We start from the raw sequence: 72,089 nt of genomic DNA, 5'->3' as shown, positions 1-72,089 counted from the left end.
CCTTAAAATCTTTGGAGTTACTTTTTCCAATGTTCATTGTTCGATTCAAGAAGCTCAATTTGAAGTTCACAATTTTACAATGCTGCCTTGAGCTCTTCTATCTTTCCCTTCAACTCTTCAATCTTAGTCAGATTTGCTTTCAACTCAACCACAAAGTTGTGACTATAATATTGATGTAATGACCTTTCTCATTCTGTTACCCTAGCTCTCAACTCAACCTTTTCATTTTGGTTCTCTAGTAAATCCTTTTTTATAGCATTTTCTTGAACTCGAGCATTTTGGAATTTCTTTTCCTACTGATCAGCTCTAATATTTTCTTATTGGATTTCTTGCTGCCATTGTTTCAATTTTTTACCCAACCCAATAACCCTCATCGACAAACGCAGCTTCTTATAATATGTTTTTAGACTGTCCAAGTCTTCCTCATCCTTGTTCTTTCCTTTTCTCATTTTCTCAACTTCTAACTTTTGGACGTCAGCATCTAATTCCAGCTGAATTTTTTCCTCTTTCAACTTTTCGATCTTTTTCCCCAATCTGAACTCCTCTTTTCAAAGTCTTGCTTTATGATCTCTAGCTTAAATGTGATCACTTGTATATTCTTCTATTGGTTGAGTATTTTCTTGACTTGACAAAGGGATATTGTCATTAATTCGTTTACCCCACCACCAATCATATTCGGGGGTCGTCATGGGATTTGCAGCAAATCTTTTCATTTTATGAGTTTGATTCCAAGCGTTCGATATTTCACAAACCTTCTTTTTGTAATTATCACCTTTGTATACAAACTCACATTAAACCAACCCTTTCGTTGCCGGTAAAAACTGCCTTGTCCTATACTGTCTCAATACAAGTAAAGGGGCATATCCAATAGTTCCCCATATATAGAGTAGAGGGACCCAGTCGAAGTCTCCACACCAGTAAAAAAATTCATCAGGGATCATCCAAAGGGCCCTCCATTCAATGTCTTCGTCTTGGAGACTCTGGAGAATTGCCATCCACTTTTCCTCAAAAATATTGTCTCGCATTGAGGTAGCCACGGATTCTTCAATGGAGAATAGTTCTCAGATAATACTCGATAAAAGACATTTTCTACCTTCCAAATGTGGCTATGGAACCAGGCTAACAAAAGTTGTGCACACCCGATAAATCTTCCTTTGCCTACTCTCCGGTATGCACTTAATGATCTACAAGTTTCAGCCAAAAGTTGCTGGGATGAGCGTGACAGGCAAAGAATCATGTCCCATAAGTTGGGGAACAAAATATCGAATTCTCGAAAATAAGGACACTCTCCATTTAATTATAGCCCAAATCTTACAATCTTATTTATTATTATTTTTTAAAAAAGGAGGGATATTCAATTATTTTAATTTAAGGAAAAATCGAGCCCCATAAGTTAGGGGGACAATTTATTGAATCTTCAAAATAAAGAATATCACCATGGTTTTAATTTATTCTCACGAGTTGTGTAAAAACGAATGCATCACTTGATATGATATGTGATTGAGGATAGTGCGAGAATGAATAAATATATCTAAGCATAATATGGTTAGAATAATAATAAGCACAATGTACTAATAATAAAATAACTAAGTAAAAATAAATAAAACATAGATAAAGTTTCAAATGACTATTATAAAATAATAATATAAGAACAAAACAATAGTAGATACCATTATTAAATGGTGATGAAACAACTTTAATAATAAATTGATTATGATAATATAATATTGACGATAATGATTTAATTAATGTCATGTTTAATAATAAAACAAATTTATAGTAGTAATGAATCAAGGATAAAGTAGAAATTGTGAAATTTAGAAGGTAAAAATGCATAATAAAAGAAATATAAATAATATGAATTTTAAATGTTAATAGAGGAAAGTAAATAAATAAATAAAATAATTAGTAAAAGGATGCAAATAAGTAAACGAAGGACTGAATTGGAATTTAAACGAAACATAAAGCATAAATTGCAAAATAAATAAGAAAAAGGGAAATAAAAGACTAAATCGAAAATAGAGCAAAATTTAGAGCCTAAATTACAAAGAAACAAAATATAAAGGATTAAATCTAAATAAGATAGAAAACTTTAGGGGTCAAATGGTAATTATCCCTATCACATTGACACATGTCCCTCCCCAGGGGATTCACAGTGAGTTAGGGGACTAAATTGCACAATAATTTAAATTATGGGGCGAGAATTAAGACAAATAAAAATGAACAGGACTAAATTAAAAAGATGAAAAAAAGCGAAAAGGCCAAAGCTGAAAATATCCCCTCCCCCTCAAAAACACGCAGATCCTAGGGGTATCAGGGTCAGGTCATCGGGTTGGCCTAAAACGACATCATTTTGGCATCTGAAAATTATGCCCAAAATGACGTCGTTTTATAGGGTTATATCAGTAAAAAAAAATTGTTTAAAATATCATTTTACTGCAATTTCAAAAAAAAAATGCTTTCTTCATTTTGTTTTTTATGAAGGTCTCCTTAGGCCAGCCATGGGGCTGCCGTTGCCCTGTCGTGGCCACCAGTCATCGGGGACAGCAACCGCCACTTCTGGTGGCTAGGGTAAAAGGATTTGCGATTTTTTAGCCCTTTTATTTTTACCCTTCTTGGCCCTTTTTCTCCCTTTTAGTCCCAGTTTGGAATAAAACGTCGAAAACCCGACGATGATGTTTAGAAACCTTTTGGTTTCTTTCGTCCGACGAAGCCTTGATGATACTGTCTTCTGTCGAAGACAGTGGCCTCAGCGTCGCACAGCAAAAAAAAAAAAAGTACGACGCAGGTAAGAAATAAATTTATTTCTATTTCCCACAAAGAAAATAAAAATACCTTTTTAAAAACTCGATGCTTTTTTTTTGTATATTTCTCTATTTTTTTGTATCTGATTGCTTTGTAAAAAGATTACATGGTGTTTTTGGCTTTTATAGCCGAACGTCTTACATTAAACTAATCTTTTTCTTTTTCTTTTCTGCTGTTTTTTTACGTGTTGCACTTCTGTCCTTGTGTTTTCTTTTTGCAGGTGGCGATGGAGGGTCAACGATAATGGGAGAAGCATGCCCTTGCCGTTTTGGTGAAATGGCAGCAGAAAAGGCAGACCTCGGGACAAAAGGCCTCGAGTGGCGTGCCTGTGAGGGAGTGGCGCTGGATGCTATGGTTTTTTTTTTTAATTTTCTGAAAAGTTTAAGTTGTGGGCTTGGGTTGGTAGTTTGGGCCTGGGTTATTGAGTTTTAGAGTTTTTGGTTAAGTTATATATTTTGGGCCTTGGGATTTTTTGTATTTGGACCATTATTTACTTATTTATTTTTTTGTAATTTAGGCCTGACAAAATTGGACTGTTACAGTTACCATCACGTATACAAACTCTTCTTGTGGAGTAGTCAATCTTTCCAATCTCTTACACTACTTTTGCCAGTCCCACATGATAGCTCTTCTAATAAAAAAGTTGAAAATTATGGTCTTAAGTACCAACATTGTCACTCATTACATAAGTTCTTATAAGAGAAAAGTCAGTCCCTTGTGTTTCTTTCTTAATAAAACTCTATTTGAAGAGTTACACCAAAATCCTACTACTTGAAGGGAAGAAGAATTAGAACAACTTAGTTTTAGAGAAAAAAATGTTTCTTCCCTAATTGATCAAGGAGCTGAGCAATACAAGAACATCCATTATTGTTGATCTTATTCATGATGCAAAATGGGTACATACAAAGACAATCACATCAAATTAGATAAATGTTTATTCTACATATAAAAATATATAATTCTTTTTGTATTTTCAATAAAAAATTGCTTGGCGGTGTAACTTTACTACATCATTCCTCTTTGCTTAGTTTTACTACATCAGTCCAGCACGTTTAGGAATAATAACTCAAAAGAGTTTATGGCAATAGAATGTTTTCCATTTTGGGGAAATACAATAGCATTCTCTTCTCACGTTTTTAGGAAAAGCAATACCTTCCTCATCTCGAATTTTAAGAGAAAAACAATGAATACTCTTCTCTTTCTCTTTTTTTTTTTCTTTTTTTTAAAAAGAAACACAATGACATGCTCTTCTCCAATTTTTTTAAGGAAACACAACCAGCTATTCCTAAATTTTTAGAGAAAATCAATGGCTTGCTATTCTCTAATTTTTAGGAAAAAGCAATGTCATATTCTTTCTAACTTTTTTAAAGAAACACAATAACCTGCAATTCCCAAAATTTAAGAGAAGAGTAATGGCTTATTATTCCCAAATTTTTAAGAACGAGCGTATAAACGAAAAATATTTATGTCCAATATTTACTTATTTTATTACTTTAATTATATAAATTTTATTATAGCAATACCCTATTCTATTAGTTGCCTAGTTGCCGATAACTTTTTTAAAGAAAGTGGAACTTATATTTTCCACATAATTTTTAGGAATAGATATGGTAAGCTATTATTTTTTAGGAAAACATTATAATAGGTTATCAAGTTAATTTAAAAAGATTGTTCCATAAGTATTATACTTGGATGTTCCCACTTTTTTAGAAAATGCAATAATAAGTTGTTTTAGAAGTACAATATTAGGTTGTTCTTTTTTTCAAAGAAATATTTAGAGAAAAACAACACATGTTCTTCTTAAATACTATATTTACTCTTCCCAAATTTTATAGAGACAAACTCTTGCTCTTCTTATTTTTTTAATAGCTTGCCATTTTGAAATATTTTATAAAAAAAGCTATCGAAACCATTTTTTTTAAAATGGCGTCGACTTTAGTTTTGAAAACGAAAACGAACATGGGAGTCGCCACCAATCTTTTTTATTTAGGTGTGATCGGCTCACCTCGTAATTTGATTGTTTTAATAAAATGTTTTGTTTTAATAAAACAGCGATGTTGGTCTACGAAATTCGAGAAAACAGGTTCGGGAGTCGGTTACGTGCGAGGAAGGTTTAACACCCTTGTAACGCCCAAAATTAGTACCTAATTGATTAATCGATGTCTTAGTGTCGAAAGTTAAAAATTTGAAAAAGAACCTAAATACGAACCCTCCTTATATTAATGCTAGTTTCTAATAAAATCTCTGGAATTTATGAAAACGCACAAAGAGATATCTTATCTCGAGATAAATAAAGGCTGTACCCTGTAAGTTAGGATACGACACCTTAAATCCCCGAAAACAAGCCTTCCTTTTATTTTATCATTGGATCGAATCGCATAAATTTGAAAGGTTGTTCGGTTGTTTAGGTCCAACAAGAAAATCGAGACCCCGTAAGTTAGGGTACAATTTTCTCGAATTTCCAAATACGAAACATTGCCTTTGTTTTCGAAATTTCCTTTTTGTACAAATTTGGATAAAATCAATGAAATGTTTAAAAATGGTATACATTTGATTGATTTTATTTATAGGAAAAAAAAATCATTTAAAATGTGCATGGGATTGTACTTGACGAATGTTAGTAATATGACACAAGTTTGGTGTAATGATAACATAATGTATAACATTGATATTGACCAACTAAAATATTAACATGCATGGATAATAATAATGATAATAGAAACGATAATATAAATAATAATAATCATCAACAAACAACAATAGAAATAATAATAATAATAATAATAATAATAATAATAATAATAATAATAATAATAAGTGTACGAATAAGATGAATAACTAATGGAAGAAAATCAAAGATTGAAAGAATAAATAAATAGAAGGGATATAAAAATTAAAATAAGAAGACAAATGAATAATATACATAAAGTAAATAAAATAAGCAAACCAATGGGTAACTTAAAGTAATAATATATGTATGAGCAAGCAAATAAATAGATGAATTAAAATAAAAGGGGCTAATTGGAACTTAAAATAAAATTTGAAGGTATAAGTTACAAATAAAAAGAGTGGCAAGGACCAGAACGTAATGTGCCGAAATTAGTAATGACTAAAAGGGACAATATCTGTAACACCCTAACCCGTATCCGTTATCAGAATAGGGTTTCGGGGAATTAATAGGATTTACATATCATTTAATAAAATTTTCAATTAAATACTTACCGATTCAATGCATCATATAAATAAACATATTACCGTTCAATCAATAGTTTGACACTTGTCAACATTGTTAATACACTTGTACACATTTCATGTAATTTCAACATTGATATACTTATTTTCTCGACATATCACTCTTGAGTTTAATAATAGTCTCAACTTACATAATTTCCTTGTATCAACATATCAAAGATAATCATATATGTACATGTCACGAAACATATTATTCTCTTACCGTTTCTTCATAAGCATATATCGTTCATTTCGTTATATCAATATTTCATGCACCATCATTTCCTTATATCTTATGTATATTTATTTCAGTAATAGTTCATATCAAACTTATCATAAATTAAATTTCATGTACCCATACTTATTTCATTTATCTATATTCTTAATTATTTCATACAACTATTTTGTACATATATTTCCATATGACCAATTCCTGTAAACATTTCACACAACCATTTTGTATAACAAATTCATATAACCATTTGTCATCTGGTATATATTACCTGAATATTAGTTGTTCAATAAATGTCTTGGCGTCCCTCATCCACGATCTTATTTATCTTCGACATGATGCCATAATGTCTTTGAACTATGGTCTTACTCATTTACTGTCATGTTGCTATGGTATCTTTCAACCATGGTCTTATTCATTTCCCCATCATGTTGCCATGGTATATCTTTCAACCATGGTCTTATTCATTTCATATCATGTTGCCATGGTATCTTTCAACCATGGTCTTACACATTTCGTATCATGTTGCCATGGTATCTTTCAACCATGGTCTTACACATTTCATTTCAGAAAGCACACTCCCGCGAACCTCATCCTTACAACGGGATTACCAGTCCAGGCTAAATCCCCTGTAATATAAACTTATAGAGTATTTTCAGATTACCACCAGGCTAAATCCCCAGAACGACAATTACTCTAATGAGCTTGGATCCGAATTACCGGTCTAGGCTAAATTGACCACGATTGGATTACCGTCCGTGCTAAATCCATTTTACACATATTCTTCGGAAGGGCTATATCAGGATAGGATCGCCAGTCCGGGCTAGATCCTTTTTATCGTCAATTCCTTTTCAGAGATCTATCGAATTTTCCTTTCATTCAATCGGGATTTCTTCCCCTTTTTATCAAATATATTAATGTTTCATCAATTTTCATACAAGGGATATTTAAATCATATTCACATCAATAACATACATTTCAAGTATTTAAGTATATAATCCATGTTACACGAACTTATCTGGCGAAATTTCAGAAATATCAAGATTTAGGGGCATTTTGGTAAATTTTTCATTTTCCCCGATTTTCACCCAATCTTGATCCAAATTAATAATTTCATTCAATATATTAATTTAATCAATAAAACAACTAATTCCCTTCATTTTGGTCATTTTTGGCATTTTTACTAAATTGCCCCTACAGTTCCTCTTTTATTCAATTTAGTCCTTGAATCTAAAACATACAAATTATCCATTTTAAGTGTAACCCTATTAAGGGTGGCAACAAACAGCAATATGTATGTTACCAGGATGAAATACTTCTCTCAATTTTTCATCCCTTTTGCTTCTGTTCGTTTGGTTGCAACTCCCAAGTCCTTGAATCTCAAACTTACTTTATACTTCATCCGGAATTATTACTTTGTTGCTCTAGCTTCAAAAAGAGCTTTATATTTCATCTGGTTAACTTGGTTCTGTTTTTCTTCCTGTGTGAAAAACCCAACAAAACCCTTGCTAGCTAAAAATTTATATATTTATTTCCCTCCTCCTCCTCTCCATTCCACATCCTTAATTTATATAACATGCTACAAGTAACATTATCAATAATTTTCACTATTTACTTATATGTATATTCAAAACTATCCATTTGCATCATAGTCACTAAATTATTTATATCTTAAGCTACAGAACTTGAAATTAAGATCAACTATTTTTTTATGAAACTAGACTCACATATCTTCTTACCATAAAATTTTCAGAATTTTTGATTTAGCCAATAAGTACAGTTTATTCTTTAAAGTCACCCCTATTCTTCTATCTGATAGTTCTAACCCTTCTTCACTAAAAGTTAATTATATCCTCATACAGGATTCAAATGATGTTCTCGTTTATTTCTTTTAAAATAGGCTCATTTAGAATTCTACGCATATAAATTTAAGCCCCTAAATATTTTTCTCCAATTTTTGATGATTTTCCAAAGTCAGAACAAGGGAACCCGAAATCATTCTGACCTTGTCTAACTAAATTTGTTATATCTCACCATTTACAATTTCATTGCTTACATCGTTTCTTCTATGAAAAACTAGACTCAATAAAATTTAATTTCTTATTTTATTCAATTTATAATTCTATTTCCACAATTTTTGGTGATTTTTCAAATTAGAAAACTGTTGCTATCTAAAACTATTTTAGTGTAAGATATTAATTACCATGTTTATAACACCCTTATTTTCTTTCTCTACACTATTTCGCATCACTTTCTCTTGTTTTCTCTTCACTAACATATCAAGAATATAAGACCATATGTAAGGAAACTCTACATTAACATCAATCCCATGCTTTTTCAATAATATCAAACTTAAAAATATATTGAAATCATGGTGTTCTTACCTTGTTCTATTGATTTCAATCTTCTTCTTGATTTTCTCTCTCCTTCAGCTTCCTTTTCTTGAATCCAACTTGATATTCTAACTTTCCATAGTCTCCTTAACATTTTTCTCTCTTGGTAGCTATGGAAATTCTTTTGATTTTCAGGTGAAAATGGTGAATTTTTGGTAGAAGGACCAAATTGTAAAGAAAGTAAAACTTTCTTTCTTTCTCTCTTTCTCTCATGTTAGTGCATGGAAAGATGATGAAAATTCTTCATCTTTCCTTCCTTTTATACTAAATAAATAATAATAAAATAATAAAATACCTCATTAAAATAATATTTATTTAATTAAATAATTATAAAATATCATCAACATCATCATTACTTTCTAGATTTCTCTCTCTTCCAATTGACCATTTTGCCCTTTATTATCTTTTAAAATTCTATCCTTGAGTCATCATTTAATTTGATAAAATTACAATCTAGTCCCTCATAGTTCTTCACCTATTCAATTTGGTCCTAATTCATCCATTTTTCATAGTTTCTAGACTATTCCACCCTTAAAATATTTGCACTTTAACCCCTCAAATTTTGAGTATTTACTCTTGTACAATAAAACTTTTCTCACTTTTACAATTTAGTCCTTTCTTGAATTAATATATCATAATATACTTCCCAATATTGACATAACTCAAAATTTCCCTTTTTGTTACTTTATTTTCTTATTTTACTATATCAGGGATAATATCTTACTGTAAAAATTTTCGGGGTATTACAATATCCCTGATCCTTATGCTATGCGTTTCGATTAGCAAGGCCCTGGATTAAATTAAAAAATGAAATAAAATTAAGAGGGGGAATTAAAAAAAAACTATTCCATATATTCGCGCAATATAAGATGGGGATTAAATGGGAAATTATTCCCTACCCTCAAAACGACACCACATCGAGGATTAATTTGAAACAAAGTAAACAAGTCATGGCAAAATCAAAAAAAGAAAAGAGACCACATTAAAACAGACTCAAAAGCGGAAGGACCAAGGCTGCAAATAGACCCTTGGTCTATAAACACGTAGATCCTAGGCCATCTTGAGTCGGGTCTTCGGGTCTTGAATCAAAACGACGCCTTTTTGGTGCCTGAAACCAAGGCCCAAAATGACGTCGTATGGTTCCCTTATAAATACCAAAATTTCAATAAAAATATCATTCCATCAGCCCCCTTTAAAAAAAAATCATCACAATTTTCTCTCTGGGCTAAACCCAAAAGCTAGTCGAAAGGGCCACCACTAGTCGGTCACCGTACCATCGTAGCCTCGCCATAGATAGTGGCCGAAGGTGCAATAAAACCGACCTTTTAGGCTTCATTTCCTTTTGTAAACCTAATTTGGATGTTTTCAAACCAAAAAAAGGGGTGAAAATGGAAAGAAATAAGTAAAAACAAAGTTTCCAGCTTCGTTTCCCCGTTTAAACTCTCTCATTGGAAACCCGACGGGTTGCGGGGTATCCAGAAGCCGGCGATGGTCATCGGAGGGAGGCCGATCGACTCAGTAAACCCCTTCTTCTTCTTATTTTTCATTTTTTAGCCTTAAAATAAAATGGAAAAATAATAAAAGAATTAAAAAAAATAAAAGATCACCTTTTAGCAATTTTTACTTCTGTTTTAGTTGATGTTTTTGAGTTCAAAATCTCTCTCTAGAAAATTACAATCGGGTCTCGGGCTTTTTATAGCCGAGAATACAAGTGATTTGATTTCTGCTATTTCCTTTTTACTGTTTCTTGCTTCGTTTTTGCTTTGTCTTCTCTTTGGCTTGTTTGCAGGTTACGGGAAGAGTCAACGAAGGCATGTTTTACCATTTTGGTGCAAGGTAACAGGCAGGACCGTCTTAGGCGGTGTGTGCTTGAGGAGCACATGGAGGGGGTACGGTGCGAAGGTGATTCAGAAACCCTAGGGTTTCTGAATTGTTTTAGGCTATTGGGCATTTTGGCCCTGTAGGAATTGGGTTAGGGGTTTGGGTTTGATATGGGCTTGTGTCTGTTTAATTGTGGTTTGGGCTGATATAATGGGTTTGGTGAAATTTGGGCTATTTGGACTTTTGATGTTGTAAATAGACTTTAATAATTTTGGACTTTATTTTATATTTTTGTTTTTATTGGTTTGAGATCGGGTCGGGCAAAATAGGCGTGTTACAAAAGCAATGGCTTGTTATTCTAAACTTGTTATTCAAAATCTCTCTCTAGAAAATTACAATCGGGTCTCGGTCTTTTTATAGCAGAAAATATAAGTGATTTGATTTCTGCTATTTTTTTTTTACTGTTTCTTGCTTCGTTTTTGCTTTTTCTTCTCTTTGGCTTATTTGCAGGTTACGGGAGGAGTCAACGAATGCATGTTTTACCATTTTGGTGCAAGGGCACAGGCAGGGCCGTCTTGTGCGGTGTGCGTGCTGAGGGCGCACATGGAAGGGGTACGGCGCGAAGGTGATTTAGAAACCCTAGGGTTTTTGAATTGTTTTAGGATACTGGGCCTTTTGGGCCTGTAGGAATTGGGTTAGGGGTTTGGGTTTGATATGGGCTTGTGTCTATTTAATTGTGGTTTGGGCTGATATAATGAGTTTGGTGAAATTTGGGCTATTTGGTCTTTTGATGTTGTAAATGGACTTTAATAATTTTGGACTTTATTTTATATTTTTGTTTTTATTAGTTTGAGCTCGGGCCGGGCAAAATAGGCCTATTACAGCTGCCCCTCTTTGCTCATTGTCGTGTAACGGGAATAAAGCAAAGACTATAAAAGGGTTAATTTTGCCTGGACCTGTTGAGTCTCGACTTCTCTTGGTGCTTCTTTTCTTCAAGTATCTTCAATATGCTCCACCACAACTTCAGAAGTACAAGATTTGTGACTTGTATCTTTAATCTATTCCACTGCAACTTCAGGGAAATAAGATTCGCTATCTTCAGTCTGCTCCACTGCAACTTTAGGGAGATAAGACTTTAACTTCAACTTGCTCCACTACTACTTTGGGAGACAAGGCTAGTGGCTTGAATCTGCTCCCTTGCTACCTTAAGGATAAGATTCACCGTCTTTGATTTGATCCGACCTACTACAACCTTAGAGGTATAGGATTTATAGCTTTAATCTGTTCTACTAAACTTTAGAGAGATAAGATTCGCTCTTTTCAGTCAGCTCCACTGCAACTTTAGGGAGATGAGACTAGTAACTTCAACCTGCTCCACTGGAACTTCAGGGACATAAGGTTCATGGCTTTAATCTTCTCTATTGCAACTTCAGTGAGATAAGATATATGGCTTCAGTCTGCTCCACTGCAACTTCAGGGAGATAAGATTCGCCATGATAACTTTAATCCATCCCACAGCATTTTCAAGGGTATAGGATTTTTGGTTACTTTGATCTGTTACTCCAACCTTTGGGGAACATGACTCGTTGAATATATTTCATGAGCCTATTTATGCCAAATGGTTAGATTTCATGATCAGAATGAATCAAATACTCCTAACTAGATGTATATGAATGATGTTTGCATGAATGTAAAAATGCCAATTTTAGCATGATGTTCTTTTAATGCTTATGTTGGCATTGCTTATTGTTCATCGAGGTTTTATCATTGACATATTATTCGGTCCTTTTTCTTCAACTGGTATTTTTGGTAGAAAACCCGAAGAATAAACACAATTTGGGGATATTCTTTCTCCAACATTTCCAACCTTTGAATTTGGGTTAGCTCTAACTAATTGGTCCCGTTTCAGGTCCTTATGCTATTTAAAAGTATTTCAGAGTAATATGCAGAACTCCCTCTTTTTTTGAATATTTTGATCCATTAATCGTTATTTCAATGAAAAACGCTTGAAAAAGATTATTGCAATGGACAAGATGGAGTTTTATTGAGAGCAAAGCTCGAAATAAATAAGGTAATCAAGATAGCACATTTTGCTAAGATACAAAATGAATAAAATGAAAATGGGTGTCCCAGATATCATAGCATGAGCTTCTCTGCACAAAACTTCTTGAGGATCCTCTAAACTTGATATGTGTTTAGAAGCCCAAAAGTCCTTTGTTAATTCCCCAAGATGTAACATCCATCCTTCTTGTTAATTCAGAGAAGACAAGACTACCACATGCCCCATCTTCGATCAAAATTTGAATTGCCCAGTCCTGGGTTTTCAACTTAAAACCCTTTTGGTCTTAAAGTGCCCTTTTGCGAGTTTTTGCCTTGGCCTCTCCCCTTTTCTTTATAGGTAAAGTACCTCTTGACCGAATCTGAATTCACGGGATTAGGCATGCTTTTGCCATCCATCTCAGTCAAAATCAGATCTCCTCTAGAGAAAGCCTTCTTCACCATATAAGGTCCTTCCTAATTTGGTATCCATTTTCCTCTAAAGTCTTTTTGTATGGGGAGGATCTTTTTCAAAACAAGGTCTGCTTCATGGAATTCTCTAGGGCGAACCTTCTTGTTAAGCCCGCATCATTCACTTTTAGTATATTTGACCATGGCGAATAGCTTTCAACCTCTTTTCTTCAATTAAGTTTAGCTGATCGTATCGAGACTAGATCCATTCTGCTTCATCTAACTTTAGTTCTGACAACACTCGTAGAGAGGGAATTTCAACCTCAATAGGCAGAACCGCCTCCATTCCATAAACCAAAGAGAAAGGTGCTACATCGGTAAAGGTCTTAACTGACGTTCAATAGGCGTAGAGGGCGAATGGTAATTTCTCATGCCAATCTTTATAAATCTCAGTCATTTTTCCCATGATCTTCTTGATGTTCTTATTGGCTGCTTCCACTGCACCATTCATTTTTGTGCAATATGGTGACAAGTTATGGTGTTTGATCTTGAATTGGTTACAGACCTCCGCTATCGTGCTGTTGTTCAAATTCAGTGCATTGTTTGATATGATCCTCTCAGGCATCCCATATCGACATATAATCTCTTTCTTTAAGAACTTGTTGACTGCTGATTTTGTGACGTTGGCGTAAGAAGTGGCCTCGAACCACTAGGTGAAGTAATCGATGACTACAAAGATGAATCGATGTCTGTTAGATGCTTTTGGCGAGATCGGTCCAATAACATCCATGCCTCATAAAGAATAAGGCCATGGAGAAGTCATGACATGAAGAGATGAATGAGGTACATGAATTTTATCTCCATATATTGGCATTTATAGCATTTTTTGGCATAACTGATGCAATCCCATTCCATAGTGGACCAATAATATCTGAATCTCATGATTTGTCTAGCCATTGTGAAACCATTAGGTGTGTTCCGCAGACACCCTCATGGACTTCCTCCAAGATTTGCTTTATCTCAACAACGTCCATTCACCTTAGCAACACCTGATCTTTCCTTCTTTTGTATAGGATCTCTCCATCTAAGACATAGTCACTAGCTAGCCTTCTTAATGTCCTTTTATCATTCTTTGTCGCCTGGTCTGGGTATTCACGATTCCTCACATATCGCAATATGTCTTGATACCAAGGGTGATCATCTTTTTCTTCTTTTTCTTCGATGTTGTAAAAATGAGCCGGAGTCTTATATACTCATCTAGATAGGCTTCAAATTCTCTTGCTTATTCACTTTGATCATAGAAGCTAAAGTTCCTAAGGCATCAGCCATCTGGTTTTCATCTCGTGGGAGGTAGCAAAAAGTGATACTGTTAAACTCCTCAATTAACTCCAGAACCAGCTTTCAGTAATTGATCAACTTAGGGCCTCTCGTCTCCTATTCACCTTTTAGCTGATAGATCACTAATGTAGAATCCCCATATACTTCTAGCACCTTGATTTTGTGTTCAATGGCCGCACGGATACCTATGATGTATGATTCGTACTCTGCCATGTTATTTGTGCAATCAAAATCCAATTTACTAGTAAAAGGATAATGATCTCCGTTTGGGGATATCAGAACTACCCCGATTTCGTTACCCACAACATTTGAGGCTCCGTTAAAATTTAGTGTCCAAGGATGACATTCTTGAGAGTCTTCTTCAGTGGTTGCAACATACATTAGATCTTCATTTGGGAAATCAAAGCTCAAAGGCTCATAATCTTCTAGAGCTCTACTGGCTAAAAAATCTACTATTGCACTCCCTTTTACAGCCTTCTGGTTCACGTAGACTATGTCAAACTCAGAAAGTAAAATTTTCCAACGAGCTATTCTTCCGTTCAAAACATTTGACTCCATCATATACTTCAAAGGGTCTAGTTTTAAGATGAGCCAAGTTGTGTGGTACAGCATGTACTGTCTCAGTCTTCGGATTGTCCAAATCAAAGCACAACACAACTTCTCGATCAGCGAATATCTTATCTCGCATTCAATGAATTTTTTACTGAGATAGTATATCGCTTTTTCTTTTCTTCCTGATTAGTCATGTTGGCCTAGCACGCATCTCATGGAGTTTTTGAACACCGTCAAATACAGTATCAGTGGCTTATCTAGGTAAGGTGGCATCAGCACTGGGGCATTAGACAAGTAATGCTTGACCTTATCAAAAGTTCTCTAGCACTCCTCATCCCATACACCTGGGTTATGTTTCCTAAGGAGACAAAAAATGGGGTCACATTTCTCTGTTAGTTGTGAAATGAACCGGGTGATGTAATTTAGTCTTCCTAGAAAACCATGAACTTCTTTTTAAGTGCGCAACGGAGGTAGTTCTTGTATGGCCTTGACTTTATCTAGGTTAATCTCAATCCCCTTTTCACTTACTACGAATCCTAACAACTTTCCTGATCTTACCCCAAAGGTACATTTTGTGGGATTAAGCTTTAGTTGGAACTTCCTTAACCTTAAGAATAGTTTCCTCAGGACTTGCACATACTCTTCTTCTATTTTGAATTTTGCAATCATATCATTGACATAAACTTCAATTTCTTTGTGCATCATATCATGGAACAGAGTTACCATGGCTCTCTGATACGTCGCTCCTACGTTTTTCAATCCGAATGGCATCACCTTATAATAAAATGTTCCCTACATAGTTACGAATGTGGTCTTTTCAATGTCTTCAGGATGCATATTTATCTGGTTGTACCCCGAGAAGCCATCCATGAAAGAGAAAAGTGAATAACCTACCGTGCTATCCACTAAGGTATCAATGTGAGGCAACAGGAAATTATCTTTCGTGCTGGCTTTGTTTAAATCCCTGTAGTGCATGTACATTCGTACTTTTCCATCTTTCTTAGGAATGGGGACTATATTGGCTACCCATTCTGAGTACTTGACCGCTTGTAAGAAACCAGCATCGAATTACTTCTTAACCTCTTCTTTTATCTTCAACAGAACATCGGGTCTCATCCTTCAGAGTTTCTGTTGAACTGGCTTGTAATCTTCCTTTATAGGGAGTCGATGTACTACAATATCAGTATTCAACTCGGGCATGTCTATGACCATGCAAAGACATCCTTGAATTCTCGGAGTAACTCAATGAGGTCTCGCTTTGTCTCTACAGTGATACAAGTTTCAATCTTCACCTCTTTTTCCTCTGATAAGCTCACAATTTCCACTGACTCTTTGTAAGGTAGAATTTGTTTCTCATCTTGTTCTACCATCCTCAACAAATCAGGAGATAGGTTACAGTTTTGGTCATCTTCAAGATCCTGAGAATCCTCCATACATATATCTTGCTCTAAAGGAGACTCTAAGTCAGTAACAGCGTTGCTCATATCATTGATATTTGGAGACCTGTTATGGGGATGAAGAAAAAAATCCAAAGAACAAAAAAAATTAAGAATATTTATTTTTATGGTATGATTATGAATGAAGTAAAAAGAATAAAAGAATATTTGCTCAAGATGATACGCAAAAATATATTTTTTTATTGAAATAACGATATTCAGACATATGCCTATTTCATAAAAGTATTCTTATTGCCCCTAGGCTTAGAGCAATAAACTTCTTTTGAACATTACTCTGAGTTAATTCTAAAAGTTACAGGGATCTTCTCCGCGGTCCAATTGTTCAAAACACTTCCCGAGATGTATGGGCAAATGCCTAATAAATTCTCTTCTCTCGTCTCTTCATCGGATATTGCGTTAATGTTCAAATTTTCCAACATTTCTTCGGTAGACCCCTTGCTTGTAGATCTTCCTTCAGAGTTAATAGTCCCTCCCGACACGAATGTTCTGGATATATGAGGAAAAGTTATTGGCTCCCATTTAACCTCTTCCCCATTTAAACGCGCTCTTCTCCTTTCTTGTTTCTTCTCTTGCTCCTTTTTATTTTGCTTTGCATCTGGCTTAAATCCTAAGCCAAAGTGGTCTCGTTTGTCCATGAGCATGGGTGCCTCGACCATTCCTTGTAGGCGTCTTCCAAGCCCTCTCCCGGGCAAAGCTCCTTTCCCAACCATCAGTTGTAGGCCCATTCTTGTAGTTTTGGAGATTTTGGGCATCGAGACTTTATTCCCTTTGACAATGAAGGTCGTGTTCACAAATTCTAATGATCAAAAGGAACATTCTATTACTTCATCATCTGTCCCCACGTACGGCGCGTCGCTGGTAATAGATACGATGATATCTTCTTTCACGTTTATGGTCACCAATCGGCCTTCCGTTATAAATTTGAGCTTTTAATGTAACGATGACGGTACTGCCCCCGCTGAGTGAATCCATAGCCTCCCCAATAAGCAATTGTAAGAAGGCTTGATGTCCATCACTAAGAAATCCACCTCGTACGTGCTCGGACCGATTAAAAGGGGTATTTCAATTTTCCTCATTACTTTCTTTTCGGTGTCGTCGAATGCCCTCACTACATTTTGGCATGTCTTCATATGAAAACTATCCACTGGCAACCTATTTAGTGTGGATAGGGGCAAGACGTTTAGTGCTGATCCATTATCAATCAATACTTCCGGCAATGTATATCCCTTACAGCGAGTGGTGATATGTAGAGCCTTTGTGGATCCCATTCCCCATGGTGGTATTTCGTCGTCGTTGAAAAATATGTAATTGTCGGCACTTATATTATTGACAAGACGGTCCAGCTTGTTGACAGAGATGTCATCCGCGACATAGGCTTCGTTTAGCACTTTCATTAACACGTTCCGATGTGTCTCCGAGCTCAAAAGTAAGGCTAGAACTGATATGCGAGCCAGCTGCTTATGTAGCTGTCCTACAATGCTATATTCGCTGTGCTTGAAGAATTTTAAGAATTCTCTAGCCTCTTTTTTAGTCATTGGCTCATTAACTAGTGACTCGATCCTGACCGTCTTTTCCTTCTTTTGCTCAACTATTGAGGCCTTTCCTTTAACAATTTCGGTTCTTATTCCCACAAGATCATAACGTCTCCCACTGCCCGTATAGAAACCTATATCTTGGCTCTCTCCTGAAGCACTAGTCGGATTCTTCTCTCCCGGGATTGTCACGTTGCAGTCATAGTTTCAGGGAACCCATTTGCTATCCTTGTAAGGAAATGATACAGGTTTCTGAATTATGACTCTCGCTGCCATTTGTATCCCTGCTTCATTGTTCCTCGGTCGCGAAATGATCACCACAAGGTGATTAACTCTTTTGACCCCTTCTGTTGTTCCCTCCTCTGAGGCGTAAACGTCTCATTCTTCTGATCCTTTGATTTTTTCATAAAATTCTATCTCTTTATTGTCCATCAGATTTTGCACTATGGTCTCACTGCACTCTTGGATGTCATGGCCTTCATCAGCATGAAACTCGCAGTATTTTCTCGCTTCTCTGGGCCTTTCCCCTGAATGTTACGTGATCAAACCTCCATCGATCATTTGTTTCCAAACCCAACTCAATGGTGTTTTTATTTCTGCCACGTCGACCTTGATTCTTTTGCTCCCGCTCTCAACTATTGCTCCCGCTCTCAACTATTGCGTTTATCCATTTATTAGCATGATTAAGCAATAGATTTCCTACTACGTTGGGTCCTGATAGGTCATCGAACTTTATGATACCCATTTTGATAAATCTTTCTATCAACTTTTTAAACGTAGTGCAGTTCTCCATCGGATGCCCCGTTATCCCTGCATGGTACTCACATTGGGCATTTACGTCGTACCATTTTAGGAAAGGGGGTTACATAGGCTTCAAGTAGAAATGTGACACCACATGGGCATCAAATAAGCTCTGATACAACTCCCTATAAGACATCGGGATAAGCGTAAACTGGAGCCTCTCTATATTTGGCTTTGGGTTGGATTCTTTCCTTGGAGGGCCTAGCTGGCTAGTAGTCACCGTCCTTGGCTTGCTTACAGTAATGGGTTTTGAATAACCCTTTTTTATGTACTTACATTGTTCACCTTGCTGTCCTTCCTCCTTGGGGCCGATCTTTTGGAGCTTTCTTCTACCTCTATCTTCCCACACCTTATCACATTTTCTATCATCTCTCCAGACATCACTATGTCTGAAAAGCTCTTGGTTGTGGTCTCCAGCATGTGGTTAATAAAATGTGTCTTTAAGGTATTAATGAAGAGCATAATTATTTCTTTTTCTAGCAGGGGCGGTTGGACTTGTGTGGCTATCTCTCTCCACCGTTGGGCGTATTGCCTGAAACTCTCGTTTTGATTTTTCTCCATATTCTGTAATATGATTCTGTCGGGTGTCATGTCTGTTACATGACTGTACTGCTTCATAAAAGCTTGTGCCAAATCTTTTCACGAATTAATCCTAGCACAACTCAGTTGATTGTACCATTTAGTGGCTGATTCGATCAGACTGCCTTGGAAGCAATGGATCAATAGTTGATCATTGTAAACGTATCTTACCATCCTTCGACAGAACATGGTGATGTGAGCTTCTGGACAACTAGTTCTATTATATTTTCCAAAATTTAGAGTTTTAAACTTAGGAGGGAGCACTAAATTTGGGACCAAACTTAGGTCTTTGGCATCCATTCCGTAGTGGTAATCAACGTTCTCCATTGCTCTGAGTTTTTCTTCCAACCATTTGTATTGATCCTCAAATTGTTTTGGTAGTTTCACTCTTGTTTTTTCCATTTCTGCCACATCGTTAAGATCAGGAACAACAGGATTGGTTGGGTTGTCCCCGGGATTGGAACCTGAGCCTGTTTGATAGTTCATCGGCACCGAGGTACCAGTTTGATGCTGTTGGGGATTAATAGTGACGGGTACCCTTCGTAGGTACACTTCTGGTTGTGTTTGGGCATTGATCGGAGTAAAACCCTGGGGTAAATAGGATCCTCATTATCGTTCCCTGAATTAACCGTAGTACTCTTCCCTTTTTCAAGTTCTTTGACCAGTAACTGCGCTAATTGGCTTATCATACTATTTTGGGACTCTTGTACTTATTCCCTCATGTCTTGTTGTATTTTAGCTAATTGCTCTTGCATATCCCTTTGCATTTGTTCTAATCTTTCTAATATCTGATCCATTGTTTTGGTTTTGCGACGAGTATTGTAGTGGTATTCGGTTGGTTGAATCTTGTTGGTTTCCAGATTAACTAAAATATTTTTTTTTAATTAGGGTCTTTTTTATGAAATTTAATGCATATGATGAATAAAATAAATGCAAAAAGAGACGTTGATTTTGATTCAATTTCATTAGAACAACTTTGCTAGAAAACAAATTTCTTTACATAAGATGGATTACATATACGACTTCGCCCTAATGCCCAAAGCCTTAATCTTACTAAGAAGCCAAGCTAATTCTCAGCCCCGATCTGATTCCGACTTATATTTTACACTTAGTACATCGACCTGAACCTCCAGGTTTTGAAGATGGTCAGCCACTTCTCGTACTTGAGCCACAACTTCGCCCATGACGTAATCTCTATCTCTGATTTGATCTTGAGAGCAGTAGAGCTGTTCTTTACAATGGTCGTTGTTTGCCTCAAGGAGTTCCACTTGAATTTTTCTATTCATAGTGCGATCTTGAGTTCCTCTATTTTCCCTTTCAACTCCTCGATCTTGCTTAGACTAGCCATCAACTCAATTACGGAGTTACAGCTGCGATGCTGATATAGTGATTTTTCCAATTTGTCCACCCGAGCTCATAACCTCTCTTTTTCGCTTTGGCTTTCCAACAAACACTTTTTCAAAGCGTCTTCTCGCACTCAAACATCTTGAAACTTCTTCTCTCAATGATCGGCTTTAGTCTTTTTCTCTCAATGATCGGCTTTAGTCTTTTCTTCTTTAATTTTTTGGTGCCACTGCTCTGACATTTTACCCAAACCTACAGTTTTTATCGACATACACAGCTTCTTGTAATCAGTTTTCAGACTATCCAAATCTTCCTCTGTCTTGTTCTTTCCCTTCCTCAATTTCTCGGCCTCTAACTTGTGGATATTGACGTCCAATCCCAACTTCATCTTTTCCTCTTCTAACTGCTCTATCTTCTTGCCCAATTCCTGACTCATATCCTTAAAATCTTGTTTGATAATTTCTAATTCAGACGGGAATGCTTGTAAGTGTTCCTCTATCAGCCGAGCGTTCCCTTGATTTGGCATAGGAATGTTGTCATTGACTCTCTTACCCCACCACCATTCATACTCAGGGGTCGTCATCGGACCCGTAGTGAATCCTTTCATTCTTTGGGTTTGGTTCCAAGCATCTGATATCTCACAAACTTTTTTCTTATAATTGTCGCCTTTATAAGAAAACTCACATTGAGCCAACCCTTGTGTTGCTGGTATAAACTGCCTTGATCGATATTGCCTTAACACAGTAGCGAAGTGTATCCCACGGCTCCCTATATTCCAAGTAGAAGAACCCAATCAAAATCACCGCACCAATATAAGATCCAGCCGAGGATCATCCATGGAACCCTCCATTCAACATCTTTGACTTGTAGATTCTGGAGAATAGCTATCCATTTCTCTTCTGAGATGTCGTCTCGCCTTGGTATAGCTATTAATTCTCTTAATGGGGAATAGTCCTCAGAGAAAACTCGATAGGAGACCTTTTCTACTTTCCAAAAGTGGCTGTGGAACCAAGCCAACAATAATTGCGCACATCTTATGAATCTTCCTTCGCCCGCCCTCCGACATGCGTTCAAGTACCTAAAAGTTTCTCCTAGGATTGCCAAGACGGGTGTGACCCCTTTATCAAGTCTATCGAATAGGTCCGAGACTACTTCATCTACATGTCCTAATACCTTGGGAAAGACGACTAAACCGTAGATGCTCAAAGCGAAAACGTCAACCCTCTTCTTCATATTCGAATGTGCTAGAACCAGATCTCTCAAGTTCTTCCAAGGAATACACTTGCTGTCTCCCTTTTACTTAATCCTGGCCGCAACCCACTGCTCGTTCATCCCCGTGATACTTATCAATTTCTTCGAAAAGGTTGGGACATTAACGGCTCTTGAATAGGCTTTGTCAACCTGAATCTTCGGGCAACGAAGTAAAGTCATGTACTCCTCCACAGTAGGTACCAAATCGACTCTTCCGAAAGTGAAGCAACTGTAGGCAGAATTCTAAAACTGCGCGAGGGCCCGAAACAGATACTTGTCCACCTTTACATCGAGCAGATAGGGTAGGTCACCGTAATTACAGTAAAAGAGTTGCTTGACCTCGTCATTCCATTGACCCCATATCTCTTTTAATTCTTATAGGTCATTCTGAGTCACACTAATGCGAGTGAAATCCCATAATTCTGATTCATACCCCTTGGTCAAACTATCGCCTTTTTCTTGCTGCGTCTTCTCGGACCATACTCGGACAACCGCATTATCCTCCACTTTATCAAGAAACCCTTTTTCTATGCTAAGCTTTTCTATCTAGTAACCGAACGTGAATCAACATCTTTTTATGATGACATGCCATACAATAACAGCAAAACACAACAAGTCAGTATTATGTACAAAAGTAGAATTCAAAGCAAACAGGAAATATTCAAACACCTATTCGGGTAACCTATTAGGGTTTAGAGTGGCTCTACCTAGGGTGGGCTCCTAAGGCTCACTATATGTGATTCGGTTCTAAAGTAGGGTAACTGAATCAGTAGATTCCTCGATCTTTACCTATTATAGGCTCATATGGATCGAGTTCAGTTCAAGGGCATACATTTCCCTACGGCTATACGGAGATAAAAATCTCACAAAGACGTAGGTACGAATGTATTCCGAAAGCGATCCACTATCCTATACGGAGGTGAAGACCTCACGAATGAGTAGCTTCTCACTCCTACTTAAAAGGGTAAAATCGTTTGATTATGCAATATGATGCGCAAAAGTATACTAAGAGACTCGAACCATAAGCCAATCATAAAAGGACGAAAACCACAAAAATGAAACACAAAGAAGGGATCGTAAATTTAAAACAAATTTTCAGTTTTCAACAAAGGGCAAAAATTAATCAATTTATGGCTCGACTCTCAAAGTCTCTAGTGGAGTCGTCAAGCTGTCGAAACCATTTTTTTTTAAAACAGCATTGACTTTGGCTTTGAAAACGAAAACGAACATGGGAGTTGCCACCAATCTTTTTTATTTAGGCGTGATCGAATCACCTCATAATTTGGTTGTTTTAATGAAACGTTTTGTTTTATTAAAACAACGATGTTGGTCTACAAAATTCGAGAAAACGGGTCCGAGATTCGATTATGTGCGAGGAAGGATTAACACCCTCGTAACGCCCAAAATTGGTACCTAATTGATTAATCGATGTCTTCATGTCGAAAGTTGAAAATTTGAAAAATACGATCCCTCCTTGTATTAATGCTAGTTTCTAATAAAATCTCTTTAATTTATGAAAACGTATAAAGGGATATCTTATCTCAAGGCAAATAAAGATCGTAACCCGTAAGTTAGGATACGACACCTTAAATCCCCAAAAACAAGCCTTCCTTTTATTTTATCATTGGATCGAATTGCATAACTTTGAAAGGATGTTCAGTTGTTTAGATCCAACAAGAAAATCGAGACCCCGTAAGTTAGGGTACAATTTTCTTGAATTTCCAAACACGAAATATTGTCTTGGTTTTCAAAATTTCCTTTTTGTACAAATTTGGATAAAATCAATGGAACGTTTAAAAATGGTATACATTTGATTGAATTTATTTAAAGGGAAAAAAATCATTTAAAATGTGCATGGGATTGTACTTGACGAATGTTAGTAATATGACACAAGTTTAGTGTAATGATAACATAATATACATTATGCATAACATTGATATTGACCAACTAAAATATTAACATGCATGGATAATAATAATGATAATAGAAATGATAATATAAATGATAATAATCATCAACAAACAACAATAGAAATAATAATAATAATAAGTGTACGAATAAGATGAATAATTAATGGAAGAAAATCAATGATTGAAAGAATAAATAAATAGAAGGAATATAAAAATTACAATAAGAAGGCAAATGAATAATATACATAAAGTAAATAAAATAAGCAAACCAATGGGTAACTTAAAGCAATAATATATGTATGAGCAAGCAAATAAATAGATGAATTAAAATAAAAGGGGCTAATTGGAACTTAAAATAAAATTAGAAGGTATAAGTTACAAATAAAAAGAATGCGCCGAAATTAGTAAGGACTAAAAGGGACAATATCCCTAATCCTTATGTTATGTGTTTCGATTAGCAAGGCCCTGGATTAAATTAAAAAACAAAATAAAATTAAAAGGGGGAATTAAAAAAAACTATTCCATATATACGCGCAATATAAGATGGGGATTAAATGGGAAATTATTCCCTACCCTCAAAATGACACCACTTCAGGGCGTTTACCCTTTTAAAAGGATCGAGGATTAATTTGAAACAAAGTAAACAAGTCGTGGAAAAATCAAAAAAAGAAAAGAGACCACATTACAACAGCCTCAAAAGTGGAAGGACCAAGGGTGCAAATAGACCCCTGGTCCATAAACACGCGGATCCTAGGCCATCTTGGGTTGGGTCTTCGGGTCTTGATGCAAAACGTCCCCGTTTTGGCACCTAAAACCAAGGCCCAAAACAACGTCGTATGGTTCCCTTATAAATACCAAAATTTCAACAAAAATTTCATTCCATCAACCCCCTTTAAAAAAAAAATCATCACAATTTTCTCTCTAGGCTAAACCCAAAAGCTGGTCGAAAGGGCCACCACCAGTCGATCACCGCAGTCCCACCGTAGACGGTGGCTGGAGGTGCACCAAAACTGGCCTTTTAAGCTTCCTTTCCTTTTGAAACCCGATTTAGATGTTTTCAAACCAAAAAAACGGTGAAAATGGAAAGAAATAAGTAAAAAAAAAGTTTTCGGTTTCGTTTTCCCTTTTAAATTCTCATTGGAAACCCGACGGGTTGCGGGGTATCCAGAAGCCAGCAATGGTCGTCGGAGAGAGGCCGATCAACTCAGGTAAACCCCTTCTTCTTCTTATTTTTCGTTTTTTAGCCTTAAAATAAAAGGGAAAAAGAATAAAAAAATTTTAAAAAATAAAAGATCACCTTTTAGCAATTTTTACTTCTGTTTTAGTTGATGTTTTTGAGTTCAAAATCTCTCTCTAGAAAATTACAATCGGGTCTCGGGCTTTTTATAGCCGAGAATACAAGTGATTTGATTTCTGCTATTTCCTTTTTACTGTTTCTTGCTTCGTTTTTGCTTTGTCTTCTCTTTGGCTTGTTTGCAGGTTACGGGAAGAGTCAACGAAGGCATGTTTTACCATTTTGGTGCAAGGTAACAGGCAGGACCGTCTTAGGCGGTGTGCGTGCTGAGGGAGCACATGGAGGGGGTACGGTGCGAAGGTGATTCAGAAACCCTAGGGTTTCTGAATTGTTTTAGGCTATTGGGCATTTTGGCCCTGTAGGAATTGGGTTAGGGGTTTGGGTTTGATATGGGCTTGTGTCTGTTTAATTGTGGTTTGGGCTGATATAATGGGTTTGGTGAAATTTGGGCTATTTGGACTTTTGATGTTGTAAATAGACTTTAATAATTTTGGACTTTATTTTATATTTTTGTTTTTATTGGTTTGAGATCGGGTCGGGCAAAATAGGCGTGTTACAAAAGCAATGGCTTGTTATTCTAAACTTGTTATAGAAGTATTTTAGCACGTTATTCTCAATTTTTTTTAAAAAGAGAAAGCATTGTCATGCTATTCAAACATATATTTAATTTTATGCACTTTTTTTTTTCTCTCAACAAAAAAAACATCATACAAGGTGCAACAAAATGGGAAACACATTTTTTTTCCTTCTTATACAATATGAATGATTTTCCATTACGAGTATATAGTTGTTTTATCATTTTTTACTACATTATTCTTGCATAAGAACTAATAAGAATTCTCATTGTTAGAATCGACCCGATTAAGCAACAAGTAAAAAAAATAGCAAAATAAATTAAGAAATTGAACACACAAATTTAACGTAGAAAAACCCCTCTAAAGAGGATAAAAAACCACAGGCAAAGATAATTTTACTATAATGGCAAAAGAATGAAGAGTACAAAAGATAGAGATAGAAACTAAACCTCGAAAACAAAGAACCCTCAAAACGTAAACACAAAATTCTCTAAATGTGTTATGAGTTCTAATATATAATGGATGTTTTTCCTTAGGTTGTAAAAATACCTATATAGGTCAAATAATAATAAAATAATCTAAACTAATCAATGTTTGATTGAAACAAATAAACAGAGTTTAACTAGAAGATTATTTCTCAAATTTGACTGAAATAGGAGTGATACTTGAAACTCATGTGGGGGCAATTTATAGATATTTGGTTTTGGCTATTGTTTCAAGAAATTGAGTTACCAAGCTTGGAAGAAATTGCAATGTTGTTTCACTTATTATTTGTAACATTCCGAAATAGGGCCTAAACGGAACAGTGGTTGCGAAACCACAAATTCAGGGTAAAAAAAAAAATTTATTATTATTTTGAGGTTCATGGTATGATTACATGATTGTGTGAAAATTTCGTGATAAAATTCTATGCATAAAGTGCTTAAATTGAGGTTAGGGACTAAATCGAATAATTTGCAAAACTTGCATTCTAGAAGTTTTTAGTATGAAATTATTTTGGAATATTAATTAGGAGATCTTAAATGGTAATTTGACCAATTTTAAGTTCATGGACAAAATTAGGACATGGAAGGAATTTTGAAAGTTTCTAAGGAGGGCATTTTGGTCATTTGGTTATTAACATTAATAAAAGGTAAAAAGATGATAAAATTGTATCATCTTCTTCAAGTTACCAGCAGAACCTTACCTCTCTCCATAGCTGGGGTTTCTTCAACTTTCAAGCTTCATAGTAAGTGATTCCAAGCCCGCTTTTAATGATCTTTACGTTTTTGAAGTCCCGTAGCTCGATAAAGCTTATGCTAGCAATAATTTAAGTTAGGAATCAAATTTGGAAAAATACCCATAGGTGAAATTTGTGTATTTTGATGTTTTATGATGGAATATGAGGTTTTAAATTATGTTAGACAACTTGTGCTACTTGGTTTTAAGTGAAAACGAGTAAAAGGCTTAATCGGTAAAAATACCTAATAGTCATAAGTACATGTTAGTGTGTGAATTTGATGTTGCCATAGAAGGAAAAATGATCAGCATGTCATAAAACATAAGAAAATAGGATGAAGTTTAATTTACGAGCCTTGGGGCAAAAGTGCAAATATGTGAAAGTTTAGGGCAAAATGTAATTTTGCCAAAGTTTGAGTAAAGGGTTTTTTGATAAATGTTGATATTAAATAAGCTAAATTTGCTATTATAGATCAAGAAGAGCGAAATTCGAGAGTAGATCGGGAAAAGAAAAAGTAAAGGACTAAATTGTAAAGTTTAGTCACATTTTGTATCGAGGTAAGTTTACAGTAAATAAATGCAATATTCTTTTATTTTACATTATTATTGTCAATTTCAGCATTTATATATTTATGTTATGAAAATATTTAAAGTCGAATTTAAGGTGAAGTGAGAGGAAAAGTGTTAGAAAGCCGGTTGAACCCTAGGAATGTTAGGATATTAGGGTTGACGGATGAGCGAAATGAGCCATGTAAGTCCATATTAGAAATATGGCTTTGGAGACAGGATTGAGCCATATAAGTCCATATTATATATGGCATTGGAGACAGAATAATTCATGTAAGTCCATGTCAAAGACATGGCATTGGCGAGATATTGATAGACAGAACGACCCTAGTATCCTTAGTATTCCGAGTGGTTCAACGGGTCAGGATACGAGTTAAATTACAGTGAATTAACAGCAAAGGAAAAGTAGATTATACTTATGAAAAGGAAAGGTCGGTAAGAAAGAAGGTAAGGGAATAAAGAAGAAGATAGAAATTGAGAAGTAAAGAAATTTATGATGTTAGGTGATATTATGCATAATTATCCATTATGTTGAATGTTGTGATTTATTTGCTTGTAAGCTTACTAAGCCTAGTGCTTAATCTCTTTATTTTCTTCTTCTTATAGTACTTATCTAGCCACTCGGGGATCGAAGGAAGCGTCGAGGCCGATCACACTATCAAAGAAATAACTTCGGTATAATTAGGCGTTTTGTTTTGTGTATGGCATGTATAGAAACTTAGCCACTTTTGGTATAATATGAACAATGAATGATGTGTAAATACTTGCTAGTGATTAGCTAATAAAATGACCGATGATATGCATGTTTATTAATATGTATGATTGAATGGTGATTATCACATGAAAATTATGAAAAATGTGAAAGTAACCTAAAAACAGATTCAAGTAACAGCAATGACGTAACTTTGAAAAATCACTAAAAATTGTATAAACATAGTTTGAAGATGAATAATATATGAAATTAAAGCTTATTATGTCTATTTTCTTATGGAATAAGAAAAATAGGTAAAGGTATTATATTTCATGATATATCTGAGTTTCAGTAAAACAGGGTCAGAGCAATTTCTAGAACCCCTATTTCAACTTTGGAAATTCACCATAAATTGTAAAAAACTAATTAGAAGGTATAATTTATATGGTTATAATCCTTGTTGAGTCTAGTTTTAAGAGAAACAAACGGCTTAGTGATACGAATTTTGTACAGGAAGAAACATGGTTCGTAGTAACAAGAGGTTAGTGCAGTTGAGTTTTGAAACAGGGGAAACTTTAACTAATAAACTGTACTAATTGGCCAAGTCAAAAATCTATGAAAAAAATTAGTAGATAGATATATGAGTCTAGTTTCAGGAAAAATTTACGGATCTTAATTTCGAGTTTCGGAACTCAAGATATGAATTTTTAGGCGACTACAATGCAGAATGGCAGCACATTCCGAAATGCTTAAATAAACAATTTAAACCTATTTAAGGGATAGAATAAGTTTAGTAATGCCTCGTGCTCGATTCTGGCAACAGTCTCGGGTAAGGAGTGTTACATTATTTCTTCTAGAAGAATAATAATTATTCAAAATAGTTGTTCATAACAACCGTTGTTTGAGAATAACTATGTCTTGAATAACTATGTTTAGAATAGTGTTTTAATTTAGAACAATTCTCATCTAGTGTACATTTCATTTGAGAATAGCTTTTGTTACGAATAACTAAAATTTGGACCAAATCTTGTTTAGAATAATGACATGTCAAGAATAGTTTTATTTAGAACAACGGTTGTCTAAAACAACTTCCATTTAGAACAATTGTGTTTTATTAGAAGAACCATTTTATAGAACAAGCTCTTCCAAGAAAAATATCACCACAAAACAACTCTTGTATGGAAACATCATCTACATTGGGGACAACCATATTGAGAACTCACATTTGGAACAAGTCACAATGACATATGTGCAAGAACAACCCTTGTCTTGTGAAAGATGTTTCACATGATACTACTTTGCCACAGTAGAAGAAGTGGAAGTAGCCCTGAGATATAACAGAGTTCTTAAGTTATCTTCACTCTTAGGATGTTTCGGACAATTTGGCTTGATGGATCAGATATGATGAATGTTTCCTTCTTTCATAAACATAAGACTCTTCTTCCCCATTCATCATCACGACCACCAACAAAACCTTCACCATCCCCTTTTAACCATTAATGTCATTGTAACTGAAAATTAATTTCATTCCTTCTATTAATTGTCACCTTTGTAACTCTCATTCTTGAGACATTACAAATAGGAACCATTCACTAGCGGGAGAGGGACTTCTGTTATTTTAGCATTTTGGACTCTCAAAGTTCTATTTAAAATCCTCTCAACATGTTTATTTGTTGAACCTGATCATCAATCACATTTATCTTTCTCCACATTATCAACGACCATTATCGCTGTGCTCAATATTTCCGAATCTACTCCAGTATTCCTCTCTACTTTTTTTTAGTACATCTTATTCACTTGTTTACAATATTTCTTCTCTCCACCAAACAACCCTGTACAAACTGTATTATCATTTCTATTTTCAGTCAACAGAAAAGTAATAATCTAATAGGCTACTTGAAGACTCATGCTAGATGATAGTAAGTTTAATTCCCCGACTGTTACATGGTCATAATGTATATGGTTATAAAAAAGATGCTTCAATGACTGTTCAACCATTGCCAACCTAGTTATTGACTCTCACTTATCTTCAACGATTGTGCTTGTTTCAAATATTTAACTTTCCCCATTTCGTTGAACTATGAGGAATAGAACTCTGTTCTGGTCGAGCAATAACTCAGTGGATTGAGACTACTACAGGAGAAGAACTGGATCCAATAATCAGGTGAAACATATGTACCAAAGTATAGCATTGGTAACTTTGAATTCATGAATTCTAACATGGCACTGAAGTTAGGACTTCGAATATTGTACATGAATTCCCCAATGACAGATTTATTGATTGTTAAGGAGTAAATGGTACTCGTCGTTCCAAGGAAACTGGATTCATCGATGCTTGTATTTCTTCTAGCGTCCGTCCCTTGGTCTCCGGTACCAGCTTAGCTACAAATAGAACAGTTAAGCCACATATGGTAGCAAATATGAAGAATGTTCCTGGATGAAGAAAGACAGTGTAACGTAGGGAAAAAAAGGGTTAAAATTTGATAAGTATGTAGCGAAAATTATATGGTGGACATGACAAAGTCAAATACAACAGTGTACCTGTTGAGCTCCATTTCATGAGGAAGTTAAATGCAAAGGAAATAATCCAAGAGCCTAACCAGCTAACCAATGTTACAAGGCTTCCAGCTGAACCTTTCATATTTATGGGAAATATCTGAAATTGGAACCCTTTTCTCAGTAAAGCTTAAAGGTAAAAATAACACTGAAGGCTGCAGAATTTGGATAATCAGGGTAAACTTACCTCAGACATTATAACCCAAGGTATTCCTCCCATGCCTAACGAAAACGAGCCCGTGTATACCTACAGTGAGTCGAACATATCAACATGATGATGATTTAATTCATGAAAAGTACTGCCTAAAAAAACTGATTCATTGGATTTACCAGTACACCAACAAGTGATAAAATAGGAGTGACTTCCTTCCATTGTTGAAGGTCCTGTGTGTGATCTAGCTTAATATTTTCTGGAAAAGAATATAGATTGAAATTTTAGATCAATAAATCTGGCTGAACCTGCAAGAGAAATGACAATCCAACAAGGAAGCAACCCAAGCATGTTCCAGCTGCAGACACCTGTAGATATTTCAGCAGGAACAATTCCTTAACGTTACAAATAGATGAAATTCATATAGAAGATACATTTCTAGGCTTCTGTACCAATAGAAGTGGTCTTCGTCCGGATTTATCGAGCAATAGTACTCCCAATGTTGTCATTGGAACCTATAGAAGATTATTCTGATCATTAAGAAAAGCATTAATCCAAATTATATGAAATCTGTTTATGGTGCAAGCAAAGAGAGCTGACCTGAACCACAACCATTGCTATCATTCCAACACTACCAGAAAATCCTGTCACAAAGAATTAAAGATAAAGATTTTATCAAGTATGAACTTCCTATATAGTTCTTCTATTGTTTCAGAACATGAAAATATTTTTAACATACCAGCTGATATGAAAATAGAACTAGCATAAAATGCAATGCCATTGACTCCTCCGAATTGTTGCAGTACCATTAGGCCAACTCCGACCTTAATCAGTTTAGTTATAAGTTAAAAGGAAAAACTCATAGCAAGAAACAATGACACATCTAGGATTGGCTTTAATTCTTACAATGAGGGACCAAGCATATTCCTTCTGGAACAAATCGAACACGCTAGATTCCGAAAGCCGTTGAAGTTGTTCTGTGTAATCCTGCAAAAGAAAAAATTAGAAAAGATAAACCGTTTCTTTCCCGTTTTGTGTAGTCAAAACATGCAGATATAGGGGCACATGTGGTACAAATCCAAAGGAATGAAACCGGAACTTGCATGCACTGAAAGCTAATAACTTACTTTAATCTCACTTGCTTCATTAGAAATATCAGCATTGTTTCCCCTTAGGCACTGCAGGGAAGCTTCACACTCTTTCCATTTACCTATCTTTGCCTGCAAATAGTTGTATTCACCATATCAATGTGTTTGTAAATGCTTGGATTTACTCTTGAGGAATAATTTCAGAAGAAATGTTATCATTTAGTAGCATGCACCACATTTTTGAGTTTTGGTATTATTTTCCTAATTTAAATAACTTATAGAATCTAGACTACTACCTTAAAATTACCTGCCATCTTGGTGACTCAGGGATGAAGAATAGACCCAGAAGCTGCATAAGACATGGAATAGTTCCTGAAATCATGTCACATGGAAGAAACCATTAGAGAATCCTTTAAATTGCAATGTAGCACTAAAATCTGATAGTTACCTATTAAAGCCAAAGTGCGCCAGGTGGCAAACGCGCCTATGAGGTAAGTTATCGACACGCCACAACAAATCATCAGCTGCAGAATTGATTGTCATCAGGTACATAAGCACAAGAACATATTGAATTACTTTAATAGTGCATAGCAGTTACCTGATGGACCGACGTAAATCCTCCTCGAATATCCTTGGGTGTAACTTCAGCAATATATACTGGAACCTACGGTGAACAAGATAAGATATTTTTCTTCAAACATATGAATGGCTAGTCAAGTACAATTGTTATATGTTCACAGCTTACCACATAGGAAAGGAGGCCCATCCCACATCCTACCAGCATTCGTCCAAAGTCAAGCCAGAAAGCAGCCTTTTCACAAGCAGTTAGCATTTAGCACTATGATTTCAGACCATACAAGGCACAGATGAAAAAAGGCAGAGTATAATAAAATTAGGCATGAAAACACCTTGGAGAATAGTATCAGAAGCCATCCTATTATGCAGAATATCTCCGAGAAACCCATCGTCTGCATCACCCAAATTAACCAACATTGAAGAAAGCCAAAGACATGAAGAACTGTTTGGTATTAGGATTAAAGATATAATCATATGTCCTAGAAAATCTTACACATTTTCGACCAATGTAATCTGCTATTCTCCCACTCATTACTGCACCTATCATAGCTCCAATCGTCAATATTGAACCAAAAAAGGAATACTGCAATGACCAAAGCAGGAAAAACGGAAGTTTCAGAAAAAGAAGCAATAATAGGAAAGCCATGATGATCCTCCTGCTCAGTTGCTTAAGCTGGCATAAGGTATTTGAAACAAAATTATAAGGCCATAAATACTGTACAAATTATACTCTTTTTGTGTGTAAACAAAATCAAGCAGTTAAATATGGAAGAATATGTCAGTAATTGACACAAAGGAAACAGTTTTACCTCAGCCACAGAGAGACCTAGGTCATCTGTGATTCCCGTCTGAGCAGGAGATGAATATCCAATCTGGAAAATCAATCATGGTATATTAGTTCATCTTTTGTTAAACAAATGACAGAATTATTACCAGAGGTGTATCTGAATAAAACCCAACTTTCTTAAGTCTCATTGCTTTTCAACAGATGAATAAACAACAATCTAGGCACTGTGTAATCAAAATTCATGGCCAAGCAGAAGAGGGAAACCCTTTACTTAGCAGGTTTCATTGGTGAAAAGAATATACTTACAGCAGTCCCAAAAACATAAGATCCGCAAACAGCAACAAAGGTGCTGAGAACAACCATGGTTGTTGCAGAAGAAGTAGTTTTAATTCCATCTAGTTCTTCACCCGAAAAACCATGTACAACTCCATCCCGAGGTTTCTCTTTATGTATCAAAGAACTTGAAAGTTCTCCTCCTTCTAATTTTGCTCTATTCATCTCCAATGAAATTCGAACAAGAAACTGTATTGAAGATTAAGCTACAGAGTATAGTAGTAAGATTGAAAGTGGTATAAAGAACAAACGGACAAGAAACTAATTTCAGTTTGAAAAATAAGGTAGAGTAACCAATTGGATCTAAGGGGTCCCCCCGTGAAATGAGATATTTGTTCAATTGTGTCTATATTTCATGCACGTTGACATATGCAGTTTGTCTTTATCATTATAAATAAAATCCTCCTGGATTCCTACCAGTCCCCCTTTTTTTTTTTTTTTTCAAGCTGACTGAGTCATACTCTCTCTTTCCTTAGTTTCCTCGGAACCATTAAAGGAGGGATTTATTCATTAGTTCTTATGAATTTGCGGCTAATCTGTAATACAATGTTCAAAAAGCTAAAATCTTGTTGAAGTTGGTCTGCATGCAGCATGTGAAGCAGTTAAAGAGTAGATAAGCAACCCGAGCCATGCATGCAGCTGCTAAAGTTTTTGCTACTTTTTTGTTTTGTTAGTTTAGTTTATGTCATGTAATCTAGTTAGTTTTGAGCATAGTTAGTGATACATTTGATGTAATTAGGTAATGTTGAGTTGATAAATCAGCTTTGTCAAGTTTACAAGTTTCATTTATCAAGTTTCAATGAAATTAGTGGTAGTAGGTAATGATTAGGTAATGTTTGTCACATTTTGACCAGCTTATGAACTGGTATATGTAATGACTCAATGCCTTTATTCGTTGTTGTTAATGAAATCATTGAATTTCATCAGAAAACTCTCTCTTTTCTTTGTTTTCATTTTTACTCTTCAAGTCCGATTCTATTTGTTTCCTCTACAAGCATCGAGCCTTGTTGCTTAAACTTCTATCAGCCTTGGTTGATTTTTGTTTTTAATCCCAACAATTCGTATCAGAGCCCTATTCTTAGTGGACCTATTATACTTCAACCCTTAAAATCATGTCTTCATCAGGTTTCTCACCTGCAGCACCACTAGTGTTCAATAGAGAGGGCTATCACATATAGGTAGTCAAAATGAAAACCTACCTATATGAATTCGACTTGTGGGAGGTTGTCAACTCAGATGCTGAACCAGCACCTGTAAGAGCTAATCCAACAGTGGCTCAGATTAGGCAGCATGCAGATGAAAGAACCAAGAGGCACAAAGCCATGTCTTGCATCCAAAACAGTGTGTCTAATGTGATTTTCACAATAATCATAGCTTGTGAGTCACCAAAGCAGGTCTGGGATAAGCTGAATGAGGAGTTTCAAGGGACTAAAAGAACAAGACAGCAACAGCTACTGAATTTGAGATGGGATTTTGAAAACTTGAAGATGAAGGAGGAAGAAACAGTGAAGCAATACTCAAACAGAATCATAGCTATGGAAAACATTATCAGACTGTTTAGAGAACAGTTTAATGAAGCAAGAATTGTGGAGGAAGTGATCTCAACCTTGCCTGAAAGGTATGAGGCAAAGATATCATCCCTTGAAGACTCGAGGGACTTGACCAACATCTCATTTACAGAGCTGATCAATGTTATTTATGCTCAAGAGCAAAGGAGAGCCAGTAGACTGGAAGAGCATCAAGAAGGTGTCTTCCAAGCCAAAAGCAGACCAGCCTCGAGCTCCTCTGCCGACAAGGGGAAGAAAACCTGGAAAGACAAGCCTAAATCAGATGGTGCAAGAAGAAAAGATCAACCTTGCAGACATTGCAAAAGGCTTGGCCATCTAGAGGTAAACTGTTGGTTTAGGCCTGATGTGCAGTACCAAGTTTGCAAAAAGATGGGTCATGTTGAGAAAGTCTGCAGAAACAAAGGCAAACAGAGGCTAAATCAACCTCAGCAACCTAGAGCTGAAGCTAGAGTAGCAGAAGAGGAAAGTGACCAAGAAGAGCAAGTCTTTGCAGTTTCTTGCTCAGCTGCAAAAGAAAAGGCCACAAAGAGGTGACTGTTAGACAGTGGTTGCACAAATCACATGACCCCTAATGTTGCCATCTTCAAGTCAATTGACAGAAGCATTAAAGCAAAAGTGAAAGTTGGAAATGGACATTTCATCAAAATAGAAGGCAAAGGAGATATGATGATAAACACTCCCACTGGTAACAAGCTTGTTTCAAATGTCTTGTTGGTGCCTGAAATTAACAAAAATCTACTCAGTATAGCTTAGTTGTTAGAAAATGGCTACTCTATGGTATTTAAAGGCAAGGAATGCCTAATCAGTGATCTAAATGGATCCAAGCTCTTGTCAGTGACCATGGCTGACAAAAGTTTTGTTGTGGATTGGAACAAAAGCTTAGACAGTGCCTACACAGTTGTTTCAAATGAATCCAAGTTGTGGCACAAGAGGCTTGACCATGTCAACTACAAGTCAATGGCTCAGCTAACCAAAGAAGACTTGGTCGAAAACTTCACTGATTCAGTTGAGAAGAAAGAAGTTTGTGAAGTATGTCAGTTAGGAAAATAAGCCAGACTGCTATTTCCTTCAAACAATGCCTGTTGCAGCTGGTCCACACTGATGTGTGTGGCCCCATGAAGACACAGTCCTTGGATGGCAATAGGTATTTCATCATTTTCATTGATGATTACTCGAGATATTGCTTGATTTACTTCTTGAAACACAAATCAGAAGTTGCCTCAGTGTTTTGAAAGTTTAAAGCTACAGCAGAAACTGAAATAGGTTGCATGTTGAAGACATTGAGGTTTGATAATGGGACTGAGTATACCTCAGCCATGTTTCAGAATTTTTGTGATAAAGTAAGCATCAAGCACCAGCTCACCAACACTTACACACCTCAACAGAATGGTGTAAGTGAAAGGAAGAATAGAAGCGTGATGGATATGGCCAAATGTTTGTTGTTTGAGAGAAACTTGCCCAAAACCTTATGGGCTGAGGCAATTAACACTGTTGTATACCTTCAAAACAGGCTCTCAACCAAGGCATTAGTTTAGAAAACTCCATTTGAGGCTTGGTTTGGGTTCAAACCATCACTGACTCACCTGAGGGTCTTTGGTTGCATCTGTTATGCACATGTTCCTATTGTCAAGAGGGACAAGTTGGCCAAGAAAGCTCAACCTGGTATCCAACAAAGTACTTGTGAACAGATATGTTGTATTTGATGAGAAGTCAAGCTGGAACTGGGATAAGAATGAGCCAGAGGCTGCTGCTGAAGATCTTGTGGCAGGTCAAACTAAAGCTAATCAAAATGGTCTTGAAATAGACATTGATGATGAACTAATCAGGGGCACTAGACCATTGGCTAAGATATATAAAAGAGCACAACTAGCTGTAGTTGAACCAAGCTGTTTTGAAGAGGCTGAAGCTCAGCAAGGCTGGAAACAGGCTATGGTTGATGAAATCAGCATGATTGAAAAAAAAAAGACCTGAGAACTAGTTTTAAAACCAGTCAACAAGAAGGTCATAGGAGTGAAGTGGGTGTTTCGAGCCAAACACAACGCTGATGGAAGTTTGAACAAGCTGAAAGCAAGGCTGGTAGTGAAAGTGTTCAGCCAGAAATATGGCATTGACTACCTTGAAACCTTTGCACCAGTGGCCAGGCTTGACACTATTAGGCTGCTAATTGCCTTGGCCGCACAAAAGCAGTGGAAAGTTCATCAGTTTGATGTAAAATTAGCCTTTCTCAATGGCTATCTTGAGGAAAAAAATTTATATTGAATAGCCTGACGGGTTTAAAGTTGAAGGAAAAGAAGACAATGTCTACAAGCTGAAGAAAGCCTTGTATGGCTTGAAATAGGCACCAAGAGCCTGGTATGATAGAATCGACAGCTATCTAACTAGCCTAGGATTCAAAATGAGCATCAGTGAGCCAAACTTGTATATCAAAAGAGAAGGTATTGAAATAGAGCTAATGAATCCTTGTATGTGGATGAACTGCTAGTGACAGGAGGAAATCGTGCTATATTGGTTAATTTTAAGGAGAAAATAAATCAAATGTTTAAGATGTCTGATTTGGGAAAAATGGCTTACTTCCTTGGCATGGAAGTGTTACAAACTCAGCATGGAATCTTCTTAAGTCAAAAGACTTTTTCCTCAAAGATTCTGAACAAATTCTCTATGCAAAATTGCAAAGCAACAAGCATGCCAGTTGCTGTTGGAGAGAAACTATCGAGCCAATGTGATTCTAAAAAGGTTAGTGAGTCAACCTATAGGAGTTTGGTTGGATGTTTACTATCTCTGACTGCCACTAGACCAGACATCATGTTTGTTGTTAGTCTGCTGTCAAGATTCATGTATTACTATAATGAGAAGCACTTACAAGCTACCAAAAGAGTTCTCAGGTACATCAAAGGTACATTGAGTTTTGGTTTGAAGTTTACCAAGGCTGAAAGCATGAAGTTGCTTGGTTATACTGATAGTGATTGGGTTGGATCATTAGATGATATGAAGAGCACCTCAAGTTATGTGTTTACCCTTGGTTCAACCATTTTTTGTTTGAGTTTGAGAAAGTAAAATGTTGTTGCTTAGTCAACTGCTGAAGCAGAATATGTGGAAGCTACAGTAACTGTTAACCAAGCCATTTGGCTAAGAAAAATCATGGCTGATTTGAATCAACACCAAAGGGAAGCAATAGAGATCAATTGTGACAACCAATCTGCTATTGCAATTACTAAGAATCCAGTACTCCATGGAAGGACAAAACACTTCAAGATTAAGTTTCATTTTGTTAGAGAAATGGAGCAAGCTCGAGAGGTGAGACTGATTCATTGTAGTTCTGAAGATCAAGTTGCTGACATCTTGACAAAGCCCCTTAGTGTGTCAAGATTCAATGAATTAAGAAGGAAAATGGGAATTTATAGCAAGCAAACTAAGGAGGAGTGTTGAAGTTGGTCTGCATGCAGCATGTGAAGCAGATAAAGAGTAGAGAAGCAGCCTAAGCCATGCATACAGCTACTAAAGTTTTTGCTACTGTTTTGTTTTGTTAGTTTAGTTGATGTCATGTAATCTAGTTAGTTTTAAACATAGTTGGTGATGTATTTGATGTAATTAGGGAATGTTGAGCTAATAAATCAGCTTTGTCAAGTGTACAAGTTTCATTTATCAAGTTTTAATGAAATTAGTGGTAGTAGGTAATGATTAGGTAATGTTTGTCACATTTTGACCAACTCATGAATTGGTATATGTAATGGCTCAATGCCTTTATTCATTGTTGTTAATGAAATCATTGGATTTCATCAGAAAACTCTCTTTTCTTTTTTTTCATTTTTGCTCTTCAAGCCCGATTCTGTTTGTTTCCTCTGCAAGCATCGAGCCTTGCTGCTCAAACTTCTATCAACCTTGGTTGATTTTTGTTTTTAATCCCAACAAATCTATAATATTTGGATATTTGTAAGATCCAGATTAAGTACAATCACTCAATCAACAGCTACCTGCTAAAGAAAAAGGTTAAATTCTACTATTAGTACTTATTTTAATTCACTAGTTGGCTTGTACAAGAACTCTAAGGGTCATTCGTACAAGACTCTTAATTAGGCTATCTAATCGGTCGAATTTCTTCTTAGAGGAATAACTCTTAATCAAAAGGTTATCTTACGTTCTCTAAATCAAAATTAGTTCTTGAGAATTCTGGAAATTTGATACTTCAAACTCAACTCCTTACTTGTGCAAAGCAAAAAATTTGAAGCTTCATTGTTGAAAAGAACCATCCATTCCTTGCGTTTCAAGCAACGCTACTCAAATCCTACTTCTACAAGAATTCTCACTTCTTTTCTAACCTAATTTATTTCCTATTTTAATAATTTTATTTCTAAATTAATTTACTGATTATTATCATTTATTTTTTTTTTCAAATTTAATTCAAGGGTTTGCTATAAATATCTTCCCATTCTTTCATAGTAGAATCCAATTCTCTCCTTCGAACTTGAATTTGAGTCTAGGGTTTCATAGAAATGAAGGTTTGATTTCCTTTTCTTTCATTTTACATAAGAGATGAACTTTTTTCAATAAAGGTGTTATACACCATTTTGTTATGGTATGTATGGAGTTGAAACTTGATAGATAAATTTGGTGGATTCAAAATAACTTACGTTATAATATTCTTATCATCATCTTATTTAAAACACTTTATAATGATTTACATTGAAGCTCAACTTCATATTTGTAACTTTTAAATCTATCAAACTCTTTATCCTTTGAATGTAACAAATATGCATAGTAATATCAAGAATAATCGTCAATAAATAAGACCAAATATTTCTTTCCTCCCAATAGAGGAGTGCTTTGAATGGCACATAGATCACTGTATATCAAATCAAGTATTTTTGTTTTACTTTTAACCATAAGGAAAGGATTTTAGATAATTTTAGTCTCATGCATTTATTTCATTTATCCATGTAATTATTAAAAATAGAAATTAAATCTAGCTTATGCATTTCATTTAATTTTCTATATTTCAAATGACCTAACCTATAATGTCATCTATAAAAAAATTCAACCAAATAAGCAAAAACAATATGTTAGAAAATTTTGGTTTAGAAATTGATTTTGTTACACAACGAAAAATTAAAATTTTCTATAACAAGTCATCATACTTACTTAAGTAACGACACTAAAACATGGGTGGCGATCTTATTAATGGGAAAGTCCACCTAATAAGGTCCTCGCCCTAACTATAATCTTGCTATCACTCGAACTGATACTCCGCAGTATCAGTAAAGTTCTTTGTAGCATTCTGCCATGAAGCTACCAACTTTATACAGTCTAAGCCTCGCAACTTAGGCGGTCTTTGCCTACGTAGTCACCTAAACTGACCTCATTCACCAAACCAAGGTATAACAACTCCCCTACCTTAGAAATAAATTTCGTCCGTGGAATTTCATACGTATGAAGAGATGCAGATATTAACCATACCCCTCGGGACTTGCACTCAACCACAACGCTATGCCTCGTCAGCCAATCTAGTCCCAATATGGTGTCGAACTTACAAAAAACCAAAAGCATCAAATTCACTAGAAATACATGCCCGCCATAGCTCAGCGAACAGTCTTTTACCACTTTATTTACTATAATGCTCTGACCTAGGAGGTTGGTGACTAACATACTAACCTCTGTAAGGGCAACTCTAAGACTCTGCCCCATTACAAACTTATCACAAATATAAGAATGAGTAGACCCAGAGTCCATTAATACATGTATGCAAGCGTCAAATAAAGAAAAGTTATCTGTAATAACGTCGGGAGCTTTGGCATCCTCTTTTGCCTACATGACATACACTCTGGATGAAGCTTTCAGGTTGGGTCTGGTTGTATTTCTTCTTAGAGTTTCCTAAACTGACCCTGATTTAACCACCGTCCCTGATTTCATTTCCGGTTAGGGCTCTTTAACCACCTGCACAGATTGCTCATTTATTTCCTTCTACTCTTACAAGGAAATCCCTCTTAAAATTGTCTTAGACTCCAAAATTAAAACATCCCTCAATGACCCTCCAGCATACGCTAGTATGGCTCTTTCCACAACTGTTACATATGGAAAGCTTCTCTCTGGGACCCTCCCGTGTTGGCAATAGACGTCGCTTGGTGTACTGTAACACCCCAAACCTGGCCTAGACGTTATGGCCGAATCTGGCGATGTTACATTGAAGTGTTTTTTGAAAACTAAGACTTGTCATTTAAAAACCCCCTCTTTAACTAGACTCTTTGTATAGATGGAAAAGTCGATTTAAAGTCTTATTACTCATTCATAACGTGGGACATGTACTTTTAAATGTTGCTTTTAATAAAACGTTATTAATTTCGCAAATGGTTTGTTATTCGCAGAAGCTTTGAAAACGAGTTACGTGTTTGTCGTGGGTTTGAAAACGTTTGAATTTTTGAAAACTCGCGTTTTTCCTACTGCTAGCAATTGTAAATCACAAATAAATTTGAGTAAAATACCAAAATCAAAAATAAACCCGAGAGGCCTTATTACATAACGTAAAACCCAAAATAAACCTTAAGTATATTATTAAAAGTTAACTAAGTCGAGTGGCCACCACTGATCTTCCGTCGCATTGATCTGTCTAAGTTTGGGGATTTCCTGCAGAGTTAACAAATAGGTGAGTTTATGAAAACTCAGTGTGTGAAATCCCACAATAGCAATCAATCGGAGCAAACACAATTTGGGCCTAAGCCCTTTCAGTTTCAGTTAGGGTTTTAGCCCATATTAGTAACAGTAACAATCCGGGCCTGAGCCCATTTCAGTAACAGTATCAATGGGGCCTAAGCCCATCATAGTAACAGTACAGTACGCAATCAAAAAATCCTACCTAATCCAGCCTCTACACACCATCTACGTACCAGCCCTACACACCATGTGGGGATAAAATCGACCCACCCATCCTTACACTCCAAGTAGCATCAGTTGCAGCACTAAAACAGTATTTGCAGCAGAACTGCCAGTAATAGGCTTATAGCCTTTCAGTACGCTTCCTCCAAAATCATATATCCCACCCCATGCAATGTAACATAATATAAATGCATATGCAGTACAAATGGCATGCTCAAACAGTCATACATCACATAAGGGTATATCATTTATTTATCAAAAATCAGGGTCCAGATACACTTACCGGCCCAACAATAGGTCCACAGTCGTCTTGGGCAACCCGTGCAACCTTAACAGTCAATCGGTGATAATGGGCCCACGGCCCATATTGTAGGCCCATATGGGCCCACATGCTTGTATGGCCCACATAGCCCAAAAATGGCCTTAGTCGTGTGGTTTACACAGCCCAGCCCAATAATTACCACACTTTGGTGTAATTTTTCTATGTGGGGCCCACAGGCCCATTGGGCCTACACGGTCCAGTTCGACCCAAAATGGCCCAATATCATGTTGACCCATGAAAATGCTCATGGCCATCTCCTTGACCACATGGCCATGTTTTGTTACACGGCCTGCCACACGGGTGGTAACACGCCCGCGTTGTATCGAGAGCTCACTTTTCGGCTTTTCAGCTTTTTCCGTTTCACATCTAACGGTAGTGTTACACAAACATGTTATGAACTTGTAGCCGAGACGCTTCTAAGATCAAAGAACCTATAATTAACAACAACCCCACCATCAATCCATATTCATGGTTAATCTAAAACCATAGTATTAAAAATACTTTAACCAATTTATCGCTACTTACCAATCGAACAATCACACAACCCCTTTTGTTCCAACACCAACGTTTACTTCCTAATGCTTTAACCTTCACACGAAACAGTTAACCGACTTATAAGAATCAATAAACCATCATAACTATATCTAAAACTTAAAGCACTTACCACGAGTGAAAGGATCCCTTGCAGGGGCAAGGCAATTGGCCTAACTCAGGGGCAAGGTAATTGGCCTAACTCCTTAATTAAAAAAATGAGCCTCTAGTAACAAACAAACGAAAAGAGGTGTTAAATGAACTTTCCCCCAAGGTAGAAAAAGAGAGAAAAACAACCGTTCGGCCTAAGAGATACAGAAGCTGAACCTTTTGGAAGAAAGCCAAATAAGATTCAGCTAGGGGAAACCAATCGTAAAAATAACACTTACCAAGAACTCAGTGGGATGTCGGCAGAACCTCAGTAAGAATCGGTTAAGGAAGAAAAAAAGATGCTTAGGCCTTAACAGATTCGACCAAAGCAAGAAGAACAAAAGACTTAAGAGAGAGAAAGAAGGAATCGATCAAGAATGAGTCAGTTGAAGGCAAGGGAGAAGGAGGAATGAATCGATCCACAAGTAGGACTAAAAATCGAAAAGGGTTTGTGAGAGAAAGGACAAGTGATATTCAGCCAAAGAAAAGAATGCCAATTGAGAAAAGGAGTGAAGGCAAGAAATTGGTGGACTAAAGGGCTAGAGAGAAGTGTAGAATCGAACCAAACTAAAATCGCAAGATACTCAAAACAAAAACAAAGTGATACACGGCTTCAGAAACAAGGGTGAAAGAACCAGAAATTATCAAAACCTGAAAATGAAAAGCGAGAGAAGCTCCCAACTCAAGGCCGAATTCCCTTGCCAAAGTCTCTATTCGGCTACAACTCTTCCCCCTTTCAAATCCCACATAATCCTCCTCAAATCACTCCCCCGTTATCCTCTCAACTAACAAGTTCAAACTCTACTCAACCAAGCAGAGTTTCGGTCAAACATAACCTCCTCCCACGGCCATCAATAAAAATAATCTCCATATGCACAAGCAGGGATTCAAACCTCAGACCCCTTGTACACTTCACGCGTCACTATCCACTAAACCAACAGGCCCATTCTGTCAGGTTTTTAACAAGTTTTTCATATAACCATACCGACCAAAGGTAAGGGTTTAACCTTAAAAAATAATTTTTTTGTGGAAGCCAAGGCTTAAACCCATGACTTCCTAGACACTCCTAGAGCACACTACCATTAAGTCAGCCATACTTTCACGTCATAAACACATAACAATAATTTTAACAGGGTTTTCAAGATTTGGGGATTTGGGACTCTTTTCTCATTAGAAAGCCACAATTTGTGATTCTCTAACTGAGGCAACATAATACCCCCTAACATCTCTAGGTCTTTTGAACCCAATATTAAACACCACACCGAAGGTTGCGCGCTTGCTCTTTTCCCTATTATTGACCTTATTTCTTTCTTGAATGGCTAATTCCATTCTTTGGGCCTTAACAAGCAAGACTACAAAGTTTATGATCTCGAGGGCAGACAACAGTACCTTCAATTCCTCATTCAATCCTTCTTCAAACCAGATAGTCACTAAACTAACTAAAATTGAGACAAAGGAAAGTGCACTTATCGAATAATAGTATAGCTATAGTGAGTCGGGAATATCGTATCCACGAGGACTAAAAGTACTAGTACTTACTATTTTTCTATTATCTAGCCAATAAATTGAAGGAATTATTTTTAATCTAAATTTAACTAAACTAATTACTAAGAATACGATAGAGAATAAATTAGGAAAATAATCAAATTAAACCAATGAGATAGGCAAAACCCAGGGAAGAATCTACCTAGACTTCACTTATTATTTTGAATCTGAATTAAACGATTTATTCACTTGTGCCTTGATCCGTAGAAATCTCTAAGTTATGTTAATATCTCTTTCGAGAGTTAAAACAACTGATTCTAGGTTTATTAATTGAAATTTCTTTCTAATTAAAACCCCTATTGTCGCATTAACCTGATCTATGAATTCCCCTATTAGATTTGACTCTAATCTGATAGATTTATGTCATCCTATTTCTAGGATTGCATGTAACTCCACTCAATTATGCTAGATCTACTTTTAAATGGGGACTTTTGCTCTACTGAATAAGCACATTTAACATGAATCAATATCCGGAAAATATCAAAACATGAAATAAGCATACATAATTGAGAACAAGAAATCAAGTATTTATCATGTAAATCAGAAATTAAATAACAAGACCTATCATAGGTTTCATCCGCCGTAGGTATCTAGGGAATTTAGTTCATAATCTGGGATGAAAACATCTTAAAATTAGAATAACAACAAGACATAAGAAACCCAAAAAAACTTTCAAAGGAAATTTGAATGAAGATCTTTAATCTTGAAGGAGATCTACTTCTGAGTTGATTCCGATGGTGTTTTTCAAGTAATTTCTTCTTTCTTATCTGTGTGTCTCCTTTAAGTCATCCTCTAGTGTGTATTTATAGACTTTAGAATGCTCAGAAAGCCTAAAAATTAGGTTTTTTCTCGTGTTTGGGAAACAGGGAGCAATATTGACACAGTTTAGCACATAGACGTGTGGCCAGCCCGTGTGGCTCACATGGGCATGTGCCCAGCCTGTGTAGAAGTGCCCATGCCGTGTAGTTCATGAAAACAACTCTTTTTGTCTGATTTTGGCCCGTTTTTCGCTTCTTTCACTTCCCTATGCTTACCTAAGTATAGAAACATAAATTTAAAGGATTAGGAGCATCAAATTCACTAATTTACATAAAAAAATTATCCAAAAACATGCCAAGCATGGGATTAAAATATGTTACCTTTATGGTTGATCAAAACCTAATGCACAGGCCTTCCTCATCTGGCGCCAAATCTTTAACGTACTTGTTTAGCCTAATAAACTCATTCTCATACTCAAACATTGTCATGTCCCATGTTTGAGTTCCAAAAAGTCATTTTTCATTTGTTCAACAAAGAGTTTGTTAATAAACTTGTTCTTAAACTTATTTAGGAAAAGTCTCAATTCACCTAATCTCTTGGTACCATGCTAGATACTGTGGTTCACCACTAATATGCCTCATCCTCCAACAGAGAGATGGCGCATCTTAAACTCTCTGCTAGGGAACACTATAGCTTTTCAACTGCCCGATAAACTCGAGAAAGCCAGTTTTCTGCTGTAAATGAATTATCTTTTTTATTGCTTTGAAACTCTTCGGCACCCCATTTACGGATGGTCTCCACTGGGTCCCCTTTAAAGACTTCTACTGTTAGAGCTAGAGCTGCAGGGTATATTGGTTATGAAACCTCTGTTGTCCTCACCATCTCCTTTTGTCTCACCGACTCATCACAGTGTATATGAGATAAGGTTAGGGCAACTCCCATGTAATGGTCTAACCATTTCCCTTTCATTTCAATTAAGGAATCTCGAGCCTCAATCCCTAATATTCCATTGCTCAAAAATGGTGCAAGGTTGCTCACCTATGGAAGAGCATTACTTTTTATTTCCTCACCCTCATCATCCCTAGCATTCACAGATATTCTTCTTTCTTTGCTACATTATGCACAAATTTTAGTAATATTATGGGAAATTCGACTAGATTTAGGTAATATGTATTATGGGGTTTCTAACCGACATTAGTTTTCGAGAATTGACTAAACCGAAGCTCTGATATCAACTAAACTTGTAACACCCCACATCCGACCCAATCATTGAATTCTGATGTGGAGCATCATAGGTTGACCCGATTAGAAAACACAACTCATAACATCTCGATTTTGGCAGGTATAAGGTTTAGTGTATAGTCCTAAAATAGTATGATTGGCAGAGTGGTATTCACTCGAATGCATCTTTTGGCGTTTAGAGTAGACGGATACAGTTATGTGTTTCAGTTAATGAAAACGCTATGTCAATTAGAATAAGATAGCGACCAAGTAGAAAAGTATTGAAAGTACGAGTTCACATCAGAAGTATAGTGCACTTTTAATCGTGGTATTATGCAAGTTAAGTTGCAAGGTAAGTTGGTTAGTAACCAACAGAATGTGAATTGGAAGAGTTAAAAGGTAAAGGGATACTCAAGTAAGTTTCTCGAAAGTTGTAGACTTTTGGATAAGGCAATTCAGTAAAGATGTAACATTTTTCATATGCAAATAGGGACTTAGATTATATTAATAGATATTCAAGTTTGGATAAATAAAGAATTCTCTTTTTCTTTCTTCTAGAATATTGTTATCTGAGGCTTAAGGAGCAAAATGTATTTCTTTAAGCTGAAGATGTAGTCCCAGATTTCATCAGTGAATCTCTATGTTAAGGTAAGTTTTATGACTCTGTGTGTTATGAAAGATTAGAGCTGTAAGAGTGCATGACTGTAAGATAAAGAAGTAAGGATTTGTATGTGGGTTATCTGGGTTAGAGATGATTATAAAGTTTATTTGAATGAGTTTTAATGGTGTTTGTAGTGGGCCAAATTTGCTCGGGCCCACTAGAAACCAAAATATATACAAAATAAATAAATAATAAAAAATAAAAAAATTAAACCAAACCAATACAATAGTCCAGGTTTATAACAGACCCAAACCCAACTACATAACCCAAGTCCCAAACAAGCCCAATAACTAAACATAGACCCAAACCACAAGCCCGATAAGCCCATTGTTTAGAGGACAGAAACCCTAAGGTTTCTTCCCCACTTTTGCACCGCAACCAGGCAGCCAAGCCCCAGCCCTCACGCCAGCTACCTCCGTACCCTCCAGTGCAGCCCCCGTACCTGCGCCAGCATAGCCCCGTACGCCTCGCGCCAAGGGCCAGCACATGTCCTCTGCTCCGTACCTGTGAACAAGACAAACTCGTACCTGTGAACAAGACAAACACAGCAACAGCAAAGCAAGGAAATATTGTATTTTTCTATTTTAGTTTCGGCTATAAAGCCAAGAACGCACCGATTGTATTTTTTTTTACGAAGGCTTACACATTTACGCATACAAAAAAAGGAATCAAATAGAAAAGGTGATTTTTTTTAGTTATCCGGAATTGCTTTAGTTTTCTATGAATTGATTCATTTTCTCCTCGAGCCTTCCATAATTTTTTTGTTAAGAAATAAAAGAACAAGAAAAGAAGGGCTTACCTGTACGAATGGGCCATTGAAATCCCTCTCCACTTCACCGAAATCGAAGCTTGGGGTGGGATTTCTAGGGCTGAAATCGGTGGTCTTTAAGCCGAGGTTCTAGGCGAGGGGCACGCATGTGGTTCTCCACCGTTCGCAGTGGTGGCGGTTGGACTGCGCGGATCCTGGGGTCGGCCGAATGGGAGCAATAGGCTTTTGTTTTTTTTGTTTGTTTGTTTACTTTGGTTTTTTGAAAAAAAAAGAAAGGGGAAGGAGTCCCATTTAGGGTTTTGTTTTTGGTCTGTGAGGGTGCATAAAGCGACGACGTTTCAAGCCAAGTTCATTGGCTTTGAAGCGACACTGTTTGGCAAGCCCTATACCTGGGTTCTTGAGGGTTATTTCCGCGTCAGACCCTCCCTTTTCGCATGTATGGTCAATCGCGTCCAATTTATCTTGTTTCCCTTTTTAAATTTGGACTGGTAATTTGCGCTCATTTGCAATCGGGTCCGCGCCTAAACGCAGCACTCTGGGATCTGGTATATTGCCAATTTTAGTCCCCATGCATTCGCGCGTGTTAAGCTTTAGTCCTTCTTATTATTTCAGCAACTTATTTTATTTATCAATTGTCCTCTTGGTTTTACTTCTGTTTCAATTGAGTTTTTCTTATTTATTCATTATTTTCAGCATTTTTTTTTCAACTTTTTTTTTTTTTTTTAAAAATGTACTTATCAATCACCATTTAATATATTATTTTGGAGTATTTTGTTAAGTTTTGCATGGTCTTAGTTCGTTAGTCACACTTTCATTTATATATGTATATATGTCCCTATATGTAACTATATATCTATTTATTTATTTTCCTTTAAACTTGTTTGTTTAAAATGTTCTTTTATATATATATATATATATATACTTTATAATAAGGTCAATTTCATGCATATCATTAATATTATATTATTTTACACATATATTTGCTTTTAAATTTATTCTCATCTCTTATTATATAATTTCACGTGATATACATTTTAAGCTATTATTATATATATATATATATATATATATATTATTAACCTTATGTTATTTTATTCATATGTTTTCTTAAATTTATTATTGTATTTTATTATATAATCCTATATAACACATCTTCTAAATTATTTTTATATACGTATATGTTTATGGATATCTATATTTGATATATCGTTATTAAACTTATGTATTTTATACACATAGTTTTCTTTATATATGTATACATAGGTAGGTTCTTAAAACTATTATATAATTGGTTATAAAATTAATTTAATCATGCATGTATTTCTATGTTTTTACAAATAATTATTTTTAAAAGTTATTTATATATATATATATACATATAATTTGTAGATCCATTATGTTTTTAAAGATTATATCGTATTATACATTTTATTATTATTATTTTTAATATATTTTACACATTTTAAATTTTATTATATAAATCCTCATTTTAAAATCAATATTATTCAACGTTTTGGTATGATATTCGATTTAAACATTCATTTTATAATATGTATTTTAAATGATTAGATGTATATCCTAGTTTTTTTCACAAATAAATTTTAAAGTGCACCAATCCATTAATTCTCATGTAGTATAAATTATTGATTCATTAAATCATCTTTGATTCAATATCTTATACTACTTTGACTCTTAAATTTGATTTTGTTCTGCATATATTTTGTTGTTTGTTCTATATTGTAGCATATACGTTGTTATTGCATGGTATTCATCTCATTGATGTGATAATTATTCTCCATGCATGATTGAAATTGAATTATATTTCCAAGCTAGTTATGCTTAGTCATTTAAGTTCTCGTTAGTTGGTTAAATAAATTGTATTGCCTCCACTCTTCCCTTGTCGCGTTTTATGCGTACACATATTACCCCATATTATCGTTTTCCAATCGATTTTTGAAATGTGGTTTTATAAGATCCAAATTTTTTGATTAAATCCGTCTTATTTCAAATCGAATTAATGCTTTTTTAAGCTAGTTTCACAACTATTAAGAATTCTTTAAAACGAAGGCGACATTTGATATTTGGTAATTCTCGGAATCGTGCCCTAACCTGTTGGGTTGCAATTTCTCGTTTGCTTAAAGTAATCGAAGGTTCCTTTAGAATTTCACCCATATCTTTTAAAAATTCCTTAAACGAATGCGATGTGCGATATTTGGTAGTTAGCGGAATCGTGCCCTAACGTGCTGGATTACAATTTCTCGTTTGCTTAAAATAATCAAATATCCCTTCAAAATTTCAGTCATGTCTTCTAAAAAAAAATCCTTTAAAACGAAGGCAATACTCGGTGTTCGACAATTTGGGAATCATGCCCTATCGTGCTGGGTTGTGATTTCTCGTTTGTTCAAAACAATCGAATATTCCTTTAGGTTTTCACTCATGTTTTTTAAGAAAACCCTTTAAAACAAAGGTGATGTTCGATGTTTGGTAATTCGAGAATCGTGCCCTATCGTGCTGGGTTGTGCTTTTTCATTTGTTCAAAACGATCGAAGATCCCTTCGAAATTTCACTCGTATTTTCTAAGGTGAGGCAATGGTCGTTGTTTGGAAATTCAAGGAACCATGCCTTACTGTGCAGGGTTTCAGTTTTTCGTTGGACTAAATAGTTGAGCATCCTTTTGTGATTTTCTAATTATAAATTTTCGGACGTCGAAACAATAAGATTTTTGGCAACCAACTCGGGTTATTCAAATGTTATTAAAAAAGAACCACATTTCAAAAACATTTTTAATTTTAGACATAAGGACAGTATTTAATCGATTTGGTACCAATTTTGGGCGTAGTGAGGGTGCTAATCTTTCCTCATGCGTAACTGACTCCCGAACCCGTTTTCTCAAAAGTTCGTAGACCAAAATCATTGTTTTAGTAAACCAAAATTGTTTTATTAAAATAATCGAATTCCTAGGTGACCTGATCACACCAAAACAAAAGATCGGTGGCGACTCCATGTCTTATTTTCAAAAAGTCGATTCCCTCGTTTTTCATGAAGTTGAAAATTTTCAAAAAGGGATGGCTTCGATAGTGTTCTTCTATTTTATAAGGCAATTATTGCTATAATCCCTAACTAAATGTTAGATCTAGAGTTCAAGTTGCAATCCGCGGTTGTCAATTTATTCTCTAAGTCAACCCTTTTATGTATACGGTGTATTCGAGATGTTTCTGTAGATTGTGTTTAAATTACAAAACTGAAACTAAGAACGTATGGTATGATGATTATTTTGTTGTATGAATGTTTAATGAGTTTTGCATGTATAGTTTATATGGAATATGACAAGTTAAGTATGTAATAAACATTCTGATGTTGAAGTATGATTGTATAAGTACTTCTAGAATGTATGAGATGAAATATATGTTAAGTCTTGAATGGTGTCAATATATAAAAAGGGTTTGTCAAGTAAGTTTGTGTTTGTTCACTGCGGTGGAATCAAAAGGGGTTCGTCGGGACTTTAAACACAATCTTTGAAAAGAAAAAAGCCTGTGGTCATGACATTCACTGAAAAGAATCTAAAGGAAGGTGATTACCTAATGGGGTTTTCTATGTGTCCCAGGACAATGATAGGCAAACCTCACATAATGCGAGTTTAGGCAAATCCATATAGTATACACGTTAGGAAAGGAAATGTCTTTGTGGCATATTTCGTAAAGGATGCCTTCGTGGTGCACTCTTAAGGACAGACCTCATGGTGAAATTTGAAGGAATATCCTTTTTGGCGATAATAAAAATATTAGCCTTTATGGTAATCTCTAAAATGATAGCCTTTGTGGCAACAATCTGAATGAAATGCCTCTGTGGTGCACTCTGAAGGAACAATGTTCATGGCAGACTCTAAGGAAGATGCTATAATAGGGCACTCTGAATGAATGGTATTTATGACTAACTCTGAAAGGAAACGCTTTTAGTGTGTAAGGGTAAGTCTTGCAAGATCAAATTTTGTATTAAATGGTTTTAGTGCGCTCAGTGTGGTTCGTAAAAGTAATCAGTAAGTTCAATAAGGCACAGTGTCTCTATGGGCCACAGTAAAGTATCGTATAATATTATGATTCAATTGTGAATAATGAATTGAGAAGATAAAGAAAAGTAAATGGGTATTCTCAAGGAAGATTCAAACTGTATAACTGAAGGAGGTATTTTGTCTTCTATGTACATGATCATTCATGAATTTCAATGAAACGATGACTCCGAGTTATGTATGCAAGAATAACAATGTTTCGTCTGTATAGACCTCTGGAAATGAAATGGATAAAAAATCATGAAAGTTTAAAATGAAGAACGTAAGTGATGTATCGAAGATATTGATGGGTAAGACATGATCTCAGTGTAAGGTATGACATCTATAGTGTATGAAGAATGGAATTCTAGAAAAGTATTTGCCTTAGACAAGTTGAAGGATAAGAACAATAAGATGGTTATTTGAATTACCAGATGCAGTGTGCAAATATGATTTAAGTAATCAGTGTTTTTCTTACTAAATTCTTATGAACTTATAATGGGTTATACTTTATGTTTCAAGTTGAAAGTGAGACTATACTTGAAAGAAATATGCCAAGGCTACACCAAAGTAGCGACGTATAAGATTATTATGCATACAGAGCAAGCTTTGTTGGCACGATCGAGCTTGGTGTGATACATAGAAATCCTTAATTCAGGATAACTATATTAAACCAAGACATCAATTTTGTTATACTTGTAATTAAGTTATCTATGTATTATAATTGTAATTCATAATTGTTTACACTTATGTATTTTTGATGAATTTTTATCTTTAAGTAGTGTAATCAATCATAATTTGTATAAGTTACATCTGTATTAGAGTGGTAACACCCTAGATTCGAATCTAGTTCATCGGATCGAATTTGGGGGTTACACACATTTATTTTTCTTTAAAGAAAAGATCATTAGATACCCCCTTTTCCCAGAGTAGTATTCCTTTATTTTAAAACTATGTTTATTTAGAAGCACTATTTTAGAATAAAAACTCGTCACACTTTAAGGGTTAAGATGTACAAGTTTGACCCTTGGTGACTAACATCAATTAGTCATAATAACATTATGCCATCAAGCCTTCCATTCAACATTCGACGTGTTCAAAATAATGTTCAATACAGATTGATAATTTCAAATGGCGGTTTCTAACAGTTAACCTAGCACCCCCAACAAATATATGTAACCCCGAAAATAAGAAGGCTAAAAACTGGATGCAAATTTGGCTGTACCCCTTCGATCATCACGCTTAACGTGAGAAAATGAAAGGAAGAAGAAACTGGGTAAGTTTGTGAGAACCTAGTAAGTTCCTGGGAATAATAATCCCACCATGATTACTATCAAACAATAAGGAAAAGAAATTCGACTAGATCATGATAGTTGGCAGATACTTTACTTTGTTCTGGATCAACTGGCGGATGATACCAAAATCATACTCAGACTATTGGCGAACGAATCTGGTTTCTAAACTCATTTATGATAGTTATGGGCACATTCACTCCTTGAATACGCCATTTATGTGGACTACCATTTATGACAGACAGGCTTACTGTTCATGTTATCATGCAACATGCAAAACCACATGCATCCTTTTTCCACGTACACCCTTCATTGTATTAGCTTCTAATCCCGATTCTTGAATAACCAAATTTTCCTATATCTTCATATCCACTCATCTGAGCAATATAACAACATCACCTCCGTATCCTCCTAACTCCCCTCCTTGTATGAACACATATGTGTTCGCTTACAAGGCTAGGGTTTCACCAATCACGGTTTGCATTTAAGTATCATTTGTGTCTTTTTTATCATTATATACAACATCCCTTTGGTACCTCTTTGAACCAATTTGGATACAGAGCTTATGCACCAAATAATAAATAATTTGGACAAGCCTATACAACAAATAATAATTTCATAATGTTAAATGGTTGAGATTTTTTCAACACCACCAAAAAAAAAAAAAAGGAAGGGGATTTAGGGCTTTGCTGGCATTGAGGAAATGATGTTCAATAGTTCATATGAATTTGTCGCTACAGTTCAGAAAGCCTAAAAAGCTATACATTTGGATATTCATAAAAGTCAATCCAAATCAGTACAATTACTCTTATGATCTAAGCTGCCTGCAAAAGAAAATGCCAAATTCAGTTGGCATTGCCCAAATGAACTAAAACAAAATTCCAACAGTAAATATATAAAGAAAATTGAATGTCACAATACTGTACAAGTTCACAGTATACAAATACATATTTAGGGTCTTTTAAACCCAATATGCTGAAATGGAAAAGGGTTCACCAGCATTGTTCCTCCTTGGAAATGATCACTTGTAAAATAAGAATGAAAGTAAGCCATATGCATACTGTTTATACCTATTGGTGCATGCATTCATGGCCATGCCAAGATTAAATCTTATATTACATAAAATGAGTGATGGATGCTTGTATTTCCTCCAGTGTTCTCTCCTTCGTCTCTGGGACTAACTTGGCCACGAATAGGACAGTTAAGCCTGAGATTCCCGAGAAAAAGAAAAATGTACCTGCAGTGATGTTTGCTCATACATTTTAGTTCTGAACATTGATATGTTAATTTACTCACTTAGAGAAGGAGAGATATGGAGGATGACCTACTAAGCTCCAATCCATCATAAAATTGAAACTGTAAGTCATTATCCAAGCAGTGGACCAATTGACTAAAGTCACCAGGCTTCCAGCTTGAGCTTTAACATTTATAGGAAATATCTGACAAAGAATATGGACCATGTTTTAGTCAAATGAATCTCTTGTCTCCAGCTATTGAAGAAAACTTGATATGTAAGCAATGATGAAGCTTTTTATCTCAGAATTGGCACAAACCTCTGACATTATAATCCATGGTATTCCTCCCAACCCTATTGTGAAAGCTGTAGCAGCAATCTGTTTTTGCAGTATTGATCAGTTTATACATGTAGTTTGGCTCAATATGTACAATAGTCAAATAAGTGAAAAGCAGAAGATTGTAGGACAAACTAAAGTACCAAAGTACTGCTAAGTGCTAGAGGTGGAGTAAGAGCCTTCAAATTGGGGAGTTCCTGATTGTGAAATAACATCAAAGTTTTCAGGGAAAAAAACATAAGAATTTGAAAGCATTAAACAAGAAATGCCATTGTCAATCTCTTGAAGAAAATAGCTAAATTCTGTTATACCTTAAAGCAGAATGCCAGTCCCTGGAGAAAGTAGGAGAAACACAATCCACTTGCAGAAACCTGCCAAAAAATTGGATTAAAATTCTATTCTTTTTAACTTGGTTTGTTCAGCATTTTTACAATCTTAAAATGAATTGTTTACAATACTAACCAAAAGAAGTGGCCGTCTACCGGATCTATCCATTAAAAGCAAACCTATAGTTGCTGCTGGAACCTGCGAAAAGAAACAATGTAATCAACATGTCTCGGAATTCGGAAATGCTTGGAACACAATTTGACATTCATTACAAGTTGGAAAAGTAGCCATGAAGGTACCTGTAAAACAGCTAAAACTTGAAGGCCAAGGCTACCTGATATACCTGTTGCAAACAAGACTGTTTTCATCTTTCTTTTCTCCCACCACTACCAGGTATTAAACTTGTATTGACAACAAAAATAATTTACCGGATTCTTTGAATATGCGGCTAGTATAATATACCACAGCACTATTTCCTCCTAGTTGCTGCAATAGCATTAGGCCAACTCCAACCTGCAAATTCCAAGAAGCCGTATGTAAGTGATCAGGCAAGTCATAAATGGTGAGTACAGATTATTAAGCTAATGTTATTCTCGGCTCACAATGAGTGCATTGGCATATCTCCTTTGGAACAATTCAAGGAAGCTTGCTTCTGTTTGTTGCTCAAGAGTAGCTATATAATCCTACAAGAGAAACGTAAGCACATAGCGTTTCTTGTTATCATGAGGAAACAAGTGTTCACAATCTTTAGAAGATAACAAGATATGAAGCTAAAATGATACTCTGATCTCAGCAGCTTCTTCAGAAATATCTGAGTTCTCTCCCCTAAGACGCTTCAAGGATGCTTCAAACTCTTTTTCTCGACCACATTTTGCCTGCAAAAGCCAGTCACATGTTGCATTTTCTCGACCACATGTTATGCACTTAAAAAGCGTCCTATGATTGGCCATACTACTGAGTTAGACATACCAGCCATCTAGGGGACTCTGGAATGAAAAACAAGCCTATTATCTGTACTACACAGGGAATAGCACCTGAAGGAAATAGAATGGATAATACATAAATAACATAACACTACCTTTAGCTTTAAGTTAATAAAAAAAATCAAAGTATATACCGATCATAGTCAGGGTGCGCCACGAAATGAAGGTTCCAACGAAAAACATAATTGCAAACCCAGAAGAAGTCATCAACTGCACCATTGGGAAAACTCGTATCTAAATAATGATGAGTTTAAAAATCACAATCAGTTATGGGTTTAGTATATTTTACCTGGTTTGATGATGCAAAGGAACCCCGGTAACTTTTAGGTGCTATTTCAGCTATATAAACAGGTACCTATTTGATATGGAAAGTTCAGCTACTATATATACATGTATCTCAATAGTAAGTTACATAAAAGCTGATTTAAGTTGATGAAATGTGAAGTGTAAACCTTAGTATATTTACCACATAACAGAAAATAGAGACTCCGAGTCCGATCAACAGCCTTCCAATATCCAGCCACAAAGCGTTCTTATAACAAGAGTTGAACAATAACCATTTAAGATCTTACAGATTGGTGTATATGGAGTTACAATAGCCAGTAAATGATTCAAGCTAGAAGTTAACCTTTGCAAATGCTATTGCTAGCCACCCAACAGTGCACAAGACATCAGAGAACCACATTGCCTGTTTCTCACGGTACATGAACACATTAATTAAGAGGGATGAGATGAGCCATTATTCAACAGGAATTTAACTTGAAATCTTATATGATTATTAGATCTTTGGAACGTATAAAGGCTTAACCAAAAGAAGAAAAAAGAACTTACACGTTTCCTACCGATAAGATCTGCTATCTTCCCACTTAGAATTGCTCCTACCATTCCTCCAATTGTAATTATTGAACCGAAAACAGAGTACTGCAATTGGGTGACAAAGATAGGATAAACTTAGAAGGGGAAAAAAAAAAAAAAAAAGTATACCCGTATTTGTCACTCACGTTGATTCGAGTAAGATAGTTACATAAACCCAACTGGAGCTTTCTTGTGCTTTAAGTAAGTGGAAGCCTATTGAATATATGATTTTTTCTGTCGTACAAAAAAATAATAATAAAGGAAATGAATGGAACAAGATTCGGGTGTACTAACTTCTGCCAAGGAGAGGTCCAAGTCTTCCATGATCCCTGTCTCCGCTGGTGATGAATAACCAAGCTGGGTTCATGCAAAGTTAGATCATTATCAGTAATTACCAAATAATATAAATATTTGCACATATTATTAAATTTAAACGTGTAATTATTAAAATATTGATCATGGATGAAACCACTTTACTTTCCGAATTCCGACTAAAAAACCTGGAACAAGAAGAAGAAGAAGAAGAAGCATAATAAGAGAAAAGGGTTCGGAAGAGAAGGAAGTACTGAAGAACTTACAGAACATCCATAGCTGAATGAGCCACAGACAGCAACAAACGTACAAAAGACAAGAACAAGTGTTAACGACGAAGCTGCCGGCTGAGATGGCATGTTAAGGTTGTCGGTAAGACCGTCACCGTCGGCGCCATTGCCGGTTGGTTTTGTTTCATTTGGTGGTAGTTGATACCTGCTTGTTAACAACCCTTCTTCCATATTTTCCCTCACCATTTTTCCAATTTTGCTGGTTGTTTAAATAACCAAGTTAGATGAAGCATCTATCCATCTGCCTTTCAAATTTTCATATAAAAGAACTTTTATGTACATACTTTTAGATGCATGTTTTCCATGTTTGATTTATTTTTGGAATAACTTTACATTAGTTAGTTATATTTTAAAAATATTCAATATATTATGTGAATTATCAATATACATTTTATTAAGATATTTATACTACAAAATATAAATACCACATAAATATTTTATGAAAGTACAAATATTATATATGATTTTTTTATTTTTTTATATAGTTATTGATTTGATTATAGGAAATTATTTAAGATCTAATTTCACTTACTTTGAATTGAAAATACTTATATTTGTATTAGTTCCAATAAGTATGGCTTATAATAAAATATAAAATTAGAAGGAAAAAATGTTGGTGGGACATGTAGCACTATTCTTAATTACTTATTGACCTTAAAAGTTTGATTTGATAATACTAAAATATAGGCATAGGGTTAGAGGATAATTATGTAATATGGGACCCAATTTTTAAGCTTTAATTTCTTGACATTGGGTTAAATACATTTTTGTGGATAAATTATTCACAAAATCTTTTCTAGATTTGATTACATTTTGCAACTACTCTACGCTAACGCTAATTATAGAATAAATAAATATATAAACAGATCTTAATTTTTTTAATAAAATTCGTGGTAATTTAATTTTCCATGTTTCTCTCCTCTCAGAATAATAACCCCATCATGGATTGTTGTTCCGGCAGTCCTTTCGAATGGATCCGATGCTGATAACTGATACCAGTGGATCTATCTATCGATTTGGAATGCCTTGAGTAACTTCATGCAGTGGGCTTCCACTGAGTCGTTATGGCTCGTTTCTCTCTCTTTTGATGGGTTTTTGTTCAGCAATGTTTAGTGTGTCGGGATTAAAATTTTTGTCTTCCAATCCGTACGACGTTAGAAGATTTCTTAAATTTAAATTTATTTAAATTAATTTAATTATTATAAAATAAAAATTTTGATAAAATTTTCTAAAACACTAAAAACAGTGTGAAAGCAACTAAAAATAAAAAAGCATTGAAAAATATAAAATACACAAGAATACAATATCCTCAAGGTGTTTGATTAAATACCCTCTGAAAATATTTTATAACATATAAAAATTAAATCTATAGTAATATTATACTACTATAATATAAATATTAAAAAATATTAATATGATTATATAAAATTTTAATAAATAAAGATATATTAAATATTGAATATTGAATATTGAATTAAAAATAATATCAGTATATATTTTTAATTTTTTTAAAATAATATGGGTGGGACTAAAATGAGATTAAATTGGCATGACTTGAAATATCAGCCTAAATTTTTGTTAATATCATGTTTAAGCTTGGTTAGACTCATGAACACCTCTACTCATAATTATATTGAATATTTCATTATGCCTTGTTTTATTTTAAGGCAAACTACATCTAATATCACTAAACTATTGCTAAGTTTACGATTTGGTTACTAAACTTCAAAAAGTTAAAAAGTGGTAATTAAATTATTCAAAAGTTTTCATTTAAGTCACTAGACTATTAATTTTTTTTTTAAAAAAGTCTAGCTAACGAGCTCCAAATGATGATTTAATAATCAGTATAGTGGGTCAGTACCTAATGACGAGTAGAAGAATATATCTTAGAACCAAGTCGATTTAGCAATCAGTGTTAGAAACCAGAGAAAAAAATTATTTAAATTTTGATTCACAAATTCGTGTCATTCAAAGATATTTCATAAAGAAAAAGTTAAACTATAAAAAAAAAAGTAAAAAAGAACTTTTAATTAATGTAAATAGTGTAAACAAAAAATTTGACTATTATGTAACAATATTAATGGTTGAGTAAGTTAAAAGTAAAAATTTTAAATAATTTAATAATTATTTTGCAATTAATTAATAGTTTTACCTTTTATTTTATTGACAAGTGAGCCGTGAAAGGACTTTTTTATTGGAATGCTAGAAAGAAACAGTCAACAGTAATTACTGCTATGACGAAGACAAAAGCTAATCCGCAAGCAAATGATGTACTAGATAGGTTTGAAATCAAAAGGTTGTTACAATAATTGGAATTTGTCAATTTCTACTTAATTTATAGGGAATTTCCTTTCGAAAATCAAATTAAAAAGAAAATTTTGCCTGAAAGTCAAATTTAGATTAGTCAAGTTTTTGTTACAAATTTCAAGACAACATTTTTTATTTATTTATAAAATCTCCCTGCCCAACACAGATTTTTCACTAAAACATCTCCTCTTCTAATCTTATAACTATTGTTTCATATATTTTAGAGAGTTGTTTTAACTAGAGTGTATAATTAAGTAGTTAATAGATTTCTTTTATTTTAAATATGAAGCTTAGATTTCAAGATAGGATAACTTAAGGTTAGAGAGTTTCCATTTTAGGGTTAGGTTTTAAATACAATTAAGTTTGGGTTCTAGTTAGATATCATCATATCAAGGGAAATTGTTGATTGTAAGTCACTGTTACAAAAATCCAATTTATCCAATCACTTGTCGTCTCAACTTTTTTTATACCAAAACAAGCATACAAATTCTACATTACGTGATGGTGTGTAAAGCATGCTTTAAAATCTGTTTTAGAATACTATTTCAATTAATATTAGTATTGTTATCAATGTAAGAGAATGTAAGTTTAAATACGTTGAAATATATTATCCTCTTATTTAACGATTACGGAAGGGTGATAAATAATTTTAAATATTATATAAAAACAAAGACTAAAATTATAATACTACACTAATATAAATAAATAAATAAATAAATAAATATGCTTTAGAATCAGTCGATTAGGAAGCAATATTTTTAATTCAAAATTTTTGTTTTTTTTTATTTTTAAAATTTTGTTGTTGATGTGAAGGGATTAGATATTAAGGTGCTTGATTTTTTACTTCTTAAATTTTATTTTCGGTTACAACATGCTATATAAATTCAACACTTATTTAGTACTAAAAATTAGAGTTTCTTTGGCTATTGAGTATTTTCTTTTTACACCAACAGATTGGTGTTTTTATTGCCTATTTATGTGATTATTTTTTGTGAGTCGTTCATTTCGATATCTCAAATAAAGTATCTTTTTAATCGGATTTGATAGACACTATATTTTTTAATTGACTTGTTTAATTTCGATTGGATTATAGATCATTTAGATTATCTACTAACATAAATTATTTTTTACATTATGATCCAACTGCATAATGCAACTTAATATTAATTAAACATTACATAATCAATAAGCTGACATTTTATTTCATTTTGCTTTACGTGTAAAAACTATTGAACTTTATACAAAAGATATTAATGATAATGATAGAATTTATTAAATTAATTTGTTCGAAAAATTAAAAGTACATAGATAATATCACTACACTAAAGGCACTGTATCCCAACATTATCAATATTCTCTTAGGCCCTAGAATTCTCATAAGTTGTCTCCCGAATTTTATGGCTCTTTTTTAATTATTCATAGAGTTAGTCCTATGACTTATCAAAATTCATTTATTTTAGGTTATTTTTAATCAGGGTTAGTTGTTTTTTTTAATTATAAAAAGAGAGTAAAACTCTAACACCACCGTGATTAGTACGACTTGAATTCAAATCACATATGGATTACTAAGGTTAAGTTGTTTTATTTCCCTCTAGAAACATATTTTCATTGATTGGTTTTGTTTGATCTTCCATGCTTTCCCTCACCATTTTTCCAACTTCATTAATTTTTAAATAACCAAATTAGATGAAGCATCTAGGCATGTGCCTTTCTGCTTTTCCATGTACAGAAACTTTAATGTATAATAATAATTGATTTGATTATAGGACCTTAGTTAAGAACTTTTTCAATTTTATTATGATTTGAAAATCATTTCATTCAATAATTGAAAATATAAAATTAGAAAATAAAATTGATGGGACAAGTAATGTACCTTAATTTTTAATTTACTTGAATTAAATATCAAATGTTTTGTCCCACTCAAAAGGTGAGCCGAATAAACTGTCTTATTTAATTTTATTTCTTGCTCGAGGAATCAATTTTGACACTAAGTTGGTTTTGATAATACTAAAATATAGGCATAGAGTTAGTGTATAATTACGTGTGATGTGCTAGAGGTGTTTATATTTAAAGTTTGGGTTGAGTTTAAATGTAATATTAATATATTTTATGTTTTTTAAATTTGGTTTGGATCGAAATATGAATTTAAATTTTTCTTAGATTTATTTATGTTTATAAATAATTTACTCAAGCCCATTTTAAACCTTTTCCATATTATTTTAAATTTTTTAAATATTTATTTTATTTTAATATTTAATATTTTTATTTTTATTTTTATTTATTGAAAGTTTTATATAATCGTTAATATTATTTTAATGTTTATGTTAAAGTAATATTATAAATTTAATATAAGTTTATTTTTAAATATGTTCTAAACTGCATAATAAATAAAAATAACATAATATAAAATATTATAAACTTAAAAATAAATCGGGCCGAGTTCAATCATTGAATGTTTAAGCTCGAGCCCGACCTATATTTTAAACGGGCCTAATCTTTTTGTCCAAGCCCATTTTTTAGGCTTAATAACTTTACTCAAATCCTCCCAAATTTCAAATAGATTTTCGAGTCTGGACAAATAACTTGACCCATGAAGAAGTCTAGGTCGCACCAATTTCATGAATTTTTAAACTTTAATTTCTTAATATTAGGTTGGATACATTTTTTAGATAAAATTTTCACGGATGTTTTGTAGATTTCATACATTATTCAAATAATCTGCCCCAATGCTAATTATAAAAGATATATATATGTATATTTTGCTCTCTAAATTTGTTTATTTGTGATATTTTTTTCTAATTAATATTTGAATTTGAATTTCATTATATTGATTGATAAATTTACCCTAACATCATTAATTTTTGTTGAGGCATTAATAGCCCATGTGATAAGTTCATAAATGTCAGTTTATCTGTAATAATTTTCCATTTTAATTTTATTATTTAAGTCCTTAATCATTTTATTTTTACTCATTTTATTTTTTAAAGTTTAGGTGAATAACTAGAGAAAAGTCAACTTAGAAGATTAATTTTAATAATTTTTTTCAGATTGGACCTTCAATTGGTACTACTTCAATATTTTAGTTATGATTTGAGTTAAAGAAAATGATTCTGGGTCTATAATTTATCGTTTTGAAGGAAATTAAAAATTTTAGTCAAAGTTATTTCATGTCTGAAGCTTAAAAATATTGAAAAGATGTCTAAAATGACTTGAAAATTTGATGCGAAAATCTTCTAAGAAATCTAGAAAAATTTTCTTTATTTAATCAATGATATTTTTGTATTTTATCTAAGATGTGATTTTTCCTATAAATAGAAATTGTTAAATTAATATCTAGAAATATCCAATTTAGTATTATTTTATTTTTGTGTTTGCTTTTCTCCATAAGTTTCTAAAGTCTTCTTAAAGGATTTTCGATATTTTGATTCTAAAAGTTTGTGATATTTAATTGTTCTTTATTTCTTTTTGTTCTTTAGTATTTGCATGCCTATGTTTTAATTACAAATATTCATTTTTTTAATATTAGTACTGTACTCAATTGCTTAGAATATTTATCTTGTCAATTGTTAAATTTGTAATTATTTAATTGATTCTAATATTTGCGACGAATAGCATGATTGGGTATAAGATATGTATGCAATTCATGTTACGTGGACAAGCAATCTAAACTAAATTAACTCTGCTTGTGTGTGTTTGTTGATTAGAATTAGATTTCCCTTGCTCATAATGCTATTGATAAGTTAAATCATAAGCGGAAACTTATAAGATTATTTATTAATGAATAACTTCAACAAGATTCTTCTGGGTTATCAACAAGGTAAGGAGAGACTTGTTGTTAGCTATGACGTCAATAACTATAACTAATTTTTTAAAGAGCACTGAAATTATCTTTGTATTAATGATCAAACTAGTAAATAAAAATAACCCCATGTGATAGCCTGATAGTCAAGCGTGTTTACCACCTCAAGTGTTGCTTGGGTTTGAATAGCGTTGGTTGTTCGAGTTTTGCTCTGTTATTGTAATTCACAAAAAAAAAAAAAAACTAGTAAATCAAATGAAGATTTTACCTTTAGCTAGACTTTCATCGTATTGCTATTTTTTAACTTTATTTTGCTATCTCATTTTCATTTTTTTTAATTTAGAAGGCCACTTTGTTTTTATTTTACTTGTTTTATTAAAGAATAAAATTATCATTAGTCTCTTTGGATTCAAACCTATTCATTATTGTCTACAAGTTTATTTTTTAGTAAGGATTTATTTTTGTAGGTACTATACAAAATCCAACAATGACACATGGCAGCCTTTAAGCATGACACATGATAAACATAAATTAAAAATTTTAAAAACTCAAAATATATAATTTATTAAAAAATGTACTTTTTCACATTGAAAATGAACTTGGACAAAAGGTTGTCTAGATACATTTACAGCTTGTCTAAATTCATTTTAGATGTGCTTTTAGTAAGTTTATATTTTTTTATAAAATATCATGTTATTTATATTACTATTTTAAAAATATATATAAAATTTTAAAATATATAAAGTAATAAAATATAAAATAATTCACATTAGGAATAAACCTGTACATATTGTTTTCTATACTCATTCTAGACATACTTTTTAATAATTTTATATATTTATATATTTTTATAAATTTATAGTGTATATATATTTTTATAATTTTTTATTTTTAAAAGTTATGTGTTTATTTTTTTATATATTTTCAAGATATTATAAGTGTTTTACATATTTTTAATTGTATATAATTTTATATTTTATATATTTTTCAAAATGATATTTATTAAAATAAAGAATATAAAACATATATGGAATGGATCTAGATAAACAGTTGTCTAGATTTGGATTTACACAACCATTTATCCAAATTCATTTTTGATGTGAAAAAACTTATACATTTTTATCGATTCATATGTTTTTAAAAGATTTTTTCTTTATGTTTGATAGATGACACTGTGAGAGTGTAACACCTTAAACCCGACCTAGACGTCCAGACCAAGTTGAAGAGTTACATCACCTGTACTAAAAAATTCATATTATGATAACACAATCAAATTGATCCAATAGTCACATAATATTCACCACAACTATAATTTAAACATATAACCTTCATAATAAGTCCATAACATCATAAAACATAAATCCCTAATAGTAATGCTAAAAAGGAAAGTTAAGTGTTTGACTGAGCTCCCGCAACACCGACCTAATCAAGACTAATAATTACCTCCTGAAATCCAGTCAATAAAAGGGTGAGTTGTGAACTTAATACATAAAAAGGAATGTAATTCAATAATGGTTGCTTATAACAAAATTCCAGTTTAGAGATTTGGTTAGGAATGTTCCTAATTCCATCCGCTACACACCAATTTCAGCTATCTCAACACACCACTAAGGACATTTAATGCCCATCCATCCCTGCACACCTTTAGAGTGTTCAATGAAACTTTCACAAAAATGCAGCTTAACTGCTAGATCAATATGCGACAAACACTAAAATTAGAGTGTTACTCGTTGTGGCATAGCCACGATTTCAGTACAAACTTCTTTTCTCTTCACAATCTCCCACCACATGTTAATCCAGAATGCAATTATCCGTAACACATGTCCAATCATTCTAATACATTACATAATTAATAAAATAGTTCAATATTAGAGTGGCATTACAATGCACATTCAGGTATGTGATTCAAAGATCAGTCTTAGTGTGTCAGACAGTTCTCATGTAAACAAATTCAGTCATCCGTACAATGAAGAAACCAATAACCAAGTTTAGCAACATCCTTAGCCTTAGAAACAGTTTCTCGGACCCAATATCAGCCATTCGGTCTGGGCACACGCCCATGTGCCTTGGCCATGTGGTTTTTTAAACACAAACAGTGAGTTACATAGCTTGGGCACACGCCCGTGTCCTTAGCCGTGTGAACCCTACACTAGCATAGCCACACATGGTCTAGTCACACGCCCGTGTGGCTGGCCGTGTGGTGTCAATAGCCACCATTTTTAGCAATTAGAAACTTGTGAATTAAGGTTTCCGGTACGCATCTAATTTTGTTTTAATGGAGAAGTAATACGGAGACTACCGGGAACCTAATTAATCATTTTACAATCAATTACACTATCAATTTCAACATTTAACAAAATCAACCTATCGTTAAAAATATGTCGAAAGGTTCGACGCAATTCTATTCCAATTCATACACTCACCTCATACGAAACAGAAGAAATCAAACTAATATGACATATTAACGTCTTTTGCAGTATCCTTGCCTAAACAAAGTAACCAACCGAAGGTTTAACAGAAGTCAAATAAATGAGCGAAGACTCCTTTTGACAGAAAAATGTTAACAGAACGGAATTCACAAATGGAAAGAAGTCGCAACGAAACTTACGCGAAATCAACCTCACAGGCAACCAGACTTCACAATTCACACAACAATCAATTGCTGAAAGAAGAAAAATAAAAGAGGGAAGAAAGGAGAAACAAGATACAAACAGATGCTTAACCAGTGAACCAGCAAGCTCATTCTTGACATTGATCTACCCAGAATTGCACTTAACCATCTATCCCACGGATAAGGGTTGTTTTAAACTAACTAAACTTTAGCAACGCAATTCGAACTTCAAACCTTAAACACAAACGCAGAGCACAGAACCACAGATATAGAAATTTAATTACTGCAGATTCTCACAGTTAGACTCTATTTTTTTTTGGGCATTACATAGAGACTATCAAATGTTACCATTGGATTGATCATTAATGCCATGTCAGTATAAATTAATGGTGTAAGTGCAAAGATACTAACTTGTGTGACGAAATACAAATTCAAATCCTAACTAGGTAAAAAAGAATTAGACATTAATTATGTACAAATGAACAAGTTAAAGGGCAAAAAGAAGAAAAAGAAAAATGTTGTTAATTGAACAACCTTTAGTTATTTTGATCACTGTAATTAGTAATAGTAAAGGATATAGAGGAGATGCGAAACTCAAATATTTGTAAGTTTCTTGTTGTTTTCTTCTTTTTTTCAATCTAACAAATAATACAACCAATGAACAAATTTACTTACAATTATGTTGAATATATCATTATGCCTTACTTTATTTTATTGAGAAATGAGATGTGAAAGGATTTTTATTCGAATAGTAAGTCATTTTGTTATTTTTGGAAGAAAGGAAAAAAAAACAAAAACAGTCCACTGTAATAACTGCTATGATGAAGACAAAACCTAAGCGGCAAGCAAACGATATACCATATAGGTTTCAAATCAAAAGGTTAGTGAAATAGTGAATTTATTTTATGTACCCTCCTCATTTTATTTGTTTATGTGTTTGATTAAGTCGGGTCTTTTAAAATTTTAAGTTTGTCTGTTCAGTCCAGATTCAGGATAAAAATTGGGTCTAAAACTTGGTCCAAATCTAATTCGGATAAAAAATGTTAAAACTCGAGTCTAATCTAGCCCGCCTAAATTAAAATTTTCATATTATCGTTTATAAAAAAAATTATAAATATAGTACATCAAAAATACTAAAAATATTAAAATAAATATTTCCTAACAAATTAAAAATAAATTAAAAAATATTTATACTTAAATTAAGATATTTCCCAACATTGAGGTTCGGGGTTTGAGGTTTTGGGTTTAGGGTTTAGGGTTTGAGTTCGGGGTTTGAGATTCACGGTTCAAGGTAAAAAAAATTATCAAAATTATGTGTAAACGACATGAAAAAAAATTGTTAAAATGTCATTAAATAGTTAGAAACGTACCATGAATGGTGTGGTGAGAATGATCCATAAAATAATTTCTCGATAAAATAATTCAAATTTCTGAATCGATTTCTTTTCAAAAATAGAATCTAGATGCAACACACCTATACCGGACCTGATTGCCAAGCCAAGATATCGGGATGCTACATTTGTTGCTGAAGCAACGATAGTCAAATTCGTTTCATTCTGAGTACTTATTTCATCACTTTGATCAATTTAAGCTTTTGATATGTCTTAGTATCATTTTCAAGTATTATACGGGTTTATTACAGCTTTTAAAATAGTCTAAAGAGGAACAAAGACTAGAGCGAAAGGTTTTCAAATTTTAGGAGTAATTTCGGGATGTCGAGGGATTCCTCGTTGCGATGTCACAAACTGATTCATGTCGTTGCAATGTGGTTCCTCTATCGTCACGTCAAGAATTCTATTTCCCATGTTTTACCATATTTCAAGTTTTTAACATCCAAGTCTCTTTTCAATAGCTCAAAATTCAATCAATTCAACTCATTTCACATAGCAAATCATTATCATTTAAGTATTTATAGTTTCAAGTCCACATAATATAACATGATATTCAATTAGAAATATAAGACTTATAAAATTAACACAATTATCAAAGTTTTCAAATAAGTCTATTAGAGGACTCACACTTACAAATACAATTTACTTTTTCTACATGACTAATGCCAATATATATATACCTATTGTACAGCCCAATTCTTGCCCAAGCCCAAAAATTAACCCTAGCCCAAACAACACAAAAAAGAGAGAAAAGAAAAGAAAAATCAGAAATTTCAAACCCTAAGTGCGCCGCACCTAGGGCCTTCTGCCTTCAACCATCGTCTGCCACCCCACCTGCTCTACTGCCATCCACTGGCCTGCAAAAATGAAACAAACACGCAAGCAATAGATTAAAAAGGCATGGTGAAAGGGCTATAAAAGGGGAAGAAAATCGAATGTAAAGGGGGGCTTTTCTTTTTTTTTTTTTCGGAAAATTTCATCAATAATACAAAAAGACATTGATTCAAATAGACATCGAAATAAAAAAAAACACACAACAAACATTGAAGAAAAACAGATTCAAACGTGCCGAGGTTTTATCTCCTTTTCCCTTTTAGTTTCATTTCTCGACTACACATACGTATATTTTTCTTTTTTTTTCTTCTTAAAAATAGTATATATATTTATATATAAATATAGTAAAAAAATAAAAAAAATAAACTTTTTTATTTTTCAGCTACCGTGTGGCTGGCGGCGATCAGTGGCAGAGACTAGCCAGAGTCCTCGCCGGAGACGCACCTGTAGAAAGAAAACAAAAGAAAAGAAATTTTTTTTTAGAACTGTTAACAAATGATTTTTTTTCATTTTTTTGACTTATATAGGCCACCCAAAACGACGTCGTTTTGGGACTGGCCTTAAATGCCCAAAACAACGTTGTTTTGCCTCCTCTGACCCGACCCGACCCGCTCCAGGCCTAGGATCCGCGTGTTTTCGTTTGATGGTCTAATTGCGCATTTGGCCCTTCCGCATTTTTCTACTTTTAAATTTCATTTTTTTGGCTTTTAATTTATGCCCAGAAATTTTATTTCTTTTCCAATTGAATCCCTTTGAAGCTGTGCATTTTGGGACAAGAGGTTATTGCCCATTTTAGTCCCTCCTGGTTGTTTGCACATGCAATTTGATCCCCTTCTATTTTATTTATTTCGGATTTGCCCCAAAATTTTGTTTTCAGATTCAATTACGTCCTTTTTATTACTTTTGGTTGTTTTATTACATTATTTATATTATTATTATACTTGTACATGTATTTATTTTATTCTAATGTTATTGTTACCACTTCTATTATTATTATTATTACTTTTTTTACTACCATTATTTTTCATACATATATACATCTTTATTTACATTATTACTATCTCTTTTATGTTTATTCTTGGTAATATTGTTATTGTAATCTTATTTTATTACTATTATTCTTATTAATATATTAATATTTTTACCATAATATTATTTCCTATTTATATATATTATTATTATTGTTATTAACATATATCATTATCACTAATGTATTGTATTCTTTAGTATTATTGTTATTACTATTCCTATTATTCCTATATCTTTTATTGTTCCTTTTATTATGTATTATTAATATATTATTACTACTATCGTCACTATTATTATTATTATTATTATTATTATTATTATTATTATTATTATTATTATAACTACTATTTATACTCTATTATTATTACTTATTATTTTATTATTGTTATCTAATATACTATTATTATCACTATTATTATTTTACTATTGTAACTTAATATTTTTGTTTTCATTATTATTATTATTATTACTATTATTATTAAACTAATTAATTTCATATTGTTATTATATTATATACTTCCCTTTCTATATTTATTTGCTTATTACTTTATTACTAATTAACTTAATTTATTAATTATTATTATTACTATTATCACTGTTGTTATTACTTTACTATTGTGTTTTAATGTATTACTAATGTTACTCTTATTTTCATTATTATTATTATTACTATTATTCTTTATTGTCATGGTTATTATTTTTTTATTTTTATAGCTATTATTTTTAATATCACTATTATTATATTTAGTATTATTTTTACTTTTATTATAACTACTACCATTATTATTATGGTTTTTCTTTTATGTATTTACGTTTTTATATAATACACTGATTTTATTTTATTATTTATTCGTTTATACTCTTATGTAATTTTCGACTTTGAATTTTTATTCTTTTTATTTATTTTGTATCATTATTTTGTTCCATATAATACTTATTTATATTTGTACCATTATTATTATTATTTAATCTTTTAATTATAAGTTTGTTCACACATTTTACATAATATTTATTATTTTATTATCCTTGTTATTATTATTATTAAAAAACAATTCACACAATGTTTCTTTACTCATCTGTTTATTTACTTATCCCCGATTTAAAATCAAATTTACACTATAATTTGCTTTATTATTTCATTTATCATCATATTTATTTCATTTTTATTTCGTTATGTTCTCATTATCATTATTTTATTATATATGTCTCTATGTATCGCAAGTTTATGTTATTCGTCATTATTATTGTGTTTATATCATCACATTTGTTATTATTATTTTACTATGCATATTAATGCTGCAATTTGTTTCACCATGCAATTATGATTGCATTAGTCTTTTACTCGACGCATACAATTGTGTTTTCTAAAATAAAACAAGCTTCGTATTTAGAAAATTCGAGAAAATTGTGCCCTAACTTATTGGGTTCCGATTTTTCTCGTTTAATCTAAACAATAACATAATCTTCTTAAATCACAACACGAGTTTTGAAAAAATGCTTATTCTCGGAAATACGAGGTGTTGTGCCCTAACTTACCGGGTATGACATTTTGTTAGCTCGAAATAAGATTTTCACAAGTAAAGGCAATATTCGGTGTTTGGAAATTCAAGGAAACGTGCCCTAACTTACTGGGTTTCGATTTTCCTCGTTTACCCTAACTAACCGAATACCCTTTTAAAAAGAGGTTAAAATATACGAATTTCTGAGTAAAAGGCAAGCTCATTCTCAAAAGTTCGAGATGTCGTGTCCTAACTCACTGGATATGACATTTTGTTGCTTCGAGAAGAGAATGTCTTTAACGTTCGAATTTTTTTTTTTCACAAAAGGAAGGATCGTGTTTCAAACTTTTTCAAGTTTTCAATTTTCGATCTTAAGACACTAATTAATCAATTAGGTACCAATTTTGGGCGTTACGAGGGTGCTAATCCTTCCTCATATGTAACCGACTCCCGAGCTTATTTTTTTAAATTCTGCAGACCAAAATCGTTGTTTAAATAAATCAAATCATTTATTAAAAACAACCACTTTTACGAGGTGACCCGATCACACCTCATCAAAAAGGATTGGTGGCGACTCCCATTTTTTATTTTCATTTTCAAAATGCAAGTCGATCCTCGTTTTTTTCAAAAAAATGGTTTCGACACCTATTTATTTATCAATTAGAACTTCACCAATTTATTTTTTGAGAATCACTTACTTAGTACCTCAACAAAGCATTTGAACTTATTTTATATATTTTCAAGTCCATTATTTGCAACAATTCCTTAGTATTACGCCTCTTCTATTATTTTGCCTCCCCCTCCTCCTCTCCTCTCCATTACACATCGTTAATATTTTTATATATACATAAATCTTTTTCTCTTAACATATCATGCCTACGTGTGACATTAATTAAGGTTTTTTTCTAATTACACACTACTCTTATCAATGTTGTCCATTTGAGTGACAGTCACTAAATTATTTATATCTTGGCCTACAGGATTTGAAATTAAGATCTGCTTTTTATTCTTGAAACTAGACTCG

At 33.9% G+C, this 72,089-nt stretch overlaps 3 protein-coding genes and 2 long non-coding RNA genes across 8 annotated transcripts; 1 reads left to right on the top strand and 4 right to left on the bottom strand.

Moving 5' to 3' along the window:
- Positions 1-29,836: 29,836 nt before the first annotated feature.
- Positions 29,837-33,897, bottom strand: LOC108473714 (sugar transporter ERD6-like 5). Of its 3 annotated transcripts, none has more exons than XM_017775432.2 (18): positions 33,504-33,897; positions 33,220-33,282; positions 32,904-32,993; positions 32,743-32,802; positions 32,580-32,645; positions 32,433-32,498; positions 32,283-32,358; positions 32,142-32,206; positions 31,874-31,966; positions 31,653-31,733; positions 31,486-31,570; positions 31,347-31,390; positions 31,199-31,261; positions 31,055-31,114; positions 30,926-30,979; positions 30,783-30,842; positions 30,581-30,695; positions 29,837-30,472 (listed from the first exon to the last, which is right to left on the bottom strand). In XM_017775432.2, exons 1-18 carry the CDS (start codon positions 33,693-33,695, stop codon positions 30,324-30,326), a joined length of 1,482 nt encoding a protein of 493 aa, XP_017630921.1. In that variant the 5' UTR covers positions 33,696-33,897; the 3' UTR covers positions 29,837-30,323. The 3 variants fall into 3 exon arrangements, 2 of the variants coding, with proteins under 2 accessions (XP_017630921.1, XP_017630922.1); XM_017775433.2 differs by having other exon boundaries at positions 30,926-31,005; positions 31,090-31,114; XR_008274779.1 differs by lacking the exons at positions 29,837-30,472; positions 31,055-31,114 and having other exon boundaries at positions 30,660-30,695; positions 30,926-31,005.
- Positions 33,898-34,717: 820 nt separating this feature from the next.
- LOC108471707 (uncharacterized) lies at positions 34,718-35,632 on the top strand. Its single transcript, XM_017773285.1, has one exon. It carries the CDS (start codon positions 34,718-34,720, stop codon positions 35,630-35,632), a length of 915 nt encoding a protein of 304 aa, XP_017628774.1.
- Positions 35,633-47,226: 11,594 nt separating this feature from the next.
- On the bottom strand, positions 47,227-48,385 carry LOC108473716 (uncharacterized). The gene is made up of 2 exons (XR_001869793.2): positions 47,951-48,385; positions 47,227-47,655 (listed from the first exon to the last, which is right to left on the bottom strand). It is a non-coding gene; the product is annotated as an uncharacterized LOC108473716 (long non-coding RNA).
- A 5,741-nt stretch (positions 48,386-54,126) lies between these two features.
- Positions 54,127-57,926, bottom strand: LOC108473715 (sugar transporter ERD6-like 5). Of its 2 annotated transcripts, none has more exons than XM_017775435.2 (18): positions 57,572-57,926; positions 57,288-57,350; positions 56,970-57,059; positions 56,767-56,826; positions 56,605-56,670; positions 56,428-56,493; positions 56,273-56,348; positions 56,125-56,189; positions 55,938-56,030; positions 55,758-55,838; positions 55,584-55,668; positions 55,455-55,498; positions 55,291-55,353; positions 55,140-55,199; positions 54,972-55,025; positions 54,811-54,870; positions 54,582-54,696; positions 54,127-54,494 (listed from the first exon to the last, which is right to left on the bottom strand). In XM_017775435.2, the coding sequence occupies exons 1-18, from the start codon at positions 57,779-57,781 to the stop codon at positions 54,373-54,375; spliced, it is 1,473 nt and encodes a 490-aa protein (XP_017630924.1). In that variant the 5' UTR covers positions 57,782-57,926; the 3' UTR covers positions 54,127-54,372. The 2 variants fall into 2 exon arrangements, with proteins under 2 accessions (XP_017630924.1, XP_017630925.1); XM_017775436.2 differs by having other exon boundaries at positions 54,586-54,696.
- Positions 57,927-68,292: 10,366 nt separating this feature from the next.
- Positions 68,293-69,033, bottom strand: LOC128284353 (uncharacterized). Its single transcript, XR_008274780.1, has 2 exons — positions 68,924-69,033; positions 68,293-68,560 (listed from the first exon to the last, which is right to left on the bottom strand). It is a non-coding gene; the product is annotated as an uncharacterized LOC128284353 (long non-coding RNA).
- Between the last annotated feature and the right edge of the window lie 3,056 nt (positions 69,034-72,089).

Source organism: Gossypium arboreum, chromosome 11 (assembly GCF_025698485.1).
Source record: "Gossypium arboreum isolate Shixiya-1 chromosome 11, ASM2569848v2, whole genome shotgun sequence".
Classification (NCBI taxonomy): domain Eukaryota; kingdom Viridiplantae; phylum Streptophyta; class Magnoliopsida; order Malvales; family Malvaceae; genus Gossypium; species Gossypium arboreum.
This window is presented reverse-complemented; position numbering and strand designations above follow the sequence as displayed.

Bases quoted from the DNA above. Each gene is read 5' to 3' on its own strand.
- LOC108471707 (XM_017773285.1), top strand. From the start codon at position 34,718: ATGAAAACCTACCTATATGAATTCGACTTGTGGGAGGTTGTCAACTCA.
- LOC108473714 (XM_017775432.2), bottom strand. From the start codon at position 33,695: ATGAATAGAGCAAAATTAGAAGGAGGAGAACTTTCAAGTTCTTTGATA. The intron at 32,803-32,903 runs GTAAGATTTTCT...TGGGTGATGCAG, and splicing joins ATTACATTGGTCGAAAATGT to ACGATGGGTTTCTCGGAGAT. The intron at 31,115-31,198 runs GTACAGAAGCCT...AAATATCTACAG, and splicing joins GACGAAGACCACTTCTATTG to GTGTCTGCAGCTGGAACATG.
- LOC108473715 (XM_017775435.2), bottom strand. From the start codon at position 57,781: ATGGTGAGGGAAAATATGGAAGAAGGGTTGTTAACAAGCAGGTATCAA. The intron at 57,060-57,287 runs GTTAGTACACCC...ACCCAATTGCAG, and splicing joins TGGACCTCTCCTTGGCAGAA to TACTCTGTTTTCGGTTCAAT. The intron at 56,349-56,427 runs GTAAAATATACT...CCAATGGTGCAG, and splicing joins CCTTTGCATCATCAAACCAG to TTGATGACTTCTTCTGGGTT.